The 72089-nt window shown below is 42.8% G+C and overlaps 2 protein-coding genes and 1 pseudogene across 2 annotated transcripts; all 3 read right to left on the reverse strand.

Annotated features, from left to right (window-relative positions):
* Positions 1 to 14292: 14292 nt before the first annotated feature.
* On the reverse strand, positions 14293 to 15635 carry LOC125540564 (annotated as a pseudogene).
* Positions 15636 to 24144: 8509 nt separating this feature from the next.
* On the reverse strand, positions 24145 to 26184 carry LOC125540565 (desmethyl-deoxy-podophyllotoxin synthase-like). Its single transcript, XM_048704177.1, has 2 exons — positions 25279 to 26184; positions 24145 to 24780 (listed from the first exon to the last, which is right to left on the reverse strand). The coding sequence occupies exons 1-2, from the start codon at positions 26182 to 26184 to the stop codon at positions 24145 to 24147; spliced, it is 1542 nt and encodes a 513-aa protein (XP_048560134.1).
* A 15572-nt stretch (positions 26185 to 41756) lies between these two features.
* LOC125534681 (bisdemethoxycurcumin synthase-like) lies at positions 41757 to 43046 on the reverse strand. The gene is made up of 2 exons (XM_048697839.1): positions 42851 to 43046; positions 41757 to 42745 (listed from the first exon to the last, which is right to left on the reverse strand). The coding sequence occupies exons 1-2, from the start codon at positions 43044 to 43046 to the stop codon at positions 41757 to 41759; spliced, it is 1185 nt and encodes a 394-aa protein (XP_048553796.1).
* Positions 43047 to 72089: the final 29043 nt, after the last annotated feature.

Consider the following 72089-nt stretch of genomic DNA (forward strand, 5'->3'; position numbering starts at 1 on the left):
ATGATGCCGCGTGGACCGGGCATCTTGAGTGTGAGGGAGGCGTAGTGTGGTATTGCATTAAAGCGAGTGAAAGCTTCGCGCCCGAGCAGTGCTTGATAGCCACTTTGAAACAAAGCGATGTGGAAGGTTAAATGCTCGCTGCGGAAGTTATCGGGGGAGCCGAATATAACTTGTAGTAGGAGGGAGCCCGTATAACGAGCCCCTGGGCCTGGCGTTACTCCTTTAAAGGTAGTATTGCTATGGCGAATTTGTGTTGGGTCTAACCCCATCCCGCGGATTGTATCATGGTATATTAGGTTTAGGCTGCTGCCGCCGTCCATCAAGACTCTTGTGAAGTGATATTCGCCAATTACTGGGTCTAATACCAAGGCAGCCCATCCTGCATGTTGGATACTTGCTGAGTAATCACGATAGTCGAAAGTGATCGGTTGAGACGACCATTGGCAGGACTTCGAGGTGACAGGCACTTGGGTATATTTTCCTGGGGGTGCCGCATTGTTTTTTCCCTTGATCATGTGTAGTACGTTTACTGTTTTGACTTCTGGTGGGAATTTCTTTTGTTCCCCCGTGTCTTGCTTGGGGGGGCTCGTCCTCGTCTTCACTTGGTGTGTCCTCCCCCTTGTGTATGGCGTTGAGCTTGCCAGACTGTTCGAAGACCCAACATTCTCTATGGGTATGATTAGCAGGTTTACCCGGGGTACTGTGGATCTGACATACTTGGTCCAGAATTTAGTTGAGGCTGGACAGTTCATCCCTGGTGCCTTTAGTGGGCGGGTTTTGACCTGGCTGAGAGCTTTTTAATCCGGCATTTACTGCCGTGCCCTTCGTGTTGTCTTCTTTATTCCGGCGTTTGTTATTGCTGTTGCGCCGTGATTTCCCGTTTCCATCTCTAACTTCCGATGTAGTGGGGTCGCTGGTGCAGCATCTGGCTAGCCAGCTGTCCTCACCCGCGCAAAAGCGGGTCATGAGGTTTGTTAATGCGGCCATCGTTCTCGGCTTATTTTGGCCGAGGTGTCTGGCGAGCCATTCGTCACGGACGCTATGCTTGAAAGCCGCTAAGGCTTCGGCGTCCGGACTGTCGACAATCTGGTTCTTTTTAGTAAGAAACCTATTCCAAAGCTTTCGGGCTGACTCTCCGGGCTGCTGAGTTATATGACTCAGATCGTCCGCATCTAGAGGTCGGACATAAGTCCCTTGAAAATTTGCCCTAAAGGCATCTTCGAGCTCTTCCCAACTTCCAATGGAGCTTTCGGGGAGGCCTTTGAGCCAGTGACGAGCTGGCCCTTTGAGCTTGAGGGGTAAGTATTTGATGGCGTGGAGATCATCTCCTCGAGCCATATGGATATGAAGGATATAGTCCTCAATACAAACCCCGGGGTCTGTTGTTCCATCGTATGCCTCTATGTTTACGGGTTTGAATCCCTCTGGAAATTCATGGTCCAGCACCTCGTCGGTGAAACATAGAGGGTGTGCGGCACCCCTGTAGCTGGGTGTACCGTGTTGTTCGGATATTTGTTGTGTTGCATTGTATGTTGGGGGGCGCTTGTGTGGTCCATAGATGGATCTTGTTGCGCCGTCCTTTGGGTGCGAACCCTCGCCTGGGTCGCGTGTTGTATTGTGAGCGGCGTTGTATGCCTCTCTGTGTTGGTAGAGGGGTCGTCTATCCGACCAAGTGGCAGCTTTGATATTTGGTTGTGGGGGGTCTGCGGCCTCCTCTTCGAATTCGGGTAGCAGCTTCCGCTTTGGGTAGCTCTTGGAGGGGCGATTGTCATCGTACCTTGCTGCAGTGTTGAGTATTTTGCTCCATCTGAATTGGAGTGTGTCTTGCGCGGCCTTGACCCTTCGCTTCTGCTTTTTAAGGCTCCTCGCGGTGGCAACAAGCCTTTTACGGGTGTTCTGCTGCTCCGGGTGCCTGTCCGGTGTTATGTCGTCCGGACCATTATCCTTGATAGGGTTTGTTTGTTCGGTTTGATTATCCGGATTGCCGTTGTCCGGCAGCGGTTCGCCCTGCTCCAGCGCTGGGTTTGTGTGATCGCTATTAAGGAAGGGGAGCTTGGCAAGATCCGATTCGCCGACCATCCGCTCAAACCCCACAATGTTTACGAGCTCCCGATGCAGCTGCACAAGGATGTTAGGGCAATGAATCATCTCTGCCATTGCCCATTCAATGGTGAAGCCGACATTATCCGGCCCTCCAAACAGCATGTCCTACGTTCAACGTCCACATATTTTGTAATCAAGTGCAACTTCATTGACTTAAAATTAGTAAATCCAAAAGAGAGAAGTTTTACAACTACTAGAGAGAAATATATATAGGACAGAGCTATTTTGTTACTAGTAACAGAATATTATTCTGTTACTACTCGGACCTATATAGGCCCGATCAGGACAAACCTTCCACAACCTAACCCGATCTACCTACCGACGCGCACCCACTCCTTGGTCGCACAACGCCGACTACCCCCACGCACTGCCGCCGTCGGCCGCCTGCCCCTCCCTACCTACGCACTGTCGCCGCCAGCCGCCTGCCCCACCCTACCCACGCGCTGCCGCCGCCGGCAGCCTGCCTCTCCCTACCATGCGCTGCCCCCGCCGAGCCGGCCTCCTCTTTCCGCTCCGCCGCCCCCGTCGCGGCACCAGCCACCTCCCCCCACCCACCGTCACGCGCCTCCTGGCCGGTGCTCCTCACGGCACCGCGCGTCGCCATGCCCTGCCCATCTCCCGCACGCCGCCTCACCGGAGGACCTGCGCACCACCATCCTCCCCCGCCATGGTCGGCCGTTGAGATCCAAGGCAGAGGAGGACCAAGAAGTTTTGGGCTCACCAGCCACCTCCCCCCCTCCGCCCCCGGCGCTCCGTCCACCTTCCTCCCTACGCTCCGGCCGACCACATCCCTCCCTCCAGCACGGGTTCGGTTCTGCTCTGGCTGGGTCTGCGCCAACCACCTCTTCCCGAGGTTCCGGTGCTCCATGGCCAGACTACACCTTGCACCAAAAGCCCCTGAAGAACCTCATCTCTCTGATTTGCTCCCTCTTTTTTGTAGGATGGGCAAGAACCAGATGAGGAAGATGCAGCAAGGCAGAGGTAGTATTCTCAAAAAAAATTGAAATGCATTAGCGTGGACAGGTAGTAGTTCATCTTCCAAAATTGATTTATATTATGTTAAACACCGGTGTGCTCTTCTTGTCAGTTCATGTGTGCTCCTGTTGTCAGGTCGTGTGCAAATTCTTATCAGTTTTGTGTGTGCGAGTTGGTAAACCAAGTGCGGCTGCTGCCCACTGATTCCTTCATACTCCCCCAATTTTTTCTTGCAAAATGCATTTTGTGGTATGGTCTACTACTAAAGATAAAACATTTAAGGATCTAAATATTTGAGCAGAGACCTATTACATGTTGCAGCTAGCTCGAACTACATTTATAATGCGCAACTCGAAGGTCAAATGCTATTGGTAAGATAAGGTCACATGAATCCCAATTAAATGGGAAGCAAAGGGTGAAAAATGGGACCCTAGAAATCACTATTTGTTTCCTATATAAAAAATCAATACAATATCATTGTTACTTATTATTGTCTTGGACATAAAATTCAAACATGAGGACTTGGTTTCTTTCTTTTCTACAGTATCCTGATGCATGCTTTCGTCGTTGCAATTTAGTTAAATGTTATTTTGTTCAGACTATTGTCATCACTCAAGTGGTTGAACTGTAAGTTCATAATTGGCAGTAAACCGTGCAGTATCTTGATGCATGCTTTTTCTACACAGGCTTCACACTAAATCGTGCATTTTCCCCTACACACATGGTGCTCAGCTTCTAATTAGTCTTGGCATTGATCTTTTCAGAATTGATCGAGTAAAAGAAACAACTTCAGCACCCCAATGTGACATTTTTAGTAAGTGCTTTGACTTTGTCCATGTGTGGAATAATTGACAATGGTGTCAAAATTAAGCTCATTCTGCGAACGAACAAGCAAATGTTCCCATTCAACTATAGATATATTTGTTTCTATCTCTTGATGAAAATGTTCCAGTATCATGTACTGTCAGCGTTCACTTACCTAGTAGAATAAAAACAGATGCAAGGCGTTCACTTTCATCAATGCCATTTATAAATGCTTCATTATCAGTTTGATTGACCTCTATTTCTCGTAAAGTGCTTGTGGCAGGAATAAGGGAATGATTTATGTGGATACTACGTGTGCGAGTTCATCTACAACGTGACTTGCAAAGATAAGCAGGGCTACTCTAAAAGACAATTTGATGTGCGTAAGCAATAATATTCACAATTTCATTTTATTACACCATAATTTCTGTTGAGTTTCATTCATATATATGTATTAACCCCCTTCTTCAAATTAGACGTGGGAGATGCGGAATGAACTCCTACCAGAAGATCGCATGAAAGCAATCCAAGAGGAATTAGCGGGATTCTTTCTTGACCACGTCATCTATAAAGCCGGAGAATACCATGTGGACCCTGAGTTCATATTTAATTAGGGCATTATATTGTAAGATATCTTATATTGTATATATGTAGCCAGTAGCGTCGGATAGATAAACAAAAACTTGTTGTTCAACCAATCTTTCGGAGAAGGAGAGGTCGATCACTTCTCTCAATATGCATGACGAACTTCTGTACTTAATGGTTTCCTTCATTTTCTTACTAGCTAGCGTGTCGAGGGCCTCTCTATACGTATAGTACGTAGCATCGACCAAGCACGGAGATAAGAGAGGACACTTTTCTCTATTAATTAATTAGCTACCTAACACAATATATGAAACACCTTAATTAACCATACAAAACCCTCAAATCCAATCCCCTTTCAGAAAAAAAAACAAAAACCCTAGCCCCTGAACAGCTGACGTGTGGATGCCTATTGGTCCAGGTTGGTGCCACCAACCGGGATTAAAGGCCCTCCTGCCTGGGCTCGCCACATGCAGCGGCCACGTGGAGGCCCATCTGTCCCGGTTCGTATAAGAACCGGGACTAAAGGCCAAGGGCATTAGTAACGATCCTTTAGTCCCGGTTCCACAACCGGGACAGATGGGCCTTATGAAGCAGGACAAATGGCCCTTTTTCTACTTGTGGAAGTGCAACTGTTTGCATGGAAACTTGACCCGTTATGTAACGAAACGGTAGTTTATTCCTTGCAAATGGTCTAGTTTGTTAAATGTATACGAGAAAACTTTTGCCAAGCATTCTTGTTTTTTCCCACAGCCGGATCTAGAGGCCAAATCATTCCACCATGTCAAGTTTGTTGATTTACAGGCTTCGTTCGAATTTTTGAGAATTAAACGACCACCAAGGTCTATGTTGGTTGCCAAATCTCATCCCCTTGATGATTGACACTCCTTTTCTTTCTTTACATAAAGCCTAAACATAGGCTAACTACAAACAATAGGAATTTTCAACACATTTATAAGTGTAGAAAGGACAACGGATAAAGCAGCAGTCACTCTGCCTCCGAACCTAACAAAATAACAAAGAAAAAAAAGAAGGAAATAAAGAAAGAAAAGAAAAGAAAACTAAAAGAAAAGGAAGAAAGGAATAAAAAATAGAGAATAAACAAAGATAAGATAAGATAAGAATAGAAAGAAAAAAAAAGAGAAGAAAGCAATGAAGGGAAAGAAAAGAAAAGAAAATGCTTTGCCGAGTGCTATTTGTCAGGCAGTCGCAAAGGGACGAGACTTGCCTGCTCCCCGCGCATCTGCCCACCCGTGCTCCCGCGTACGTGGCTTGATTTGATTGGAACAAAATAAGGCCCGGCCCCACCCTCTTAAAATCAGGGGGGATGATTAGATTAGAAAGGAAAAAAAGAAAAAAGACAGCCGTCGGATGAAGTGGGAGCACGAATGGGAGCATCTAGAGGGAGCAGGCAAGCCGGATCCGTCGCAAAGGTGACCGCCCCGTGATCCTATCGACAACCGCAAGGACACGTGTCACTCCTTGTCTTTGCATAGTGTGTTTTTTTTCTACACTCAGTTCAGAATGGTGGATGTTTTTATTAGCATTCTGCTCAGGTGGTTGTTTGCCGCCGAATACTCGGAGATGAAACTCGCCTTACAAGGAGATTGGGTTTGTACAATTGTGGCATGCTAGGCTTTTTGTGCATGTTAAATGGGCAAACACCCGGTCTTACAAGAAGATGGAAATCACCTTACAAGGAGATTGGGTTTGGAGTGGTCCAATAAAACTTAATTGCGCCAGCTAGATCTTGAACTCAAAAGCTCTTGGCTCCGATATCATGTAGAACTGCATCCTCTAGTCAGTGCAATCAAAAGACCGATCTGATGAAAAAGACTAGACAATACATCTATATGTCAGCACTACGTGTGATAACTTACTACTCAAGATCATACAATACAGAGCATAAGATCATCTCTAATAGGTGGCCTAAACTATAAATAACTGATTTTGACATCACCATGGACCCAAAAAATGCATGCAGCACGCAAATGTAACCGCCAACTTCCAGGTACTTCACGTTGCCGCGGCACCCTTCCCGCCGCCACTGCACCTTCCTTCCCGCCGCCGCCGCACCCTTCCCGCCACCGCCGCCACACCCTTCCTACTGCCACCGCACCTACCTTCTTGTCACTGGCACACCCTTCCAACCGTCGCCGCTGCTTCCTTCCCGTCGCTGCCGCACCTTTCCCGTCGCCGTCCGCGGAAGAGGAGCCGTTGATGCGGAGATCAACCAAGAAGAAGACGTTCGAGTGACTAATACATCATCTAAAATACATCACGTGTTGGAGTTGGACACTTAAAAATCACGTTTTTTGTGATGTATAATTTACATCAAACAATTTTTGAGCTGCTATTTTACATCACCTATTGGAGAAGCTCTAACACACGCACTGCACAAGCACGCACACATGGAGCGCCAGTAAGGAGTATCTCTACTATTAAAGTGGATCTACCATTGTTGTGATGGTTCAACCTCCCTGGCTTGTACGTGATTCCCCCGAGCGATCCCACCACCTTTTCTCGCTTGTTTTCTAGATCGTAAAAAAAACAGCCGACATCCACGCACACAAGTCTCCTCCTGCGGCACCCAACCGTCTCTCGACCGAAAGCATAGGTAGGTATAGTGGTGGATCCAGGAATTCATGTTACCAGGGGAGAAAATTTAACTTCTACAATACGAAGGCACATGCACTCCGGAAATCAACATAACTTGAGAAATGTGAACCTACCTGCACTTTAAAAGTCAGCTAATGATCCAAAGTAGTTCCAGATTGTAATCAACCAGATTATGTAAGCACCAAGAAACATAAACTACAACATGTGGAAAAAGACTACTAACACGGACTGTAGCTGCTTGAATCATTTGTTCTCTGGCCCAAAAATATCCAAGTGTAATTGGCAGCTATAACTAGTGCATAAACTGCAAATCAGTATATTTATCTTCCATAAGTATGCCAATAGTTTGAAACATCACCTTGCCGTGTTGTGATTACCAATCGGCTACCCTTACCATTACAAACAAGTGTCCTAGACAAGTCAGCAAATGCATCTGGAGTCCAAACATCATCTAATATGATCAAATACTTCATTTGCTCTAGATATATCTTTAATGTCTCTTCAAGGCTTGTGATGTATCCATCGCTGCAATGTTTGATGGACCACTGACTTTATCTTTGAATAGTTCCTTCATTATATTCCTCAAGACATCTTCTCTAGAATAAGTTTGAGAGATGGAGACCCATGCATGGCACTGAAATTTCTCTCTCTCTTTCCTATAGATATTTGAAGCTAAAGCTGTTTTGCCCGGCCCACTCATTCCTACCAGTGAACATTCCCCATCATCACTTCCCAACCATTGCTCAAGTTTACTTCTATTTTCATCCACCCCAACTAGATCTTGGTCATCAAGGGAACGTGAAATGTTTGCTAGATCTTGAGACTTCTTGATCATGTAATTCAAGTTGCTAGTATCTTCTTGGTCTATCACGGGAACCCATCGGTTTTTCATCTCTGGTAGGTGTGCAAGGTCTTTCTCAATTTTCTTCACTTTGGAAGATATATGATTCAAGGAAAATAGAGATCTTGGTTTTCTAAGCCCTGTCTTCAGGTAAAAACAACACCCAGTATCATGTTCCCGACCAACTTGATATATGTACTCATCCACCATATCCTCCATCGCATGTGCTACCTTCCGCACCTCATCCAACCAGCCCTTATACACTTGATTGTGGTGGTTTCGAATGTCCATTTGTCATAGAACATCATGAATTATGCAAAGCTCCCTAATAACGCGACCCATGCTGCCCTATAGCACTATTAGTTGGGTCGCGTACCTGAAAAACTGTGCACTGGCTTGATGTACTGCTCCATTTGCCAAGGCGACTCCGATCTTCTCAATTACTAGAAGAAGCACAATCTCAGCCATTACTTTCTCGAGAGTTGCTAATGCCCCACTGTTGGTTTGTGGTCAGGTTGGATATTTTCCTGATTATCTCCAGGATGACCATCTGTAGAAATGAATCAAGTGATGTGTTAATTGAACTATTCATACATTTTGCTTTTAGCAAGCACCTGCCATAGACGTACCTACTACCACAACAACTGAAAGGTGAAATAAGCATGTTTTCTACTTTACCGTTAATTGTAATCTACAAATCAAGCATGCTACAGGGCAATATAAATCCTTTACCGTTGTTCTTTTGGTGCACTAATTTGGACTAAAACCCCGACAAGAATTATGGAACGGATGGAGTAGTTCGCAGTACATCACTCATGGATCGAGCATACAGCTTCTGCGGTGACCGAAATAGTACGAACGCAAGCTATGTAACATAGAAAATAAATTAGGGAATAAATTCAATCCGATCAACACGCCTGCCCTGCAATGGCTTCAATTGGATCTTGAGATTGGTCTAAACTGGCTCTAAGTGGCATGGGTGGTTCCCGGGAGAAACAGGTCACGCAATTAAGATTCCTATTCGGATGCACCATGAAAATGAACTGGACTGTGATTAAGCCGACGGGTGTGGTAGTTGGAGGCTCACCTGAGATGGAGACTAATAACCGCGGCCGGAGACCAATGGGGCCGACAACGCAGGCGGGCTGGAGATCCACCGGAGAAGATGCAACGATCTCCTTTCAGAATTTACACTCGCAACCATACACACGGGCCCATGGTGGCTAAGTTGTGAGCTGCTAGAGATTAGCTAGCTGGTCACTTAAACGTGTGTAGCTAGACGAGTCTAGTTTGGCATCTTCGGAGAACACGGCGTACCACCTATCGGCAAGTTGTGTGGTGTCAGAGACAAGGAAGACTTGGTTGTTTCACAAAAAAGGTGTCATTTTTTACATTCAATAAGTTAGAGCATCTTCAACCGGACCCCCACTCCACCCTCCCTGCCCATAGTCGCCTGAGCGGACAGCTAGACATGGCCCGGACAAAAAATGTCGTTCAACACAAATAGAGGCAGAGCACATCGCGGCGGAGGAGCATCTTGACACCTAGCACACAGACGCTACCGTCCTCGCCAAGCTCTATGCCGATCCCGCCTTGGCGTGATAAAGAAAATTCCCTAAGGAAGATTGATGATAGTGGGATGTGTTGAAAAACCAAGGGCAAATTCCTTTTCTCTTTTCAGTTCGTGTATAATTTGAATTTGCTTGTTTCCCGTTCAACTGGCTATTCATCAGAGGTTATACATGCATGTCTACCAAACTCATGATAGAGTTTAACTTAATTTATGCTAATTTCTTTGATAAGGGTAGAAATTTTTTACAACAATGTTGTATGGTGGGAAATATGTATTGAGCCAAAATCTCACGAAATCTTATGCTTGTAGCCTCATAAAGCAAATCCTCTAATGTACATTGACCAATATTTGAATGTGTTTACTAACTGGGGATACATGATGTTCTTTGTCTCTTTTTAGTTTGGACATAATTTCATACATTCCTATGCAGCTCATGTTAGAGTTTATATTCGATCTATACCAATTTTATTTTGATGAGGCTAAACTTTTTATTACACTTTTGTTGTGTTGTACAAAGCAGCCAAGCAGGGCAGAACTAGATGATTATCGAACAACAATAACATAACTATAGCTTAGTATTCCTCTGTTGATTTTGTCTCCCATGTTCCCTGGACTGAAGACACACCATTACATTACAACACTCGGGTTTTCTTGCCATCAGTGGTAGTCCAAGAGGCTGGAGTTTGAACCTCCTTTTTGAAAAGAAACAAGAAAGGACTAACTAGGTAAACCGCATCTATATATTTATGCATAGTACAAATCTTTGTGAGTTGGTAGGTACCCCACCTATTCATTCAGGAATGATCTACATATCAATTTAATCTACATTCAGGAACACTATGCTCTCTCTTCTATTTGGCATATATCCTCTTTTGTTATATATTTTATTGACATGTATGCTAGCTTTTTGTAAAGAAAAGTATCTATTTATTCCTAGAAATCCAAGTTTTCCTTTCCTTTCGTACCACTTCACATGTATTTGCTTGGACATTTATAATAGATCAAGATTACAGGTGGTTATAACCCTGTTCAAATAGTAGGTTAACATATAAGCATCATAGTAATTATCATTGTATGTTGATGTTACCTTCAGTTTTGCAACATATGTGAAATTCCAATACCATTGAGTTGTCAATATTCCTACAATATTTCGCCGCTATAGTATATTTGATTTAGAAATCTATATAATTCAATTTATAATCTTTCACCAGTTACCATGGTTGATTTAAATCAATCTTTACTATGGAAGTTACTAATTGACCTTATCATGGAATTTGACTATTGATCAAAGTCTACCAAAATTGTTGCAAAACCTCTGTATCCTATTGAATTATTCCTATTGATTACAGATGATAGGGCTGGTCATTTCTTAGTGAACTTTGGAACACGGCCATTACATTTGTATTTCACAAATCAAAATAAATCAGTAGTTTGTTAAAAAGTGATAGCTTCATATGTGTGCCTTCTTTTCTTTGCAGTGTCCCTTTTGTAAATTGCATAATACTTCATGTGTCATCCTACCCAACCATGGATTCTAAAGGGTTAATACACCCTTTTTATATTTTGAGGCAAAGGTCAAAAGAGCAAGCTACATTGTAGGATAAACTAATACAAATGCAAATAAGGCCAACCCTCACTCGTATAACGAATGTCTTACATAACCTTTTGTTACACTCACATCTATAATACCTAAATAGTTCATCCCCACTAACCTATTTCTATTAACATGCAGGCTATCCACATCAGCGATACTGCCCCGTCAGCGTATTGGTAGAGACTTACAAGCGGGACCAACCACTATACAAAACAAACACGTCGGCTTTAGTTACTACTTGTAGGACCAACCAGAGAAGTTGCGGACGGACGTAATCCAGCCCAGCCCATCGCCCCAGCTTTCCTCCCTCCCAATGTAATCGCAGCCAAGCCCATCCTCCCGCTTTGCTTTGTTTTTTTGTCGACGAATACGCCACCGCTTTCCTCCCTCCCAGCTTTCCCCTCTGTCCACTCCGGCTTTCCTCCCTCCCAATGAAAAAGGCCGTAGCAAGCTTGCACAGCCTACTGTTGCATCCTCTCTGCAGCCCATTGCTTCCACCGGCCCACCCGGTGTATCTTCGCCTGTCATGATGTATAGCAAACAACCATAGACTAACTGATGTTTACTCAAAAAAAGTAGACTAACTGATGTCTGACGCTCCCTCTCCTAATAATGTTCCAGACGGCGCTCCACTTCCTCTCCCCGCCATCTACAGAAGAAACGAATCGATTGCCCTTTGAAGTCTGCTCGGCTCACCTCATTTCATTCCCATTGATCTTCCTTGCATTCCAAGATTCACCTCATTATTTTGGTTACTTTTTCCATTTGCCATCTTACGCATCCTGCTTTTCATCGTCTTTAATTTTGCATCAACAGGTCATTATGTGGCTACAGTCTACGGGCAAGAGATTCAAATCGGTACGCATGAAGCTCAACATTTGGGGCATAATATGTGTAACCCTGTTGTATTTTTCGCCTCTCCTATTTTATTTGACTACTTGCTTGCAAAGGTCAGGATATATTTTTTATCATCATTCTCATTCCCGAGCCTTTTCTTTCAGAGAGAGCAGAAACCCAACAGTTCAAAATCTGGAACCCTTGGTTATAACAAACACCAGCTCCAGACATTACAAAAAACTTGAGAAATACATACCAGTGTCCGAAGCCAAACAATGAACAACGCCCCCTTGAGTAACATACAGGAGGATGAGCGGCAGGTGGACAAAATAGGCTCTGATGAAACAGCATGTCACATCATCTGTTAGAAAATAATTCGGGTGTCCCAAAATTCTTTCGCAAAACTCACAGTATTTCTACATTGTAAAACTATATGTGCAGCAGCTGCATATGATAACATCTTGCGCTACAATAGCTTGACAATTTATATTCCCAATCATTCTTATATTTGTCTGTGCAATTGTTTTAATCCAATGCCTTTGATGAATTGGAAGCTGATTTCAGTCAAAAATAAAACTGCGTAATCTTTATGATCCATAATCTACTCAGTATGTCTCCTAATCTTTGCTGCAATCAGTGATAGTAACAAGTTCATTCGTTCATGTAGAAGTCTCATGTTTTGCAATTTTGGAACAAAAGGAGTTCAATAAGCATTTCTTATGGATATTAGTTATCTACCTAGCACCATATGAATAATTTCCAGTGTCTCTTCTTGATAGGTATGATATGTGCTATATTCATACTCTTCTTTTCCGTTGTAAAGGCTTAAAATATGGCATATATATTGTACTGCAGTCCTATATCCTTTACCTTGATGTTCCTGTGAGGGAGATAAATACAGATCCCAAATTCATGGTTTCTCTTAATTCCCAATTTCTTGATCCATTTTATTTACTGAGTCTGCAAATCATTTTGATTGTTTATTTTGAACCAATATCCATCCTAGATTAGGATCAAACCCCCGGGAATACGCTGCGCGGCACAGATCCGCATGGTCGTCTGACGGGAGAAATTTCAGGAGCATCTGAGCCCGTGCTCAGAAAAGAATATTTGTGATCTATACTTCAGTTATTGCTACATGTGACATGTCCTCTCTGCAGATTCTTTTTTAATTTCTATCAATAAGTTTTTGTTTTTTTTTTGCGAGGGATCAATAAGTTTTTGTTGAAAAATTGAAACTGGTGAGTGTTCTTGCTGAAGTAATAAGTGTATATAATTTTGTCATCTGGCATTATTATTTACGAACACTATATTTATTGGCACACTACCAACTATCTTATACCTACAGTCTTATTCCTGTTAATATATGCTTATTCTTCTTACATTCATGTACCATGGCTATCTCTATTTTGTTCTAGCTACCCTATAACCTATATCTCCTTCACAGTAGCATGTACATGTGATGCTCAAACTGCCGGAAAAAAGATTGAAGCATGCATACAGAGTTGCCAACCATGGCGTATTTTTTGCTATGTACAAGCTGTCTTTCAGGAAAGTATTTTTTTAATGGTTCTGATCATCTATTGTAGATATACCGATATGCAAAGATCTGGAGCTATATCTATCTCTGCAACAAATTATGCATAGTAAATTGATTTGTAAATAAGGAATCTGGTTATCCGTTCATTTTACTTAAATTTCGCCATCCTGTTTTTTTGCAGGTATTTGTAGTAGATTCAACATCGCATCACTAGAAGAGAAGCTAATTTGCTTCTGGGCATGCTTCTATCTTCTTACAATATATCAAGTTTACATGAATTGTTTCTGTTATTTATATAAATGTATATTCAATGTATGCCAGAATATCCTCATTACCTCATGTCGTGTTATAAGTGTGTTTGTGTGCCAACGAAGTTGGGTCCTCAAAGTTAATTATTGTCCATAACCATACATCTAATTACTGTTGGAATACTGTACTTAAAATTTGCAGATCGAATATCTTATTATAGTTGTTTCATTGGTTTGTAAGCTTCCTGTAATTTCATTAAGTATGACAGGAACTTCTTATATATTTTACAACGTTGGTTTACATGAGCTCAAAAACATCCCACCCCAGTGATAAAACTAATTTCCTTTCTATCCACTGATGTAGGCAACCCAAGATGAATGCAAACCAAGACCAACATGATCCATACGGCAACAGTAAATGAGATAAGAAACATATTATTAACCGCAAGATGCATAAGAAGCACGTAGTTAGGAACGTTGAGAGCCGACTATATCTGCATGCATTTATTCTGAAGTACTCCACATCGACCGACGTCATAACCACCCAAAAGGTCATCATGGCCTTCACCGAAAGATCTAACTGTCATGTGATATAAGTGCCTGCAGGTCAGAGCTACTAGCGTAAGTGTCTTGCTGTGTTGAGGGTGCCGAAGTGTTCAACAAGCAGTTAAGGTCAGGCAACTGCTCGTCACGTTGAAGGACCTCCATTGCCTTTTGAATGGTAGGCCTTTTGGCACCATCAAGAAGAGAACACCAAAGTCACAGGACAACCACACGCTGCATCTGCATCTGCATCCGCCTCTTGTCCAAGTCGTCCTCGCCATGCAACCTTTCATATGCAGCCTCCATGACATTGCCTCCTTTATATAGCTCCCAGACTTGCTCCCTAGACTTCCCTGTGCATACAATGTCTAGTAGGACGATTCCAAAGCTGTATACATCAGAACTACGGTGGAACTTGACTTTCCCATCTTTCCTGCATTCTGGATCTATGTACCCTTCCGTCCCTAAAGCAGTTTTCATGGGCGTCGTGTTGTCCTGGTTGCCGATCCTCGACAGCCCGAAGTCAGCAAGCTTGGGGTTGAAGTTGTTGTCCAGGAGTATGTTGCTCGGTTTGATATCTCTATGCAGAATGTAAGGGTCGGACTCATCGTGGAGGTAAACAAGAGCAGAGCCAATACCTTTCACGATTTGGTACCTAACAGGCAGACACACAAATTAATGAATCTCTGCAACGTTTATAACAATATATAAGACTTTTAATCCTTGCAAATTGAAATAATGTAAGGAAAAAATAATCCTTGGTGTACAATACCTTGTTGGCCATGATATTACTTGCTTACCCTCGCGTAAGTGGTAGTGCAGATTGCCATTAGACACTAGCTCATAAACAAGGAAGAGCTCATCATCCTCCTTCTTGCTGCAACACCAACACATGAAATCGAGCAGGTTCCGGCTATTTTCTCTATAACACCAACCTTTCAGCTTGACAAGATTCTTGTGCTTAGCTTCGCTAATGGTGTTCATCTCGGTGAAGAAGTTCATATTTCCTCCCCTTGTCTCTTTCAAGATCTTCTTTACAGCCACCTCGATGTCGTCTGCAGATTCCTTCGATCTCGGGTTCATCGACACACCCCGATTCTTTGGAGGATGGACTATCTGATTCTCTCGAGGGTGTACCTAATGATGATTCCTTGGATAATCTATCCCTGTAGACCACTCCAAAGGCACCTCGCCAAATAACCCTATCCACGGAGAAGTCATCTGTTGCAGCAGCTAGAACATGGTACTCAAACCGTCTGGCTCCTCCAGATCGTGCCACAAAGTCATGGCTTGTGGTCCTTGTCCACTTGAACAACTCCCTTTTATTGCGGGTGAACAACTCCTCCAATCGACCCTTCAACAACCATTGCCTTCATGTCACGATCTGCATGCATGCACCAAAACAGCATTAGTATATAATAAACTAAAAGTAATTGATGGGCTAGTAAGAAAGAAATAGGCTAAAAGTCCCACAAAAAATCAGAAACATATATGCGCCCTTCATTAATAAACCAAAATTAATGGATGAGATCTAATATAATGTTCTACGAGGCCAAGCCATCCTGCCTTGAAGAAACTCACATCCCTTCTCCCATGATTTCCCACCTGTCACCTCATCGTCCCAAGCCACACATATTTTTTTTTTGGTTTCTCTTCTCCATGTCGCTAGTGTTTCCTTGGACCCATTCTGATCTTACCCCATGATCTCTTACCCTCTTCTTCTTTGCCCTCAGATGGAGGCGTCAATGGCACACGCTCGTCTAGCTGGTGTTCAAGTTGTCGGGTTCTTTTGAACTAATGGTTTGTTAGCATATTTCATAGTGTATTTTTTTTCTTTTGAGAGTTTGTTAATCATTTTTAAGCAATTGACATTATATGCAAAATACACTCAATCATACTAGGGCTGCTAGGTCTCTCCTCTTTTTCTCTCTCTCTTGGTTCATGTTTAAGATATAAATATGTCTAGCTTCTTGGGACTACTAGATTTAGCGATCAAGAAACTTATAAAGAATATACTTCTAGCTTTTCTTGGTCAATATTATAGTTATTATATATTTAACCCAATACACAGTCCTGATTACCAATAATGATGCTTTTGCATGCATATATTACATTTGTGTATGTAACTATTTACAAGTGATAACTTATCATAGGTCAACATAAGGAAGTTGTATCCCACTTTTCCTTTATGAAAAAATTAGCGTTCAATGTTTAATTTTCACCATGGTTCAAAGCATTTATTGATTCTCTCACCAATACAGAGAGACAGGGAGGGCCCCAAATAGCCTTATGGAAATTGAAACTTGATATTTAGTTCACCATAGTGCTCAGTATTGAATACCGGGCTCCGATTTTATATCTCCGTTCCAAATACCAAGTCTTAATCGAGCCCATTTATCGTTGGTTCCATTTACAACTATAATATAATATTTTGATTCATTTTCTAATATTTTATCAACCATATAGTTTGGATACTCCCTCCATCATAGTTTACACGGCGCGTTTCAATTCTCATGCATTTCCACAAACGGAGTGATTTTAGACGCGTTTGGTTTAATGCCCAATTAATTACGGTGTCGTAACCACAATCAAGCCCACAATTTTCTTTCCATGTAGGTGTGTACGAGAAGTGGGATAACTGCATGCATGTGTGTACGCGGGGTGAAAGCACTTTATGCATGTGTGCACGCATCAATTTTTCTAGTAATAGTACGCGGGGGTGAAGGGCACCGGGTGCGCGTACGACACCCGTCCCACGCAACTCGTAGGGTGCTTTCCCCATGAATTCTGGTTGCAGGTCACGTCGACCAGGCCGGGACCCACAGTGGCGTGACCATGGAGTTTGAGGTCATCTAGGCGGTAGCTGGATGCGTTGGTGAAGTCGAAGCTGAAGGAGAAGGGTAAGGCGACTGCGGCCGGAGCGGCAGCGAGAGAACGGTGTAAGCAAGCGAAGAGGAGGAGGAGGAGCTGCGCGGTTCCTAGTGACTAGCAACGGTTCGATCGACGCCGTATTTATCGGCCGATCAAGTGGGCTGCATCGCTTCTTCGTAGGTCAAGGTCGTCGTCTCACTCTCTGCAAAAAGAAAAGGCCGTGGACAGTAAGGGCGGCATATGGACGAAAGTCAATCGTCAGCGCAAGTTCATGCACTGGAAAATCCAGTTTTTCAACTATATAACTACGCTGAACCTGCCATGCAAGTTGGTTACTTGAGCGTACGTACGTAGCATTGCTTTGGCTTTTCTTCAAAGTTCTAACAACTACGCCAATAATTGAGTTTAAATTGTTAGTACTACCTCGGTCTTGGTGAATAAATCATTCACGTAGTTCTAGATCAACGATTTGAGCAATTAAATATGTGTTATATGTCATGAAAAATATATCACTAAATTCCTACGCAGATGTAGTTTCTAAATATATATATTTTGTCTCATATAATACATATTTAGATAGTTAAATCGTCGATCTAGAACTACGCGAATGACTTTTTCACCGAGGCGGAGGTAGTACATGGGGTAGTTAGTTCCAACAAACATGCACTAGTACAAAAAGGGCCATTTGTCCCGGTTCTAGAGGGCCTTTAGTCCCGGTTCTTATTAAAGCCTCCCGCTTTAGTCCCGGTTCTGACACGAACCGGGACTAAAGGCCGTCCACATGGCCGCTGTCTGGAGCTCCATCTTTAGTCCCGGTTGGTAACACCAACCAGGGCTAACACCAATCGGGACTAAAGGTATTTTACCGTAATTTTTTTATTTTTTAAGTTTTTTTAATTTTTTTTATTTTCAAATTTCTGAATTATTTCCCAATTTAATCTCTAATCACCCCTTAGCACTGCTCTATTTAACCTCTAATCTCTAATCACCCCTCATCATTCCAAATCATCTAACTTTCCCGGCCGGTCACCCATCCTCTCACTACTCCAGCCTGAGCATGCTTAACTTCCGGGTTCTATTGCCCCTTGTTTCCAAGTCTGCACTTGTTGTTTTCCTGACAATAGTAAGATGTCAATCCTATTAACCCTCAGGAGTTTAGCTTGACAATAGTAAGATGTCAATCATATTAATCCTATTAATCCTATTCACTGTTTGAGTTTGAAACTATTATTCTAAAAAACAATAATTATTTAGTAACACTAATATTTATTAAATAAGTAGTTTGACCATAGTTTGACCACAGTTTGACCAGATTTGACATATATTCAAAAAATTGAAATAATTATTTAGTAACACTAATATTCTGGAATAATTATGTACTAACACTAATATTCTTGAATAAGTAGTTTGACCATAGTTTGACCACAGTTTGACCAGATTTGACCAAAATTCAAAAAAAACCGTCATAATTATTTAGTAACACTAATAGTCTTGAATAATTATTTAGTAACACTTATACTTCTTGAATAAGTAGTTTGGCCAAAGTTTGACCTGATTTAACCAAAATTTAAAAAAACTGAAATTTGAGCATAACTTTTTTCCTTTTAGAATTTCATAATTCTAAAAATTTGCAAACCGGCCGTAGGCCGTCAAAATCGGATGCGGATTTTTGTGCTGAACATTTTGATATATTATACATTTTTTCCGACATCGTATGCAAAAGTTATAACCGTTTTACTTTTTTATGACGCTTTTTTGCAAAACATGTCCAGATTTAAGTTTTTTAATTTTCCTAACTAGTAGATGTAGTAATATAACTACATCTCAAAGATTTTTTTTTCTGAAGTTTTTATCATTTTCTTTTGCTTTTTACGAAACTGAAAAGGCGATCCACCGGGGGTGGGGGTAGAGTTTGAAAATGGGACCTTTAGTCCCGGTTTGAGGTACGAACCGGGACAAAAGGGCATTGCACCCTATAGTCCCAGTTCGTGTCTCAAACCGGGACTAAAGGTCTAGTCTTTAGTCCCGGTTTGAGACACGAACCGGGAGTAAAGGGATAGCACCCTTTAGTCTTGGTTCGTGTCTCAAACCGGGACTAAAGGGCTCATTTGAACCGGGACTAATGCCTTTAGTCGCACGAACCGGGACCAATGCTCACATTAGTCCCGGTTCGTGACTGAACCGGGACTAATGGGCTTATCAGGCCTGAACGAAAGCCCTGTTTTCTACTAGTGATGGCGTACCACCGGCAAGTTGGTGCTACAGAAAAAGACGACTTGAAGAGTATATTTGGGTAGGTCAACTAAAAATGATATCCCTCCCCCCTCGTGTGGTCCTCGTGAGAGGCAGCTCTCGTCGTAGGTGCAGGCACTAGGCCTCCTCTTTTTCCTCGGCGAAAACTTTCAATCAATTCATCAAGTGTTAAGGTCGTACAAAGAAAACTTTCAATCAATTCATCGCCTAAAAGCAATGTAGCGAGCTGTAGACGTGCCCCCATCATCACCCCTCCCTCATTGGATCCGGGCAAACCGTATTGTAATAGCTAGTCCAAAATTTATCGTGCTAAGGCCCCATAGGACCAGCACACCAGAATAGGAACCGCAACCGATGAAGAGAAGCATAGATCGGAGGGATCCAACCTGTACACAGACAAAAATAGACGAACGAAGACCGGATCCATGCGGGTCTACACAAGACAAACGCCGAACGAATCATGCAAGATCCGTCAAAGACAAACCTCCATACGCCCACCGATGACTCTAGATGCATTACCGGAAAAGGGCTAGGGAGGGAGAACCTTATTCCATCTTGAGAGCTGCCGCCGTCTTGCCTCTCTTAGCAGGGCACAAACCCTAACAACTCAAAAAGAAACATTTTAAAACGAAGCCATCCCGGCGGCAAGGGCCAGGATCCACTAGTCCTCCTTTCTCCACCTCTTCCCTTACAGCAGCCGATTGAAACCAACACATCACTTCAAGCCCTTAGCACTCTACTCCACCAAAATTCATGAAAGTAAACTGCATTTACAAAAGTGTAGATACTGTGTTTTTTAATATATTTTTACTTTTCAAATACAAGCCGACTTTTAACTACATGTTGGCCATTTTTTGTATATAGGTTGAATATAGTTTCTAGATAGACGTTATATAGTTTTCAAATGCAGGTTGAGCAGTTTCCCATATGCATGTTGAGCATTTTCCAAGTGCACATTGAACATTTTTAGAACACACATTGAACATTTTTCCATATCGAACTTATTAAAATACATGGAGATATTTTTTAAACACACATTGAACATTTTCCATAAATGCCATGAACAATTTTAAAAGTGCAATTTTTTGAAGTGGAATAAAAAACTTCTTGAAAGGTATGATACATTTTTTAAAATTATGCCAATACACTGTTACATTGTACGATATTTTTTAACTACCAAAAACTTAGGTTTAAACACAAGTATTCCTTTGAATATAATGAGTTTCTTGAATGATATGCCATTTTTTGAATATATTAGATGAACACTTACATAATGCACGATCAAATTTTGAAAAATTAAAGTAAAGTAATTTATCAAATATAGATAATATATATATATATAAATTAATAGGCAAACATAACAAAACAATCTACTCTTATATTTATTTTTGAAATACACGTGGACCTTATTTTAATACATCTTTAATTTTTTTCAAATGTGGGTTGAATATTATGACCAGATAAGTATTAAGCATTTTCCAAATACATGTTGAATATTTTCTGAAATACATGTTGAGGGCTTCCCCAGTGCACACTGAGCATTTTCACCAACCATCATTGAACTTTTCATAAATGCCATGATTTGTTTTGTTTTTCATTTTACTTTTTAATTATTTTTCCAATACATATCGTATTTATATCAATATATGTCTAGTATCTTTTCTATACATATCGAACATTGTTTCGGATACACGTTAAAAAATTGAACACTTTTATAAATGCACATTAAATTTTTTATAAAATTACAAGTTGAACATTTTATACATAAATACACGTTAAAAAATTGAACACTTTTATACATAAATACACGTTAAAAAATTGAACACTTTTATAAAAGTACAAGTTGAACATTTTATAAATGCACATTAATTTTTTTAAATACATGGTGACATTTTTAAACACATATTGAACACTTTTCCGTAAATGCCATGATACGTTTTTTTGTCAAATATATATTAACTTTATTTAAATACAAGTTAAATATCTTTCTTATGTAGATTGTACATTTTTCACATACACGTTAAATATTTTCCAAGTACAAGTTGGACATCTAATAAATGCACATTAATTATTTTTAAATAAATGGTGACTTTTTGAAAACACGCACTGAATATTTTTGAATGGTACGAAGCTTTTTTTTCAAATATTATGCTAACACAATCTTAGATCGTTTGATATTTTGAATCTCACAATCATATTTTTCTAAAATACATGATTATTTTAATAAAATGAATTTTCTGAATGATATGAACATTTTTTGATCAAACTACACTTGCAAAATTTTACGTTACATGAATACTTTTCAATGCACTATAAAGTTTAAAAAAATTGAGGAAACATTAATTTTTAAATAAATATATTTCAAAATTTAAATAAAAATAGGAAACAAAAAGTAAGCAAGAAAGAGTGAACAACCAAAGGAAACAAAGCAATTGGCTCCTTCTACATCGGCCCACTATTGGGTCCCTCAAGGCGAGGTGAGCTACCATCTCGCAGCGAGCGCAACCTGAGAGCAACTAATCAAGGGGTACCCCTTTGTGGGAGTCCCGCAATGGTCAATTGGCTGGGCTGCGAGGGCATCAAGTGATGCATCCAACCGCCGGCATGTGTCGTGTGCTGGTCCTCCATTTGAGTTTTTTGTGGGAATTATTTTTGTGCTTGCACGAGAAGCACATGTGTGTTTATCGTGGATGCACATATTTGGTTGAGCGAGAAGTACAGCTGTAAATAATGTTTTTTTGCTTCCATGAGAAACACAACTGTGTTTCACCGAAAGCAAAAAAGAAAACACATTTTCTTTCGATTTGATTCTCGTGGAGGCACTGATTTTCTTCCGCGAGAAGCACACCTATGCCTCTTGGAAAGGAAAAAATATAATATTTTTCTTTCACAAGAAGCACATATTTGATTCTAGTGGAGGCGCAGATCTGCTTCCGCGAGAAGCACAACTGTGTCTCTCGACAAAGGAACAATATGAGTTTATTTGTTTCCATAAGAAGCACAAATTTGCATTCACCAGAAGAACACCTGTGCCTCCCAAAAAGGGGAAAATGCTTTTTTTTTTTGCTTGCATGAGAAGAATATATTTCTTTCCACGATAAGTTGTGCCTCTCAGAAAGGAAAAATAACACATTTTTTCTTCCTTGAGAAGCCTATATTTTCTTCTCATGGAGGTACAGATTTGTTTCTGCGATGTGCTTCTCGAAAAAGGGGGAACAGTATTAAAAAATTCTCCCGACTCCTTTTTTTTGGTTTATTTTGTGAAAAAATGTTCATCGAAATCTATTAACATTGGATCTAGTTTCGAAGACCTCGTGCGAGAAATCTGACAATGAAATTGGTTCAAGATTTGGACGGATGGTTAAAGCGATAAAACATTTTAAATGTACAAATCTAAGAAAATAGGAAAAACTGCCAGGTTGTGAAAAGTGACGCATATGCAGTGCAACAATTGTCAACGCCTGAGAAGGTGAGAGTAACCTTTGCAAGGGATACCCCTTAGTTAGTGATCTCGGCGAGACATAGATGCGCCCCAACGTGTCGCATGCTGCCAGTCCGTAGGATCTGTCGCATCAAGGGCAGCATGTAGTGGGCCGACCCTATAGTTTGTTTCTTCTTTTTTCAGTGTGAGGATTGTGTGTTTTTTTCCTTTTATTTTTTTTCTCATACCTATATTTATATTTAGAAAATGTTCTGCAATATACAGATCTATGGAAAAGTTATTTTGTTTAGATTTTAAGAAATCTGCACCGTGTATTATAAAAATGATTAGGGCATGTAAACATTTTGTTCTCGTGGGTTTAGAAAACATTCATGGCATTAAAAAAAATTCCGCGCATTTTAAAATATGTTCATGCTATTTTTTTAAATGTTCATACAGCGATAAAAACAAATTCATGATAGCAAAAATGTTCATAACAATAAAGTTTTCGCGCATTCACAAAAAATTTCATAGTTTGTTCAATTGAGAAACGATCATCATGTATTTAAAAAATGATTGACGTTCAATTGAAAAATGTTCAACATTTATTTAGTAAATGTTCGATGTGTAGCCATTTCGCGAACATTGTTCAATGTGTAGTCAGAAAAAAGTCAAAATATAAATGACAATAGAAAAGGGATAAAAGGAAGCAAAAATATCTATACCTACTAATAAAGTACGGAGCGTTTCTACTCGTCCTTCATCATAGGTTTTACAAAAAAGTCCCTGATTTTTTTCTTCAAGTAACCCATGGACCAACATAATAGCCAGTTCGGTTGAGATTCGACCCAACTGCGGCAGCCACTATCTAGTGCTCCTGGGCACTTGTTAGTATTCCGTGTTCGATGTAGGCCCAGTTCAATTTGTTTTCAGCCCATTAAGTCCTTGGCTTTAATTATTTACACATAATATGTTAAACATGATTATGTGATAACTTTGCAACTATAACTCGGATAAGATATGTTAAGAAATGTTAACACTGGATAATGTATACACTCATACGAGTAATAGATAATAGATAAATGTGTGGGTACATGGCCATGAAATTCAACCGAACATGCATACCAATTATTGTAGACCCATCTCTATTGTTGGATGGACCCTAGACCCAGGTCCGCCTAAAATTCACTGACTTAAATCACCTGACTTTGTGGAGAACAACAAGCTAGCTCACTTGTCAACCAGCCAAGGGTAATAGTACGATGAATTAAGACAGAGAATCTTGGTCCACCAATAAACTTGTTCGATGAGCTTGCTTCTTGGATGCCATTTGTAGGACACTAGTGGAGCTGCGGATGGCAAGTTGCTGCCTGCACACACAAGTTGGACCTGCAATGCACAATAAGGCCAAACACCTCGTTCATGTCCAGAGCCTCCGGGCTTGCCCCACCCGGAATCGACCAGTCAAAGCGGTACAAGAGATTTGCTAGCACCATCTCAATCGTCGTTGTGGCCAACAGGGCTCCGGGGCACTGCCTACGACCAAATCCGAATGGGACGAACTCCATCTGTGTCCCCGAGCTGTAGTCCACATGCATAGCGTCGTTCCTCTCGAACCTCTCGGGCCTGAACTCCGCCGCGTCCTCCCCCCAGTGGCTCGGGTCCCTTCCCACTGCAAACACGTTTATCATGACATGGATGCCTTTGGGAATGTGGTAACCCATGACCTGGCACTTATCTTGGGTTGCCCTGCGTATCAGCGGCACAGGTGGGTGTAGCCTTAGTGTTTCCTTGATCACCATTCGTAGGTATTGAAGATTGCCAAGGTCCGTGCTCGTTATTGTGGATTGTCCCTGTGCGAGACTCTGTCTGACTTCGAGTTTCGCCCTTGCCATCACCTTTGGGTTGCGGATGAGTTCCGCCATGGCCCATTCTAGCGTGGCAGCAGTAGTATCGGTTGCAGCTGCAAATATGTCCTGGAACAATGGATGTGACAAATGGACAAGTACATTATATATTGTGTGTGTTAGCAAGGACATGCACGTTTGGTCAACGGGTGTATATACACTCTATATGGAAGAAAAAACAATAATTAATGAAAAGTCAATAAATTCTAAATATATTTTTGAAATTAACTTGATCTTCCATTGTACTTGTAAAAAAGTCCTCACAAAAAGAAAAAAACCCATTTACTTTATTAACAATAAACAAAAATACTTGGCCAAAATAGTGTGAATAGTGACTTGTAATAGCAATAAATTTGTTTTCTTGACCTGAAGTCAACGGTGGTTTTTTATTCATGAAAATTTATATACTAGTGCAAAAGAAAGTAAAGTTTATTCTAAAAAACATATAATTTTTTGACCTTTTTAAATTATTACTTATACCAGGGGTATAATGTATATACACGCAGAAACCAAAGGGCAGTTCCCGTCTGAGCTACAGCAAGGGAGCTAGAAAGAAGAATCACTTACAAAGATGACCGTGCCTATGATCTCAGACGTCAGAGGGAAACTGAGGGTGTCTTCCTTCTGCAGCCTCAGGAGCACGTCTAGCAGGTCCTCGTTGTCTTTAGTGCCGGCGCTGGCGGAGGCATTCTCTTTCATATTCTTGCGCTCAACGATGATGTCCCCCAGGATTTTCTGTACCCGGCCGTGGCTCCTCCTCAGGTCGCGCATTGCGCCGCTGAACCACCGTACCAACCGCGATGATGGGAAAAGGTCCACTAGGCAGAACCCTCCCACAAGCACCAACATCTTGTCGAGCTCATCGAGGTACGTTCCTTGCTGCTGGCACTTGCCACCGAACACCGCCTTGGCGATGATATTGTTGGCAAGCTTGGCCATACCCTGGCCGAGGTTGACGACGGCGGCCGGCGAGGCAGCCACAATGGAATTGACGAGGTCAGCGATCTCGTCTTGCTTGATGGAGTCCATTCGCCGAACCTGCCTCGCGCTGAGCACCTCGACCATGCAGACCTTGCGCATCTGCCGCCAGTGCTCGCCATAGGGTGTAAGGACGAGTCCTTTGCCGCCGCAGCTTACGAGCTCACGTGTGGGGCCGCTCGGACGGCTGGCAAAGACGAGGTCCTTCGTCTTCAGCACCTCCATGGCCGCCTCGGGCGTGGAGACGATGACGGTGGGCACCTCTCCGAGCCTGAGCAGCATCAGCTGGCCGTACCGGCGCGATAGGCGGAGCAGCGCGTGGTGCGGCAGCGTGCCGACGAGGTGATGGAGGCTCCCAACGACGGGAAGGTTCCATGGACCTGGAGGAAGCTTGGCTCTAGTGTCCTTAGCGCCAACAGCATGGGAGAGAACCAAGTAGGATAGAATCGCTCCCACTGCGATCAAGCCAAGTCCGTAGGAGAGTTGATGATCCATGCATGTGCGAGTTAGTGTGGTATCGTGAAGTCTTTAGTTTGTTTATATACACCTACTGGAACTAAATTGCTAGTATTAGGTTTAAGAAATATTGTCCTGAATTCATAGTCGAGTATGGTCCTATGTATATATAGTGATACACACACACACACGTAAGGGTGGACGCTGTTCAGTCTGGTTTAGTCTTGACTGAGGCGTCCATCGACCGGCCCACCGGACGGGACCTGTCGCTGAGTCGTTAGAGCATCTTTGGATCATGTAGCTCCCCGCAAATTTCATTTACACGCTGTGTGTAAATTTTCTTTACGGTATCCCGAGGTCTGCAGTGGAATAGGTAAACTAGTGCTTCACAATTGCTTGTCTGCATCTTAAATCATTCTGGTTCGGGTCCCCTCCCTCCCTCCCCCGCCGCCACCGCAAGGCGTCTGGGAGGGCTCCAGATCTTCGCCGCCGCACCCCCCTCCTCCTCCCTCCTCCACCCTCGCTGCCGCCAAGGGGCGTGACCACGCAAAGCCCGGTCGTCGCCGGCAACGGCACGGCCCCTTCGTCCCCCGTGCGTGTGGTATGTCGTAGGTCAGATCTCGCGCGCGGGGCGCGGCACTCGATGCCGGGCGTGGCGGCACTCCAGAGCAGGCCGATGATGGTGGCGTGGCGATGGGCGGCATGGTGGTGGTGCGGGCCGGTGGCAGCGGCGGCGGCGGCGGTGCTTCCGACTACGCTGCGGGTCGCGGGCGGCCCTCTCGTCGTGGTTCTCTGGTGCGGGGGGGGGGGGGGGGGGGGGCAGCGTTGGTGGTGGGCTGCTCCTACCCAGTCGGGCCCTCGCAGCTGGGTGGCGGTGCTCGGCTTGGGAGGATCCCCTTGGTGGCATCTCTTGGCGGCGGCGGCGACAGCTGGGCCACCCTCCCTCTCCGTCATCAAACAGCCGCCGGTGCCTCCTGGTTCTCTGGGCCTTCAACGCGGGGGCGGAACACGGTTGGGGGGGGGAGGGGGGAGGGGGGAGCTGCAGCCGGCACGGGCGTCGGGCGTGGCCATGGGCCACTTCTCCACCTTCCCCTTCCCCCGGTCGATTATGGTCGTGGCCCTTCTCAAGGCAGGTTGGTTGCAGGTGGTTGGGGTCATGAATCTGGGAAAAGTCGTGGTCTTTGGTGGCTTCAGGGTGGTCTCATGGCAGGGCTGCGGCCCTGGCGGTGGGAGTCGGGTTGTTCATGGGTTGATTACGCGGCTCAGATGCGGGCAGGCAACCATGGCCGCTCGGGCGGCATGGCTGCGGATGTTGGCGGACCGGTGTGGTGGCGGAGGAGTTGAAGCACGGGGGGTACATCACCTACCCAGTCTGTGCACTGGTCGACGGTGACGGCGTCTGTGGACGTCGCGTCCCTCCTTGAGGCACCGTCTTACTCCAGCTGAAAACTTGATCTTCGGATCAGACGGTAGCGACGTTCGTGGTCGTGCCCTTCCTGGAGGCACCGTCTTGGAGTCCTCAGTACAACGTGTTCGTCGCACATCCTCCCTGACGATCGCTCCTTGTGGTGGTGCTCTCTGTCGGCTCTAAGTGAATCCGTTTTGCTCATGTTTTAGGTGCTTTGTAGTCGTTGAGGTTGTGTGTCGATGCCCGACATTCGTGTATTTTGCCTTGGGTGTGTGTGGCGTGCGTTTGTATCGGATGCTTTGATGTTGTGTTGGTGATTTATAATATAACGCGGGGGAAACCCTTTTTCATCAATAGGTAAACTTGTCCCGCAAAACATTTGCAGGATGAGTATACGGGATCTATTCTGCGCCGGAGACGTCGCGACACCGCAAATTTTCCAGAGCTTTGTAAATTCTTGTTTTTCGACAATATAAACCGAATAAAACCATAATATAAATTAAGCATACAAATATAAATGGTCCCAAAGGCAATTCACAATACAACAACTATCTTTATTACAACACATGTTCAAATCGAAACAAAAAATTGTTCGAATCACACACAAGTACATATGAAATGTATTAAATTAAAATGGGATTATATCTTCCATAGAGTTGCCAATGATGCTCAACAAGATCATCACGGAGCTGGTAATGTGAAGCATTGTTCTTAATCTTTCGGTAGGTGTCAAGAAATGCAGTGATCTCACATATGTCCCTAGAAGGCTTCACATAGCTACCAACATTATAATGATAAAATCCCTCTCACTATCGATGATCATATTGTGTAAAATTACACATGCGATCATGATTTTTCCGAGGGATTTCTTATCCCAGAAGCGAGCGGGACGTCAAGCACTAGCAAACCGAGCTTGCAACACACCAAGTGCCCTCTCAATATCCTTTCGACATGTTTCTTGTGCTTAGGAATTTTTTGTTCTTCTTGGTTTTGGGTTCACTAATGTTCTTCACAAATATTGACGATGGAGGATAAATACCGTTGGCAAGATAGTACCCCATGATACAATCATTGCTATTGACGGTATACTTGCAAGCTGGAGCTTGTCACCTAGCTAGTTGATAAAAAAGATGAGATTGCTACAAGACATTGATATCATTTAGAGACTTTGGCAAACCAAACAAGCAATGACAGATCCATAAAGCACGTGAAGCTACGGCTTGAAGGATAATGGTGGGTTTACATTAGTGTCCTGTGTATTGCCCTGCCCAAGCTACGGGTAGTTCTTCAACCACCAATGTATGCAATCAATACTCCCAATCATGCCTGGCCATCCCCTTTCTTCGTTCATTGCCATCAACTTCTTTGTGTCCTCCTCATCTCTAGCTCGAAGATAGTCCATGGAAAAAACCCGGACCATCACCTTCGCAAACACCCGCAATCATTAGATGGTGGTTTCTTCTGCAATTTGAAGATATCCGTCAGTATAGTCGATAGGAATCACTCTTATTGCCGCCGATATTTTTTTCATATGCAGTAATCCCAAGCAAACCGGGGGCATTCCTCATAGCGGAGGCGGCGGAGACTACATGGGCAGGGTGCAACACGAGACGGCGGGGAGATGTGGCGGCAGCTGCAGGGAAGGGCGCACAAGCTGAAACTTCCTTGGCGCGCACAAAGATGTTGGAGAGATAGGGGAACTGGCAAAAAGAGGCAGGGAACTTGTAGATATTGCGGAACGGGCCTGGACTTTGCAGGATCCTGCAAAAAAATTAGCGGACGGTCGATTCTACAGGATCTGTTCGGAGCGGAAAAAACGACCTCGTCCTCTAAATCGGCTGTTATTTTAGCAGATGCCATGTTTTGTGGGATCTGATAGAGATGCTCGTATGCATTCCTGGCCGGACTGGGCTGAGATCTGGCTCACGACCGGACTGGTGCCTGAATGGTCTGACTCACCTGGCCTTTGTAAAGTTTGAATGCACACAGTGAACATCAACGCACGACTATATAAAACATGCTAGCAAATAGCAAAGTCATATACAAACAAAGTTATCGCATAAAAAAATTATGCATAGGTGAGAAAAATAAAAACTCCAAAACGACCAGATCCAAAGATAGTGATATCTAGTAGTACTTCAGTACAAGCAACGGATATGACTTGTAACTGTAAGTTCTTCCCATTATAAGATAGTGATATCTAGTTCAATACAAGCAGCGGATATGACCTAGCAACTGTATGTTCGTCCCACTACAAGATAGTGATATAAACATCTCGATCCCCAAAAGGATGATGATAATACTGCACAGCATAACTAATCGCCATGATATCTGTACGATGCTTGCTAATGCACAAACCGGCGGCAGTGGCAGAGACTCGGAAATACTTGATGCTGATTCACAACTAAATCAGCGTCAAGTATTTTTGAACGGCCCTGAAAAAAAAAGTATTTTCGAATGGAGGAAGTATATTTTTTGTTGAATAAAGTATGGTTGAAGTTTTTTCTTAAAATGAACCCAAACGAATGGTGTAATCACCGAGACGGTGCTCTGTATTTTTCTAGTTGATTAATTCAATGTTACAGTAAACACATTCTAGTCTTAGGAGTACATAGCGTATGTCATCTGTTGGAATGTGGATTAACAGATTGTGCTAGTAAGATATCATGTAAGCCGGATCTTAGTTCCTTAGCCTTGTAAATATATTTCGGTTGTTTTTCTTTTGAGTGAATTCCTGTAGATATATCTTTGACACTAATTACTTCGTTTAACATTTTTCATTTAAAGTACCCCATTCCAAGAAAGTTTTGCTTTGAAGCCCAGACAATATACACCTTCGTTAGCGACTTAACCGCACGGGTGATAGGGCTCCCCTATCTCCTGTCGGTGCCACCGCCGGTCTTCCTGGTCTCCTGAAGCCATAGGGCCATATAGGTACGGTGTATCTCGGGTTTCATTTCAGGTGTTTCCTGAGGTTGGTTAGGGTTTGTGTCCAGCTGAATAAGATGAGGTGGTGGCGGCTTCCTGAAGATGGTACATCATTTTCCATTCCTAACCGCCATCCAAGTTATGCGTCTAGTGTCGTCGGAGGGAATGTGGAGGTGTGTCTCAAACGGATCTCACGGGATTCGTTTGGTCTTTTGTATTTGTTGCATCCTCTAATATACGGTCTTCATCCATCTCTGTTCGTGTGTCTACATAGGCCGTCCGTCAAAGATCTTTATATTGTTGGGAAGCCATATATTGCGCTCGGCTTATGATTTTTCGAGTACCGATAGAACATATTTAGCTCGCACCCAATTTCCTACATGGTGTAAGCCGAATCCTCGATGCCAAGTCGGACACTCGGCTTAGAGCTTGCCGAGTAAATTTGGGTGTTAGCCAAGTATATTGGGTACTTGGGCTTTTAATGTATTTCCTCTAGTGCTTACTAACCCCTCTTGTGTAACAAACCATTTTCATGTCGTGGTGTAGTGTAGTCAAGGATGATCGATAAGTTATTCTCTCTCGCAGATTCATGACAAAGCCTGTTTTATAGTGTAACAATTACAAATAACATTCGAAGAGGATGCATTTGATGTCACATATAAAAGAGGTAGTTTTAAATAGCGGGCTATGGCATTCTATGTTTGACGCTAACTATAGTGCGCTAACTAGATCTAAATTGTACATGATGTATTTAGCGTGACGCCCCTCCAATCGCTATAACAACATTATATCGCCAAGATAGACAAAAGTGTTACTCTAATCCCGAGCGCAGATATACCCACATGAACAATAAATTCTGAAAGAAATGTAAGAAATAAGGAATATATCTGATTTTTTTATATGAACATCAACAGCTTATATAACATCTTGTAAAAGTTTACCGCCAAAAGACATCCATAGTTGCTGTGCCCAAAAGAAGAAAAACGAGTGCTCCAAATGCATATTTTTGAGTCCTGAGTTTTTTTTGTACATGCCTCCACGGATGACCTTTCTAGGTGATTTTTTACTGGGTGTTAGAACATATGTTGATGTTCATCCACAAAAATTATGTTTTTTAATTTTTTGTACACTATTTTAGGGATTTTCCATAGGTAGTTGAGTTCGGGGGCAGATAATGCATGTCCGCGCACAATTTAACACTACGATAAAAAAGTGTAGAAGATTTTTTAAATGAGAAAGAAAGAGGGAGATGTGCTGCAAAGAAACAAAAGGTTCTGGGTCACATAAAAAAAATTCCGGCCATTGATTGTACTACGTAACTGAATAGTCTTTTTTAAGGTGAAATAGCTGCTTTACTACATAACTAAAACAAGTTTGGTAGGTCTCTGGCCAGTGCCGAAGTTATACAATCAGATGGATTACACATCCAAGTTTTACACAATTTATTCATACAGCCTTCCTGTGCTAGATTATGAGCAGCAACGTTCGCTAACCGACGAACCGATCTCACTGAACAATGCTGAAAATGTCTCATCAAACTCTTCAGCTTCTCCACCAATGGGACATGAACAGATAAATTATTTCTAGTATCTATTAGCTTTCTTGCAGCAACCAGACAATCCGTTTCCACAATTACATTTGTAGCTTCCATCTCCAAGGCAAGTTCCAGGGATCGGATATTAATGCCACAGGGCCACAGGTTGGAGGTACCTAGCTGGTGGCCCCTAATTACTACACTAACCTACCTTCATTAGTTGTAGGTAATTAATAGCGAAAAAGCAGAAACAAACGCGTGTTACATGTTATCACAGGCTCACAGCTCGCTGTCGTAATCTGAACCAATTTCCTGGAGCTCGATGGGGACAGCTGCTGTAACTTCCAGTTGTTGGACACCGGCAGCAGCAACGGTGGTACTGTACCTAGTCTTGCTCAGCATAATGCTCACAATAAGTATGAAGCAGTTAGGGTCGTACAGCTCATCAACATCAGTTCAGAATTTGGACAATGCGCTAGCTACATGCCAATCGCCCTGGCCATCTATCCAACTGAAACCAGCGGATATGATTTAGCAACTGCATGTTTGTGCCTTTATGAAACTGTACTATGGAATCGCCAAAAAGACAGCAGATGATACTTACACATCATAATCAATCGTCATCATTTCGGCTCCATGCCTGGTAACACTGAGACGAGTGGTGATTGTGATCTCCTGACTTCTCTCTTGGAGGACTCTAGTCTTTAATTGTTGGGATGACCAAGATGGCGATATATTTTTCTCACGAGACCAGCACAACCACATGGTGGGCCCCAGATCTGTAGCCTCACTATTTTTCCTATGTGTTTGGAGAATTTGTAATCTCAGATTCAATACTACAACAAACATGGCAACCGAATATTCATTTATGAGTCCAGGCTCATCTATTTCCGGTGAACAGTAAATTCAAAAGATATAATCTTTTTTTCAAAAATTCTTGTTTTCTAAACGAAGATGTTTGACGATGCGATGTCCGTGTCATATTTCAGGTTGTTTGGAAATTTGAGGAAGCTCGTAGAGAAAAAGACAAAATCGGTCCAAACAGCGCGCGAACATTGAACTTTCACAGTACCTCAAATTAGTCTTTTTTTCCTATGAGCTACTGAAATGTCCAAACTCCACAAAATTTGGTACGAACTTGATGCTCATGAGCACCCCGCATCACGAAAAAAAAAATCATTTTTTTAACTTTGTTACTATTTTAAATGATTTTACAGTTTACCTGCGGGTGTGGATGCACCGAGAGCCAAAACGCCGCTCCCGTGCTACTTTACACATTCTATTGTCCCCTGTACTTTTATGTTAATATTTGATCTGTGTTGTCGGGCATAGGATCACTGTCTCCCTACACGTGCATCATGCCGACTTTATGGTTTCTAGGAAAACTGTTGAGTATTGTGATTATTTATGATACATATGATAGCGTAGAATTTTATTCTACCTTGTCTTGTGCTCAAAGTTGATCATGTACTCCTATATATATGCTCATGAGGCTCAAGCAATAGAATCATCAGCTCGACCACTACCCCCCTCTGCCCGTCTACATCTTACCTTCGAATTCTTCTGCAGTATCAGCATCTGCCTCGCTACCGTTTTGACTACAGACGGATGTTGAGTATCGTGATTAGATAGAAAAGATAGGATAGCATACAATTTATCTGTACCTTGTCCTCCACTCCAAGTTTATTATGTATTTCTATATATATGCCCACGAGGTTCAAGCAATACAATCATCAATTCCACCAATCTCCGCTCTATTCTTCTATAAAAATATCAAAATAATGTTATTAGTTAGCTCAGATGGCTAGTGTCCTTGTGGTAAAGCCAACCAATCAGGGTTCAAGTTTTAGACTTGAGATTCATGGCCATATTTTCCTGGATTTATTTCGGGCCTTCCTGAGATATTCGTTTAGTAGGAAGAGACATTCCCATCGACTATGAAGGCGTCAGTGGCGTCTTCGTCAATCTCAAGATGATGTGTCGGCTCACTCTCTCGGAGCAGCCCATAGGCGTGAGTTGTGCGTGTGTGTGCATTCATAGGGGTGAGTGCGTATGTATGAGCATTTGCATGTGTATTATGATATAGAAAAGTTTGTCTACAAGAACAATATTGTAGATTTGTTTTTGCATCCCCTTTTTATACATTGAGTTGTAATTTTCTAACCAATTACCTAGAAAGATATAAGGCCACACATGTTCCGTTGTCCTTGTAAATAAATACTATATCATATAAACTTGTATTTTTTTAATTCACTAGCACAGTGGCACATCCACGTACACGTGCAACCTTTCATTTTGTTACTTATTTGATAAACAAGTATTATTAACGTAAGAGCTTGTAGTTGATAAGGATACTTCAAATTTATTTCATTGTGACAACATTATGATTAATATTATTGTTATGAATATAGTTTCCTCTCGAAGAAAATATGACCAATCCAAAAGAATCTCTGAAAAAATTAATTAAGGTATTTGCTTTTATGTTAGAAACGCAGTAAGAGCACCTAATTTTCAACATATTTGGCATGTGTATTTTTTAACAATTATTAGTGTTATTAATACAATTAACTGGTTTCCTCTACTAAAAAGAAAAACCAATCCAGAAGACGCACTACGACAACAGAACAAAAGCGGAAACTCACTGGAAACAAAAACGACATGCCAGTTGATGATGAACAAGGGAGAGCCAGCGACGCGCTAGAGCGTCAACAACGGGAACAGGTGAAGAACCCTACCAAATAAGGACTACAAAGTAAAATGATTGGAAAGTGAGTGTGCGCGGCACCCGATGTGCGGGTCAAGACAATGAATTTACATGAGAAATCAACCGCCATAGGAAAAAAAAACTATGACACCGACTCGGCAATCCAACCCCCCTCCCCCTTTCTGTGCGCGGCACCCGACGTGCGCCGGAAAAATTATGTGCTCCATCTTTCACCTTGGTTTGTGCGATGAGAGAAAGAGAGCGGCAACAACATTGGCATCCCCATGGTAGCCAGCTGTGTGGTGATCCTGGCGGCGACGCCGGCGAGGCGGTTGATCCAGAGGTTCTCGCCCTTCACAAAATCCTCGTGGTTGGCGGCTTCATTCCTCCGCAACTGCCTCTCCTTATCCAGATTCTTGGTCAGGGTCTCCTCCCGGGCCCTGACCTCCAACAGCGTCCCCTCAAGACCCTCCAGCTTCAGCTTCAGGTCTTGGATGGAGTCGTCGGCCTTGGAGAGTAGCTCGGTCTTGCCGAGGACGGTGGCCTGCGCGTCAGCCAAAGTGCCTTTGGCCGCGTCCCTCTCCTCCGTCAGCTCTAGGATCTGCTTCTTTAGCCCATCCCGCTCCACCTCCAACTCGTTCACCTTGCCGGCATGGACCTGGGCCTGAGCATTGAGTGCCTCCTCGTGCCTCTACTCTAGTTTCTGGGTCTGCTGCGCGACAAGCTTCTTGACCTCCTCGTCCTAGCCGCGGAGTGTCGCGACGAGTTTCTCCTCACGAGCGGCAAGGTCCTCCTTCTAGGAGTTCAGCGTGGCCTGGTGCTGGCGCCGAGCGGCCTCGTCCTTGGCGGCCTATTGTCTGGCCGCCTCCTGGGCCTTCACGATATCGGCCTGCTTCATGAAAAGCTCCAGCTTGCGCTCGGCCAGCAGATCCTGGGCGGTCTTCAGTTCCTCACAGGCCTGGCGAAACCAAGCCTGCGTCTCGGTGACGCGCCCCTCGAGGTCCGTCTCCGCCTTGTCCACCGTCGCCATCCTTGACTTGGCCTTGTCCAGGCGGGCACGGTGAAGTGCCTGGAGCTTAGGGAAGTTGGCGCTCATGCCTTGAAGGAGCCGCTCTTCCTGAGAACCGCTGCCACCGGCGCTCGGTTCGTCAACGATCTCAAGCCCGGCGGTGGGAAGCACCTCGTCGTTGAACACCTCCCTCTCGGCGGACGCTCTAGTGCCCGCCGCCCATGGGAGGTGGACAAACATGTTGTCTCTCACCTTTAGGTAATTGCCCGAGCTGGAGGCGGTAGAGGAGGAAGGGTGGTCGTCAACCACCTCCTCCTCGGCAGCGGCCTTGCTGGCCTCCTCGACAGCAGCCTTGCCGGTCTCCCCGGTAGGCCCTTTGGCGGCGTCCTCAGCGGCACCCTTGGCGGCCTCCTCCGTGGCGATCTTGTAGGCCTCGGTTGTGGCATGCCTGGCGACCTCCTCGACAACAGTGTCCACGTCCTCCCGGTCCGCCGAGGAAGGATCTGGATACCGAGAAAGGGAATGAGGCGAAGTCAAGACCAAAATTCAAAAGAAGAAAAACGAGCGGGGACAGAAGGCAAACAACTCACCCGTGCCAAGCTGGGAAGAAGTGGCCCCCTCCCCACCAACATTCGGTGCCGGGACGGAGCCGCCGGCGCCCGGGTTCTCCTCCTCCATGCGCACGGGCTCGACGCTTGGCGCCCTTGCCGGGGACGCCCTCGGGGTGGCGTGGTTGATGGGGGCGGCGTGTTGGGGGTGGCCCTCAGTGGCTCCTCCTGCTGCCGTCCTCCTCATGCAACCATGGCAAGGTCAGCACCAAGATATCGTGTCCCATCACACGTTGATGGGGAGCGAGTGATGAACGCACACTGGGGGCTGTGCGGGGGGCCGCTATCCGGGCTGCTCTCCACCACCAGCAGCGCACTCGAGGTGCCTGCCGGGGGCTGGCCGCCCGTTGAAGCCCTGGCCCTCTTCGCCACTCTCTGGGCCAGCGTCTCCGTATCCCTGCAAAGATGAAGACAAGTCAAGAAAAGCGGCACGGTCTGAGGGGACAGAGATGACAAAAGACAATATACTTACTCATCCTCCGCCTCCTCTTCCGCTGCCTTCCTCTTCCTCCTCGGGCTAAGTGACCCGAAGTCGAAGATGACCTTCTTGTCATCGTCTGCGGGAGGAGGGGAAGCGGGTGGAGTCCGATGACGCTTGGACGAAGAAGAGGCAGTCGCTTTCTTATTCGCCACCGCAGCCTTCACCGCCTTCCTCACCGCAGCGGCCCTCGTCTGGCGCATGGACGCCTCTTGGGTTTGTTGCGGCTGTGCGGCCCTGCCAGGCCAGACCGGCTCACCAAAGCTAGCCCGCCACTGGATACGCCTTCTCCCCGTGGCCGGGGGGTCGACAGCCTCGACCTCCTCACTGGACGAGTCATCGACCACATCTTCAATGAGAGGGGCCTCGGTGCCGGCACTACTGGCCTCACCAGTGGATTCCGCCCACTGGGCGAGCTCCCTCTCCTCCGCGGCCACCGCGGCCTCGTCCTCCATGGCGCCAGCGCTGCAGGCCTCCTTGGCGAGCTCCGCCTCCGCCGCCTTGGCGGCAATATAGTCCAGCTCCGCTTGGGTGGTGTCCTGGATGAGCAGCGGCTCGTCGCGAATGTACTTCTCCAACAAGGTGTCGAAGAACTTCTACACCTGATCAACCTCCGGCTCGGCCCAATTCGGGTCAAGGACGTGCGCTTTAAAGTCCGGCATCATGGCGATGATGTCGGTTTGGCGGGAGTTGTTTCTTAGCAGGACCACCCCCGCCGGCAACCCAAACAGGGGCCCCTTGGCGACCTTGCCGGCCTTCGCGGCCTTGTCGGTCCTCTCGGCCCTGCCGTTGCGGTCCACATCGAGCTAAAAAAGCCGCTGGCAGAAGTGGGCGTGCCCCATCACCGTGAAGTTGTGGTTCAAACCGGGGTGAAGCCGCATGATTTCAGCCGCATTCCTGAAAAGCCAGGCCGGCCTCCCTTTGTTGTGCAGTGGAGCGATTCGGCGGCAGATGAAATCCGCCCCAATCATCTCAAGGGTGATCCCAACAACGGTGAGGCGATGGATCCTGGTGGTGGCGACCATGAGCTTCTCATCTTGGGCGTCGACATCGCCCCAGTCGTCTCTGCGAACCAGCGGCGCCTGGCGAATCTGGCAAAATTCCTGTGTGTCCTCCTCCTCAATCCAGCACCACCAGCTCCGCCACTCCTCCCACCTCTCCTTCTGAGCGCCCTCCGGATATGTCCCCTTCTCCTGAGTCATTGGGATCCCGGCGACGCAACCGGAGATGGCGCCTCCCTTCTGGATCCGAGGATAGAAGTAGTGGCGGAAAAGTGCCATGCTGGGATGCACTCCGGCGAAGCCCTCGCAGAGATGGGCGAAAAGGGCCATGCACGCCACGACATTTGGAGTGAAATCCAGAAGGTGGAAGCCATAGGTGTGCATGACATCATTGAAGAAATCGGAGAATAGGGGGCAGAGGCCGCATGAAAAGTAATTGACAAAGAATGGGTACCGATTCGGGCCGGCCTTGGCGAAATCAGCAGGGATGATGCGCGTGGCCGGATGCCCCATTGTCTCCCCTCCATCTTGCACCCCCACAGGGGCTTGAAGTTGTCCCAGAGATGGACCGCGTCGACCGTTGAGGGAAAGTAGGCGAGTTGCGTCCGCCGCGCCGCCAACTCACTCTCTGGCGGCTCCTTCCCCCCAGCATCCTTGGCCACTCCCTTGCCTTTACTGGTTTTGGGTACCATGGCGGCCGCGAGAGGTGAAGGATAAAGGACGGCGAAGACGCGGCGGCAGCGAGCGAAAGCAAGAGTTTAAGAAGGAAGAAGGAGGGGACAGCGGTTTCGAGATTGGAGAAGGCACAGAGGGTAAATGAGCAGCACACCCACGGTTATTCCTTTTTACGGGGAAGGCGTGGGCCGCGTCTTTACCATTTACTGCGACATGACGCATGCGTGCGGGAACCGCCCCACGCATGACCCCCATGTCACGCATGACCCTCCACGTCGCGCGTTCAACACGGGACGTGGGGAAGCACAGCGGACGGAAAAGTTACTACAGTAAAAATCCGCCCGCCTGCCCGCGCACCGTTCTGGGCCTAGCCCAACAACGCGTCGCGCTTACATGTGGCCCAGGCCCGGGGGCTCCTGTCGGTGTACAAAAGTAGGGGCTCTCCTTTGTACCCCTTTACTTGTGCACGGGCAGTCAGAGCCGCGCCCGCGGCCGCACTGAGCAGGACAGAGGAGGGAAGCCGGTGCACAAGACAACTGAAGCAACACCAAGACCATAGACACAAAGAGCAAGAGGGCGAGGTGGACTCCCCCGGTTAAACCCTTGCCGGGGCAGCCTCCGCAGCCCCGGCAAGAGCCTTGCCGGGGCAACTTGCCCAATGCCAGCAGAGCGTGCCGCCCTTGAGCCAAGGGGTTCCAACACCATCAACCACATCGGAACCAAGGTTCGGGAGGCACATCCATGGTGGCATGCAGATCTTTGTGGAGATCATAAATACACAAGATCAGATGAGAATCAGAAGACGACGATCCTTGCCAAGGAAATCCACGAGACCCCCGACAAGATCCTTGCCGAGGACGACTGCAGTGCCACGGCAAGACCCTTGCCGGGCCCCCGGCAAGACCCTTGCCGAGGACATCTGTGGGGCCGCAGCCAGGCCCACGTCTGCCAAGGCTCCACCCATGCTCCCATGCATCTGCTAGATCAACCAGCTGGGTAGGCATCTGCGTGGCAGTGTGCGGCCTCCACACCGACTCAGCAAGCACCTGCGTGGTGGCATGCAGATGTTCGTGAAGACTCCGCCACCACGCCACCCCAGCAGCCAACCAACGTGGCGCTACAACGCCTCGTCAGCTCGGATGCGCGTCGGAGCCTGGCGAGGCGGCGACAGCTGGGATGAGTTTCCTTGCCGTCCCCAATAAAGCAAGAGGGGCATATCGACAACGCATTAAATGCGTTTGTCGGACGGTGCCAGAGGATAGACTCAGCCACTATACACCTTTCCACCTCCTGTGTGCCACTGTAGCGACCCCTTTTTGGCTATAAAAGAAGGCCCGAGGCGTACTGGAGGGGGATTCGGATCTTTGGAACTAGACACACACCGTAGCTAGTTCAAGAACTCAAGAACACTCAAATATACATCAAAGCATGACTAGGGTATTACGCGTCTCCGCGGCCCGAACTTGGGTAGACGATCCCTGTGCTGACCGCCAGACCCGCTCTTTGCAAAACCCCGCGCCCGCCAACCGTAGAAGGGATCCTAGTGATTCCATAGGTGTCGTTTCCACCGACAGCAACGTGCAAGGTGTTAGCTGCTACTTCCTTCGTCCCAAAGTAAGTGTCGCTGATTTAGTACAATGGTAATACAATTTTGTACTAAATCAACGATACTTATTTTGGTATGGTGGGAGTTTATACTAAGTAGGTGATGCCATTTTCAAACACACGCAGTCCACACAATCAAGTACATGCAATACCTTTTCTATTTCCTAGCACATGCAATCCACATCATCAAGAACGCTACAAGCTCTCTACAACATACTTTTTCTATTTCTTTTCTCAACAATAAATAATTTGATTGAAGCACAAGGTCATGAGATACCATAACGTTCTGGAATCCTCCATATACTAATAGGTATGCCACTGTTAATATAGCGAGAATGTGCAGTGATATTATTCTCATATAGTCCAATTTTATCTTAATAAGTTCATTGTTGTAAATTCTTTAATACAAAATATTGTTGTTGATGGGCACACAATACCTTGAAAAATTAACAGCAGAAAGACCGGAATAAATCAAGAATATGTGGACACCCGTGCCCTATCTAGGACTTGAATCCAGATGGGTAGGTTTCCCCATAAGAAATCTAATTGTGTGAGCTATGTCAGTTCACAAATTCTACAACATGTGTGGTGTCATCTCGTACTTAGGGCATCTCAAACGAAGACCCTCAAAGCTCTAGTATATGTTCGGGTTGTAGTGTTCGGGCCGTTTGTGTCAACTGTTGTCAACCAATGGGTACCTCATCGGCTGGCGAAGTGGTCCGGATTCATTTCTGGAAAACTGGAGACAAACATGGAGGAGCTGTACCAGTGCCAGTCATCCACTGGACCAACAAAAAGCCACCACGTGGTCCTCCTCTCTTTTCTCTCTCTGCAAATGAATGGTCCCCTCTCCTCTCTCTCCTCCAAACCGTACAAGGGCATGAACTATGGTGCCATATGGTTACATATGTCCATGACAAAAAGTAGTTTGGGGCACCTACATTGATGTTTTTCTCTCCAATGCAAGCTATCACTAGTGGGTTTCACTAAGGAATGGAAAATAAAGATTCTAGTACACATGCTTCTCTACTCTTCACTCCAACTTTTTTAGCTTTTTACACTGGGCAGAGGATCCCGCTTCCCCATCCGAACCTATTTTTTCTGACATCCGATCCTACATGGAATGTGAGGCATTACCCCGGGGCTATGCATTCGCCATTGCCCTAAATAAGGATTAATTTGTGAAAAGGATTGGATGACTCTCTCCCGCATCATGTCCGCAGACCGCGTCTGGACATAAAAACGGACATATACGGGAGCCATGTGGGGGCCAGCTTTGGAGATGCCCATACAATGCATAGTGAAAATAGTAACCGTGCACATAGGGACCCGCTAGGGAACGAAATGAATAGATATGTATAATTAATAATACTATAAGAAAGATAACACATTGCATATCAATGACATAATTGCTTTGTAGCAGGATGCATTAAATATAATATGGTAGTACAACTAGAACAAGAAGTATTTTCGTTAAAATAATAGAACAAGAAGTACGTCAGAACTATAGGAAATTTATGCCCTCTAAATGTGTACGGTGACGTAACCACTTATTGTTATGAGTCACTTAGAGTGTGCACACATAATAGTAGAGTATCGAAGTTATTTCAGTTGAGAGCATGGACTTTGTTCTTGTTCTCCCGTTTGTGCTTAATGAAGTTCTAACTTTTCTTTAAAAAGCCAGTTGCGCGCAGCACCACCGTCTCCATGGTGAAACCTGGTCCAAATCCCACCATGGCCCCCCAGTCTGCTGGTTCTCCTTCCTCCATTCGGCGCCGGAGCTCATCAAGGACGAAGATCACGGTGGCACTGAACATGTTCCCGTAGTTTTGTAGAATTGTTCGGCTTGCTGCTAGCTTTGTGGGCGCCAACTTGAGGGTCTCATCAATTTGGTCCAACATCAAACGGCTGCCGGGGTGCACTGCCCAGAAGAGGTCATTCCAGTCGACGATCAAGCCAGTTGGACCAAATGCTTCCATCAGACATTGTTCGATGTTTTGTGCCACCACTTGGGTCAGTTTGGTGAAAACTTTGCCATGATTGCCGTAGCTCCCCATCCTCAGGGTGAGCATATGCTCGGTTCTGGGAACGACGGTCTGGGAAACTGACACCAACTCAAACAACGCCTGCTCGACCGGGTGAACGGGATCCGCGCCGATGATAACCACACCGGCCCCATCACCGAACAGTGCATGAGTAATGAGGGCGTCTAAGCTCTCGCCTTCGCCGGGGCTACAGAGCCCAGCAATGGAGAGCTCCACACATGCAACGAGGACGCGTGCGCCATGGTTGTTCTCAGCGAGGTCCTTGGCCAGGCGCAATGTTGCACACCCGGCAGAGCAGCCGGTAAGCTGGAGCATCGTACGGCGGACGTTGGTGCGAAGGCCAAGGAGTGAAACCAAGAATACGTCGACGCTTGGGGCGCCGACATCGTTGGTGCTGACTACGACGTGGGTGATGTCAGTGGCCGGACGGCCCCACTTTGCGATGGCCTTCCTTGCGGCTGATGCCGCCAGCTGTGGAGCAGCCTTGGCCACGATATCCTGCCGAGCCTCGAGGGAAGGCGACGTGCGGTCCAGCAACTCTGGGTGGGAGTTGAGTAGTTCCTCCGAGTGGTAAAAGAAACGATTCTCCAGGCCCGTTAGACCACCTGAATAATTTTAGGCAGCAAAATGATGAGTTATGCCTGATCATATGTACGTATATCCTTACATATTAAAGTACAGTGGTTATTACAATATGTATGCGTGCTTACATATTATCTTGAATGTGTCTTTGCGGTCAGTAAGGTGCTCGCTCTTGGTAACACGGAAATAGTAGTCAGGGTACTCTTCCTGGGACACTTGGTTGGCTGGGTTTGCGGTTCCAATAGCCAGCACGGCGGCGGAGCCTTCCTTACGCTGCGCACACCGGATCTCGCTGACCTTCGGTGACCAGCTTTCTGAGGTCATGGTCTCCGAGTAGTGACCTGCTACAAATATCAGGAGGTGAGGATATTAGGGAGGTACTGCATATTTTCTGCATCAATATGATTTCGCCTAGTTCTATTCATCGGGAGCTCGGCAAAGTAATGTGTCTGTTGAGTTTTCCGATAATTGTACTCGGCAGTGACACGAAACTTGGGAACTCAACCGTTTGCATAGTGCGAGCAAAAATGTACTCGACAGTATTACATTATCATTGAGTTCCAGTAGGAATAAACTTGGCAATATCTTACAAGTGGGCCCCACGAATGTCTAGGCAACGGTGAGCTAACAGCCGTCCATGTTTGGCGGATTTCTACTAATGAAAACTTGGCCATCTTTTTGTGTTTTTCTTCGTTTTAATTAAGAAATTCAAGGGGTCACATATATGCCGAGCAGCTGTGCCAAAAAACATGGCAAACAACTGACAAACGGGCCCAGGGTATACACATCAACAGCTATTCGACGGTTGGGCTTACTATGGCAAGTTCCAAAACATGGCACAGGGCAAACTCTTTGTCTCCTTCGGAAATATTAAACGTGGGATGTAACTATCATCTCAAAGGATTATACAAAATCATGAAAAACTACATGAAAGCAAGAATACAATTCATCTTTCCCTTTTCTCAACACGGGGTCCAATTACAATATTTTTATTTAATTTCAAGATAGATAAAATGTTGTGTCGATGAAATCTAGCAATCTCTATCACATTTCCAGTGCACCATGAAACTTAATTTGTCTAGTGCGCACTATAGAGGCAGGGCTAAGACACTACTAGAATCGTGTACTTTGTTGTGTGCACTTCTCTATGAGTCAAATGCACTCCCAAATAATTCTTTTTTGTATTCCCTTTTTCTATTCCTTTCTTATCTTATATTTTTCCTTTTCTTTATTTCACAATTCCCTTTTTTCCTTTTTATTTATTTTTCCCTTCCTTTCATAATTATTTTATTTTGTCTCCTTTCGCTATTTAAGGCATAACAAAGGCTAAAGAAAACAAAGATAATTTTTGCATCAATATCTGGACAATATTTAAAGTACTTGCAAATTCAAATTTGAATTTTAGGCATCAGAAGCATTGAAATGCACTTCAAATTTGCAAACCAAGTCTAAAACATGGCAAATTTTGACATGAAAGATGTTACGGTATATGTTCAGTGCATGAAAAGTTTCAAGGCTAACTGACTGAGTAACCATCAGACTGCCTTCAAACCTGACTCGTTCCATTGCGAAACCACGATTCTTCCTCAAAGTAGTTTGATTTTCCAGACTTCAAAATTTTACCACAAAAACCTAGTGCGACATCATGACACGATGCTAATTTCTTATTTTCCAGACTTCGTGTGCATTAATTTAAATTGAAAACCCAATAAGATCAATATTGGCACCCTAATGTTTGAATTTCTTTTGCTTTTGTTGGATAGCACCTGAGGAGAAGCAAGAACACAAATATGATTTTTCAAATCATTTTTGTCAAGTCACAGTCAAATATGAATTATATATATTAAACGCATAAAAGAGAGAGGAAAAGAAAAGAAAAGAAAATAAGATATCCTTTGGCTAGTATATAAAATAATCGGCAAATAAGGGTTATCGTTCAGTGTTTCTTATTTCCCGATTGTAAAACTAGCCAAACAGCTTGTATAATGACTCGCTTAGTTGTAGGGTATACTTTCCTGAACACCCTACAAGGTTATTTTTTTGAGTGCCCAAGAAAAAAAAACTCAGCAAAAATGGCAACACTAGGTAAAGAGTGCGATTCTAGTATTGATCACCTAAAATTGCACACTGCAAAGTACTCCCTCTGTCCCAAAAACTTGTGCCGCTGATTTAGTATAAAGTTAGTACAAGTTTGTACTAAATCAGCGGAACTTATTTTATGACGGAGGGAGGATAAGGCTGGTTACAATGAAAAGTATTATATATTAGTATCATGCATATGATATTTCCGTATGAAGTAGATCCACAATGCATAGTATTATATTTTGGTATCTTAGTGACCTCATTTATTTTCATGCATGACACATACTTGTACAACATTTAATATGATATGGTATCATTCCTCATTTAATTACAATGGCACCTAAGCAAAAAAGCCTAGTTGGCATGCATGATACTACTTATGACTCCCATTGTGACCAGCCTAAGACTCCACCTTTGATGGTGCGTATAACCAACAAACTATTACTTTAGTTTTTAAGTGTGTAGATGGGTTATTATTTAAATGGACTAAACAAGATATTAAGATGGATTGACGGTAGCTAATGGAAAATCTTAAAACTGTGGCTTGGATATATGGAAACTTCAGGTGATGAATAGACATAGGCATCCCTATAAAGTTTAGGGGAAGTAAAAGTGGTCTGAAAGATGAATCTAAGTCAACTACTAACTTTATGCCAAGATGCTCCTTCGCACATGAAATTTACGTAAAACAAAGTTCAATACGAGTAATACCAGACTCACCACGGAAGTTGTATTGCAGCTACTTCTAGCAGGATTAATGGTACACTTTCTCAGGAGGTAATAACTAATTATACGAATTTTATAAATGTATTCCGACACAACTGTTAATCAACGGTTCTGGCACTTACCTTCAGGTAGCCGGCCTGTCAAGGCTATGCACGCAAGTAGACAACAGCTTCTTCCTGCCTGTGTACCGAGTATTCAATACACAACGAGGAGAGGAGAAACAGTTATTGACTGTGTTTTGGGATGGGAGGAATGGAAGGTGTTGCCGAGTATTTATAGGCAGCAGTAGAGCAGGTGGGTGCCGGAGATATAAATTTGCCTAATGCTTTGTCCATCTTAATTAAGTCACAATTTCTGGCCTTTAAACAATCACGTTTTTGAGGTATCTGATCCTCACAAAAAATAAAAACTGCACTCAACCTCTCGTTTATCTGCATTGCAAATGTTTTCCCTCATGACCGTACAAAATAAACCATTATAATATGTTGCAATAATTCAGTATGGTCATGCTAACTCAAAAATCCTAGACACGAAACAAATCGCCTGTTGGTACCACCAAGAGGATTAAAGTGAGTGGAAATATACACACGACATGAAGTTACACATGGAAAATTCACTACTACAGAAAGGGGCACTACTGACAAAGTAGAATATCACACGGAAACCAACATTTAAAGAAAGCTTGGTGGAAACCACGTTCGAATGTTAAAATATGAAAAAATACAAGATGTTAAGATGGTGATGTTCTATTGTCCTGCAAAATTCCAAGTTGAAACACATTACGGGATGCGAGCATGAAAAAAAAATCAACAAAGAATATCGATCTACTGTTTGGCACTATTATTGCTGATTTTTGTTTTCCATAGGTCACATACCGTAATATATTTGAACTTAGAGTTTTACATGAAAATAGAACATCACCCTCTTAACATACCTTATTGTTTTCCTATTTTTCTAAAACTTCAAAATTATTTCCACGTGGTGGTCATCGATCTCCATCGAATGTTGGTTTCCATGTGATATTCTCTTCTCCCTTAGCGACAAGCCATTAGCTCCTCCAGTGATACGCTCATCGATCAAACTAGTGATTTCTTCCATTGATGATCGCATAGACTCAGTCCGTCAATGGTAATCCCATCCATTTTTAGGCATCTATTAGGGTTCAATTACTCGTATGTACAGTGTTTTGATAGGGCTGCAACTTGTAGTCTTGGCTATAAAACACTCTACTAGTAGTGCTAGCCCAACTATAAAAAAATCACTGTCTCATACACATACACATTCCCATTCATCTTACAAGTGAATCACATTTTATATAGTACATCTATTGTATGCAAAAATAGTATATTACATAGGTGGCAACTCTGCCGCAATGGATTGCATCCCCTCGACGTACCACCCCCATCCCTCTAATTTACATCGTCGGTGGCCTCCTCTAGGAAAATCTCATGTAAGGCTACTCAAGGGAGGGACTATTTACCCTGGTGGAGCGTGGTTGCTCCTGAGAAGGATAGTCACCGTGGTGGGCGGCACCAGGGTCGGCAATCATTCCTTGGCTCCAGCGAGGGGTAGAGGCTCTGCTCCTGGTTGCTTTGCGGTATCCTAGAAGTGGGCTAGCACGGTAGCTTGGGTGGTAAGCCTATTTTGGGCTTGAGTGGCCACAACATTGCATCTAGACATGAAGGCGGCTAGTCGGTGGTGGTGGCGTCAAGGGAGGTAGCAACTTTGTGGCACTTGACCATTGTGAGAATGGTGCACCAATCGAGTCTGGTATCATTGTGGCTAGCCTGTTGTTTTCCCTCGTCATCCCGTGTGAGCTTCTTAGGAAGCTTCAACGGCGCTTGTTCTCACGATAAAAGTTTTGGTCCTGAGTGGCCACAACTTCGTGTGTAGCCATGCTACAACCTCATGATAATTGAAGAGGTATAGGTGTTGGTGATAGCCGAAGAGACTGCATACAACTAGTTGTGACGGCCCTAGCGCCGATGGTGCGGTTCTTGATGGTGGGATGTATACCTGAAGTCCAGTGGCTTAGTGCTAGAGTGGTGCTACTACAGGTGTAGCGCTTGGAGGACTTATCGATGCCACTTTGGAGGTGTTTATGTGTGGTGTAGTGGTTCATGTCCAAGGTCGGGTCGATGGGGCTACACCTGGTATAATGCTAGAAGGCTTGGCGGTGGTAACAATGGACTGGTCGATGGTTCCTTTTATAGTGGGTAACTGGGGAAGGCATGATGTACTGCCCCTATGAAAGTTTGTCTTTGATGAATGTCTTGCTGAGTGTCGTCGATAGTGCCGCTCTTTGTAGATCCCCCTCCTTGGTGGCATCACGATGAAGCATTGAAACACCTACAACCACTCGTGTCCCTTATTCCAGGTGTAAAACCCTAACTCAGCTAGCCAACTTGGACTATAATGGCTTTTTGATGATGTTTCGTTCTTGGAAGCATGCAATTTGTTGTAGTGAACTTGTGGTTTGACATGGGTCCAGTGTTGGAATTTCAGAAGGCGCTAGTTGGTTTATCGTGTGGCCAAGTTGGTTGCAGCGTTATTGCGGAGTAAGGTGGCCTGCCATCCTCAGAGGTTTGTAGTGGCCCAGGACCGCCACCTTCGGTGTTGCCTTATATATTTGGAGGCTGGAGTGCTCTTATGTAGGGTTTGTTTTGTTCTTGCGGCTATTTTTTTGCCCTGTTTGGCGTGGTTTTGTGGCCGTAGGTACCGGTAGCCTTGCTTGGTTTCCTTCTTATTAACCAGGATATCTTAGGTTTTTGGGCCCAGTTTCTTTATTAATTGGATAGAGTCTCTAAGTTTTGCAATTGAGTTTTCTACAAATAAGACCAAATCTATATTGTTCTTATGGAAATGGCAGGAATCCTCTACAATATCGGGTTCCTAAAAAATTGTCATTGAAACAAAAACAAGCAAGTCATATAGGTTAGAAAATTCCACATTAATAAAACATTACTGACCACACGATCTAGTGAAACCCGTAAAGCCATATTTCTATGATATTTTTGATATACATGACATAACACAATGGGCCTCATATGACTTGAATACATGATGAGTTACCAAATATACAATCACTGTAAAATAGATCTTAGGGCCACTACAAGAGATCGGGCCTACTATGACGAGACACAAAATGTCATCGAATAGCTAATAACGTCACAAATTACCCCTAAGTGACGTTTTATGGGCGTCATAAGGATCGTCACGGAATCCCCGTCACAGATTACTCCTAGTGACGGTGCGCGCAAAATAACGTCACTGGATATAGGACCTCCAGTGACGTTCTCTAGAACATCATCAAGTTGTTACTTTTGTGACAGTCGATTAATATCACACGCTACGAGAAAAAATTCCATATTGCACCATATTCAGTGATGTAGGAACGTCACAAATTCATGCCACGTCAACACCCAAGCAGACTATCCCACAGCTAGCATCATTAGTTTCATTATTGGTGAAGATGACACCACATATATTTGATTTATTTTGAATTTAAATTATGACAAATGATTAAATCCACCATAATCCAAATGCATATGACAACAATTATTTAATTCATATGAGATTATATAAATATTAGTTAAGATCCAAATCACATCATAAATTTATGATATTATATATTTAATCGTCTCAGCCAATTCGTCCTCTTGTGTTTCATAGTAAAAATTAACACTGACTCACGAGTTTGACAGAAGAATATACAAGTTGAAAAGCAATATTTAGATAAGTAAAGACCACATGTGTTATCCTGATGATTGCAATGTATGATTCAACAACTATCTTTCCATCGCAAAAGGATGGCCTTCATGCACCATTAAGTTTGGATTAGGACTGCTAAGTTGCTTGAGCCCTTAAGAGAAAACCAATCAGGATATCCGTCTCTTGTTGCTTCTTTTGCCAGGCTTCATTCTTCTCTTGCTCGATCTTCTTCATATCTTCCAATTATTCGTGTTGCTTCCTCTACACCTCTTCAAATGCTCTCGCTTGTGCTTCAAGTCTCACCACTAACTCCTCTCAGTGCCTATAAATTGACAAAACATAACAACGTTGCATCTTGATGAGATGAAAACAGACAAGATAAAAAGGTGAGAGTACCACTAAGAAGCTTACAATCTATCAAAATGTGAATGTAAAATAGAGAGGTGCATTATTAAATGTGAAGGCAAACATATGGATGGGCAAATGAAACAGTAAACTGAAGAATAACTTATAATGGTAAAAACATGCATAACTAAGAGATAAATTTCATTTATCATTCTGAAAAGGAGCAAGCATCATCGATAAGATATCAAGTTAGTAACCTAGGCAAGAAGCAACTATGCTTGGACAACAACTTTTAGATCAAACTCAACCAACCTATATCATTCTACTAAAAAGCAAGCATATAAACCAATCAACAAATCATACTAGATTTCAGGATTAGAAACCATGCATTACAATCTTATTCTCATGCCTTTGTTTTGTAGCAGCAAAAACCATATATTTCTCATTACAATAATTATTATTTTTATGTTACTTTGGATTATTGGATTTGGATCAAACCATATATAAACAGCGAAGCACTCCTCAATTTGTTACAAGAACTGAAGACAAATGTCTTATTCACAAGTATTTGTGTATGCATTTTCTTACTATCATGAGGGCACTATGCATAGGCAGAAAAGCATGAAAAAATAAACAACAAGAACACAACAAGAAACAAGACAAGTACCTGTCATTTGCATGTCTCGCCTCTCTATCCTTTTGCTCAATTCTTTCTTCTAGAACTCAGATCCTTGCTGATGAATTAGAGTTCCCAAATCTCCCGGATCTTGATGCATAACTCATGCTGGAAAGGAAGGTGCTATGGGAGTTTTCTTCCTTTAGAACTTCAGCCACAATCATTGAATCAAACACTGGTTGTCACTTCTGATTGTGTTTCCCTTTTCTTTTCCATTGCATTCTATTGTATAAAGGAAAACATTGATGCTCAAGTAAGGCAAAGTTCATATGATGGATACACTCGATCAATATGAGAATCATTTCAAGTCAAAAACAATAAAGGAAGAAATCTTACGTAAGCTAGATGTGTCGGCTCGCTCATGCTGTTAGTATGGGTCTCTTTGAAAAACTCAATGGGACTTGGCTCTTGATTATTGTACTTGCCGTTTTCCTATATATGAAAATCTAACATTACCACTCCATATATAATGACAAGATCCGATAGACATAGGACTAGAAGTAAGGTATTTGGAATGCTTACAATTTTGCTGAAAGTGTAAACATAAGACCTAATTAAAGCTAGTGAATGCACACTGATGTACACATTATTCAAGATGTAAGTCCACACGATATATTACCATTGCTTTGGACATAGCAAGAGTGGCTTCCTCTTCATCTCTCAAAGCCCCTTCCTAGAGCTTACATGAATATAATAAAGTAGATAAGTTAGGATGCAAGCACGGGATGCACTAATATCGTGTATAACTAATTGTTAAAGTGAAACTAATGGAAAACATTTACTCTTGCTTGCACTATGAGTAAGCATATGGATGGAGGAGTACTTGTAACGTAACTGACTGATTTAGCTATTACAAGTTGGCTTCGCATTGGTGGTAGACAAAAAGAAACTAGATTGTGTAAAACAGTCATAACTCGTAAGCAAGCAGCAGTGCCAACAAGAAGTTCATGTCAGAATGTATAAATACAAAATGAAGATCTCACGCATTGGGATCTAACAAGTAAAGAAACCAACATGCATGGTGCAGCTGGGTCACAGTCAGGGAGAAGCAGCCAGCAAGCCAATAAAAACAAGACTAGAATGTTCAGAATAAAAAACAGAAAAAATATATGATTACCGGAGCTACTGGCATGGTTCAGAAACCAGAAAGTTTACTACTATTTCAGAATTAAGGCTCGATGGATGGTGTTGTATGTTTGCAAAGTAGGAGCAGGTTGATTTTACCCAGCTTAGTATGTCAGCTTAGTACGGCATAGTTTAGAAACCAGAAAGTTTTACTACTATTTCAGAATTAAGGCTCGATGGATGGTGTTGTATGTTTGCAAAGTAGGAGCAGGTTGATTTTACCCAGCTTAGTATGTCAGAATATAGTAAAAAAAACTAAAGTTTACCATGTATCTGCTTTTATCAAGTTCTGGGCGTACTGAAAATGCTTGTGGGCTTCAGACACTTAACATCATGGGTAGCTAAATTAGGAGAGGCATGTCAAAGATTAAGTTTAGTTCTCTTTTGACTAGTACTGTAGACAAAAGTACACTGATACAGAGCTATACATCTCCTTAAGGAGTCAAAATCAAGTGCAATCTCAGTCTTTATTCAGTTTTGACAGCACTAGTTAAGGACTATTTATGGGACAACAGAACCACAAACATAGAATTCAGTTTCACGTTTTAACATAGATAAAGTGGTTGCATCAAGAAGCTAGTTTATCCTGACATATAGATACAGGGATACAAGGATGCACTGCTTCCTGCTTGTAATTAGTTCTCCTTTTATATGCTGCATACTTTAGTTCATGTGTTTATGTTCATCTGATTATGACACCATACAGCGATGAAGAGCATCTAGTTTTATTCATTACAGCATGGTACAACCATCAGATGGTTAACATATAATTTTCTTCTGAATGCAAGAGTAGCCATACAAGCACATGGAGGCAAAAGAAATCTCCCAGCTAAGGCCACACATCTCATACCTAACTGAACTTTTCCATAACGGCTAACAATGCTACAGTAGCATATATTCAGGTTCATCCCTTTTGATAATAGCAGGCTATAACAAATGCAAAACCATGGTCACTATTGCGGTTTTGCACACAGACCTATTAATAGGATATCAAGTAAAGTTATCTAGTAGGAGGTTCAGGCTTTTTAACATCGCAGGCTGTAGCAAATCCTAATTGCAGAGAAGGGCGAGGTGATTAGTACTAGTATGCATGAACCCTAATCATTGAATGCCAAGGGGTGGCTGGATGAGGAGGGCGGCATGAGGAAATCACCGAAAAGTCGTCGGTCGCTGGGGAAAAGAGAGCCGGGTGCTCACTGGGCGGGTTGATGAGGTGGGTCCAACCTCGGCGGCGGGGCAGCCTCCTTCAATCTGGCGTCACGGGTCGCTGCAGTTGGGGGAGAAGAGGGCCGGGTGCTCGCGGGGCTGGATGTTTGGGTGGATCCGAGCTCGGCCTGTAGGGCGACCACCCCCGATCTGCCGCCGCTAGTCGTTCCAATCGGGGCTGTAATCTTGGGGATGTTTGAATCGGGGCAGAAGAAAGATGCGGGGTAGGCAGTGGCTCTTCCCGGGTGAAAAAGGAGGAATTTGGCTGGGTCCTTGACGAGTGGGGACACAGTGTACACGAGGAATGATTTATTTTCAGGATTTATCTTCCACTCTAATACCATGTAATTCATTTACTTTGAAATAAATATCAAATGATTATTAGAAAAAAGGAAATCTTATATAAACATTATGATTCAGTATTTTCCATGTAGTTTTTTTAGGTAATTGTAAATAAATATGCCAAAACTTGTACACAATGGTCTTAAATATGTTTTTCTCGCCCACAAGGATTCCTGCGGCATCGATCCCGACCACAACGGAACTGGTGGTTTGATTTTGATCGGAATCCAACGACAAAGAAATCATTTGTATCTGTTGTAGAACTGGTTGGTTCGTCATATAGATAAATCATTTAAAAAATTAGATAGAACGAAACAACGTCACCTCACGCGTGCCCCATTCAAGTTGTTTGCCCAACAACTATCTATTTACATATAAGAATAAAAATAAGATTTTCCATCTACTCTCATCTTTCCATTTTAATTTTTTACATAGAGCGAAACAACATTACCTTATGAGCGCCCAATTGAAGTTTTCAACACACCCACTACCTATTTATTCCAGATATAAGAACAAAATAGCTATGTTAAAAATATATGTTTTTTCCATTGCCCGTTCACTCTCTTATTTCCATTTCTATTTTGAGATAAACAACATCAGATCACAAATGCCCGATTAAAGTTTCTTGCCGAGTCACTACCTCTTTATATTAGAAAGAACAAAATAACCATCTCAGAAAAAAGAGAAAACAGACCAAGGTTTTCAATTTATAAAAAATAATAAAATATATGTCTTGCATGGCTACTACCTACTTATATTTTATTTGCGGGATACTAACTATTTATATTAGATAGAACAAAATAATTACAACGCTCAATAGCCTTTGTAAAACTGTGGAGAGTACCACTACCAAAACTAATGCATGGGTCCTACCTCTCAATAACACTTGGACTAGCTATGGCGGGTCCCACTGCTAGACATTACATGACAAAAAAATGATCACCACACATTCGTAGTATTCGGTGACACTGGCAAATCCGTCATGAAAATACCATACTGTCACAGAAATTGGCAGCCAGGTGTGCTCAGAGACCGAGGCAATTAGGTGACGTTTATCGTCACCGATTTGCGGTAATCGGTGACATTGTCCACCATCGTCATGAGGCTTTTCGTCACGGTATGTCAATTTTGTTGTAGTGTGCAGATGTGATCAAGAGCTAAATGGATAGTTAGTTCAAGTGAATCTATCTATGTGTTAGATTATGTTTTGACCGAAAATAGTTGGAAATATCCCCGAACCCTTCTATACGTAAAAAAGAGTGAATTCCAATTTTTGTATCTCCGACTTTCGATATTTGACGATAATTACCATTTAATAAATTGTCTTTTGAATTACACCATTTAGCAAAGTTTTCCCATTTTCAACATACCCTTGCTTTCAAAGTAAGAGTGGGTGCTACATACAAATCTGAACTCGATGAAGGCTAGATATAAACCTAATAAGTTTGTGTTTAATTCTTTAGAAAAAATACGGCATGTCTTATGCTTGGTGAAGTACTCTCCGATGCATTGATCTCCTTAAGCACTGGGTTCTCCAATGAGTTGGCAATGGGAAGGATACTCAACTCGCCCAATTACTCTGATATGGTCCAAACCTTAATAAAGACGAATGACAAGCTGCTTAACTCAGCCGTTGGCTGCTAGACATAAACTTAATTCTGTCGCTTCTGATTTTTTAGATTTTTTATGATCAGGAAGAATGGCCATCTTATTTCGTGGACAAAGGACATTTTCCAGTAAAATATTTGTGCCATTCATAGAGGTAATTAAATGAAATTGAGAATCCTGCTCAATATGATAACATGATTGGAAGAAACAAGTTCAATTGAAAGGATATCCAGGGAGCTCAGTGCCCACATAAGTGTCATCAATTCATCTTTGGCGTACTTCTCATAACGGTTTCCCTCATAGACAATACTTGTCATCGCTAGAATAAGGTTGTTTGCCTAGTGCTAGGTACACTCGATGAATGACCAAAAACACTCGCAGATGGCTTCGCCGAGTGTTTCATTCGGCAAACATCGGTCCAGTAAAGGTCTCTTTGTCGAGAGTAAAATTTTGGCACTCGACAAAGAAAACTGAATAGATGTAATGGAACGGGTGGCATCGGTTCCACATGGCGCATATCATTTACTAAGTACAGGTACTCAACAAAAGAGAAGGCTTTGCCGAGTGTTGGTGAATAGGTACCAAAAAATGAAGCTATGTTGCCACATCGCCACCATGCTACCTTGCCTCGCCACCTTCTGCATGCCCGCCACATCATGCCACCGCACCATGGTTCCAAAAAGGGGCCTCGCCACCATGTGCAAGCCACCGCACTGCGCCACCAAGCCTCACAATCATGTCCTGGCAAAAGCTCACATCAGCGGCCCACCCACGAGCCATGCTCATGCTCATCTGACAAGAAGACAACAGTAGTCCGCAAGAAGTGGAGTATCAATGGTGGTCGGTGAAGAGAAGCAACAACAGAAGTCGGAGGAGTGGCGATGTAACTCTGCAGACACGTGTGCTGCCACTGCTTCAGCTGCATATGCTCTTGCTGCTTTCTACTGTGCGTGCATGCTACCGCTACTGCATCATGACGCCATTGCATGCCACTGGAGATGATGACGGAAGGAGATGGATAGGAGATGAAGGAGAAGGAGAAAAGGGTTGGAAGAGGAGTCAAGGGAGAGTAGGAGAGGAAATATTTTTTTGTGCGCCACAACATCGATCCACTGTCCTTCCTCCCAACCAATCAGGATGAATCACGCGGATCGCGTGTTTCTTGGTTTGATGAGTGTTATTGATAAAACACTCGATGGATATTTATTTTCGTTAATTTTTATTCCCTTTATTTTAATTTTAATTTTATTATCTTCTCTTTTACTTTCTAGGATAACTCTTAAACATAGAGTAAAGAACACACATAATATCTTTCAGTCCATTTGGTTCCATTAGTTCAGGCATTTTTTGAACTAAGAAACCAATAAGCTCCATGTTTGGGGTTGACTCTTGTCACCCTGATATTTAGAATTTCTCTTATTTCCATGGACAAGGTCTAAATATAGACTCCTTAACAAAAATAAATAAATTATTAAACCTTTTATTACCAATGTTTTCATGCATTTATGATTCAAATTTGAATTAAATTTGTTAAATGTGCTTAAAAGTGTACTTGACGGCTTAAATATAGCGAACAAACCAAGAAAAGTGTACAAGAAAAGTCAAGTTCAAACGGTTTCCCGCAAAAATGTACCTTAAAGTCAAGTTCAACCGGCTTAAATTTTAACATGAAATGTCTGATGGTGTATGTTCAGTGTACAAGCAAAAATGCCCCACAAAAAAAGTGTACAAGAAAAGTCAAGTTCAAACGGTTAAGAAACCTTCCCTTGACCTGCAAACTTGACGATTTTCCTCTCGAAACAACGATTATTCATAAGAGATTGTTTGGTTTCTAAGTAGCATGGTTGTTATCATACTTGTTGGTCATAGCGGATGCCTTCAACGATGGAGCTCGTTGCACATGTAATTTCTATGTGCATGTTGCTCGTATGGACATGTTGCATATATGAACTTGTGCTTTTGAACTTGTATGGACGTGTTATTGTTATCTAGCTTGTTGCTTGTATGCACCATGAGATTGTTATATGCTTATATACATATGTGATTGTTTGCTAATTCCCATATGTGGTATATATGTAGTGCTTCCTGGAGTATGTTGCCTATCTATATATGTGATGTGCAAATATATTTGCTGAATTGCAGGCTGCTTCAATAAGAAAAAAAAAGAGACTACTGGGAGTAAACCAAGTGTTATAATCGGCTTATAGGTGAATGGTTAGTATTACACTCGGCTTACGTGCCATGTGGCATGGTCTGGGAGAACCTGACCAAACGACATTGCTCGGTGCCGGAGTAAACCGAGTATCCCGGATGTGTACTAGGCTTATTTGGAATATAAGCCAAGAGGACGGCTCTCCACATATATAGAAGCCGAGTATGACCTGGAGACACTCATCTTATTTCGTTGATATGTTGGAGTCTCAGAGAGGTTCTTCCAGAAATATAAGCCAAGATAACGACAGTCGGTTTATCTATAAGAAGAGTATACCCAGAAGACTCCGGGCTTAACCTATTGAAATGTGGCAGTCCGCAAGAAGCTTTGCTAGAAATGTAAGCTCAGAGCATGGCACTCAGCTTAAATATACGCCAAGAAGCCTACCAAGGCACGTCACTTTTGCCCAGCCGTCAAAGATCTTTATTTTGCCGACCATCCATATATTGTGCTCGTCTTACTCTTTGTCGACTGCATGATAGAAAATACTTGTCTTATACCCAATTGCTGTGAAATGGTGTAAGCCGAATCCTAAATGCTGAGTTGTACACCCGGCTTAGAATTTGCCAAGTACATTTGGGTGTTAGCCGATTATATAAGATACTTGTGCTTTCAATGTATTTCCTCTAGTGTGTACTACACCCTCTTATGTAACCAACCATGTCCACGCTGTGGTGTAGTATACTCAATGAGAATCAATACAATATTCTCTCTCACTGACTCATGATAAAGCCTGTTTTTAGTGTATCTATTAAAAATAACATTGGATGAGGATGAATTCGATGTCACATATAAAAAGCATAGTTTTAAATAGCGGGCAAGGGCATACTACATTTGACGCTATTAGTGAGATAAATAGATCTAAATTGTACATGTTGTACATAGCGTGACACAACTATTATTGCTAAAACAACGTTACACCGCCGAGATAGCCAAAAATTTTACTCTAATCCCGAGCACAATTGCACCTGCATAAACAGTAAACTGAAAGAAATGTAATCAATAATGAATATATCTGATTTTTCTATGTATGAACATCAACAAGTGTCCTATCATCTTGTAAAATTTCACCACCAAAAGACGCCCATAGTTGCCGTGCCAAAAAAATAAAAATACAAAAATGCATGGTCCAAACGCATGTTTCTGAGTCCTAAATTTTGCATTTTTTTCTACGGACCTCCACGGATGACTTCTCTAGGTAAACTTTTATTGGGTGTTAGAACATATGTTGATGTTCATCCACAAAAACTTCTGATTTTTTAAATTTTCTACACTAGGGATTTTTGGAGGGCGATTTGATAATTTGCCACCCCTTACTTCCCCCTTTCACAATTTGCCACCCATTGTCTCAATGACGGGTGGGCCCGGGCCCCACCTGTCATTCTCAGGGGGGGGGGGGGAATTATGAAAGGGGGAGGTAAGGGGTGGCAAATTATCAAATTTGCCATTTTTGGAAGGTAGTTGAGCTCAGGAGCAGATAATCCATGTAAGAGCACTATTCAAAACTATATATGATAAAATAAAGTGAGAATCTTTTATTTAAACGAGAAAGGCAGAGGGAGATGTGGTGCAAACAAACAAAATGTTCAGGTTGTTGATTCTAATTCGTAACTAAATAGTCGAATATTAATGAGATATGTATAGATGGGGCCGGAACTAGGGGCATAGGTTGGAGGTACCTAGCTGGTAGCCCCTAATTACTACACTAACTAAGCTTCATTTTTTTTGAATAACTAAGCTTCATTTTATTGCGAATAACTAAGCTTCATTATTTGTAGTCAATTAATAGTGAACAAAAGCGGTGGTGTACACAAGCAGCAACAAAATCATGTTAAATGTTGTACAGTCTCAGGCTCACAACTCGCTGTCGTCATCTGAACCTTTTCCCTGGAGCTCGATGGGGACAACTGCTATAACTTCCAGTTGTTGGACATAGGACCTAGTCTTGCTCGTCATAATACTCACATCAGTTAAGAATTTCGACAATAATCTAGCTACATGTCAATCACCCTGCCATTTATGGAACTGAAAGCAATGGATATGATTTAGCAACTACGAAGTATACCTAGAAGACTCCATGCTTAACCCATTGACACGTGGTAGTCGGCAAGAAGCTCCGCCAGAAATGTATGCATGCACCATGGCACTTGGCTTACATATACGCCAAGAAGCCTTCCAGGACACGTAAATTGCCAAATGGCATATTTGACGGACCTTAATGTAGCTCGGTCGTCAAAGACCTTATGTTGCCGAGCAGCCATATACTGCAATCGGCTTACGCTTTGTCAAGTACATGATAGAAAATACTTGTCTTATACCAAATTGCTGACATGGTGCAAGGAGAATCCTAAATGCTGCGTCGGACACTCGGCTTAGAGTTTGCTGAGTAAATTTGGGTGTTCCAAGAATATTGGACGCGGACTTTAAATGTACTTCCTCTAGCTTGTACTACACCCTCCTATGTAACAAACCTTTTTCACGCCATGGTGCTGTGTACTCAATAATAATCCATAAAATATTCTCTCTCACTAACTCAAGACAAAGCCTGTTTTTAGTCTAACTACTACAAATAACATTGGAAGAGGATGTATTCAATGTCGCATATGAAAAGTATAGTTCTAACTAGATGGCTATGGCATTCTATGTTTTACGCTATCTATAGTGCGCTAAATAGATCTAAAGTATGCATGATGCATTTAGCGTGAGGCCCATTCAATTGCTACAACATCGTTATACCGCCGAGATAATCCCGAGCACAGTTGCACGCGTGTAAACAATAAACTAAAAGAAATGTAATAAATAAGGAATATTTCTGACATTTTTTATGTATAAACAACAACAAGTGATCTAACATCTTGCAAAATTACCTAACCAAAAGACACCGACAGTTGTTGTGCCAAAGAAAAAGAAAAATGCGTGCTCCAAATGCGTGTTTTGGGTCCCGAATTTTGTTTTTTTTCTACAGGTCTCCATGGATGACTTTTCTACGTGTATTTTTACTGGGTGTTAGAACATATGTTGATGTTCATCCACAAAAAATCGGATTTTTTTAAAAAAAATTCTACACTATTTTAGGGATTTTCCAAAGGTACCTGAGTTCAGGAGCAGATAATCCAGTGAGAAGTTTTTTTAAAGGAGAAAGACAGATGGAGATGTGGTGCAAACAAACAAAATATTATTGGTTGATTCTACTCCAGAACTGAATAGTCAAATATTAATGAAACGTGTATGGATGGAGCCGGAACTTGAGCCATAGGTTGGAGGTACCTATGTGGTAGCTCTTAATTACTACACTATCTAAGGTACAGTTTTTGTTGCGAATAACTAACCTTCATTAGTTATATGTAATTAATGGTGCAAAGAAGAGGTGGTGTACCGAAGCTGAAACAAACTCGTGTAATATGTTGTACAGTCATAGGCTTATAGCTCGCTGTCGTAGTCTGAACCGTTTCCCTTAAGCTCAATGGGAACAACTGCTATAACTTCCAGTTGGTGGACAACGAACATAGTCTTGCTCATCATAATACTCAAATCAATTCCGAATTTCATCAATAAGCTAGCTTCATGCCAATCCCCCAAGCCATCTATCCAACTGAAAGCAACATAGATGATTTAGCAACTCCCAAGTATTACCCAGAGGAATCTATGCTTAACCCGATGACACGTGGTACCACAAGTAGCTCTGCCAGAAATGTAGACCCAACGCATGGAGCTTGACTTACATATATGCCAAGAAGCCTTAAAGTTGCCTGGCCGTCAAATATGTTTTCTTGCCGAGCAGCCATATACCGCGCTCAGCTTACGCTTTGTCGAGTACATGATAGAAAATACTTGGCTTATACCCAATCGCCGACATGGTGTAAGCCGAATCCTAAATTCCGTATTGGACACTCAGCTTAGAGTTTGTCGATCAAATTTGGGTGTTAGCCGAGTATATTGGATACATGCTTTCAATATATTTCCTCTAGCATATACTACACCCTGTTATGTAACAACCCTTTCACACTGTGGCGCTGTCTACTCAATGATAATCGATAAAATATTTGATCTCACTAACTCTTGACAAAGCCTCTTTTTAGTCTAACTACCACGAATAATATTGGGAGAGGATGTATTCAATGCCGCATATGAAAAGCATAGTTGTAAGTAGATGGCTATGGCATTCAATATTTTTACGCTTACTATAGTGCGCTAATTAAATAGATCTAAATTGTGCATGATGCGTTTAGCATAAGGCCGATCCAATCACTAAAACAGTGTTATACCGCCGAGATAATCCCGAGCACAGTTGCACCCGTGTAAACAGTAAGCTGAAAGAAAAGTAATAAATAAGGAATGTATGTGACATATTTTATGTATAAACATCAACAAGTGATCTAACACCTTGCAAAATAACATGCGCAAAAGACGCCCATAGTTGTTGTGCCAAATTAAAGAAAAATGTTTTGGGTCCCATTTTTTTCTACAGCGCTCCACGAATGACTTCTCTCTAGGTGAATTTTTACTGGGTGTTAGAACATATATGTTGATGTTCATCCACACAAAATCTGATTTTTTTTAAATTTTCTACACTATTTTCGGGATTTTCCAAAGGTACTTGAGTTCGGGAGCAGATAATCAATGTAAGCGTTCTATTTAAAATTATATCAAAAAAGTGAGAGGGTTTTACTTAAAGGAGAAAGACAGAAGGAGATGTGGTGCAAACAAACAAAATGTTGTGGGTTGATTCTACTCCATAACTGAATAGTCAAATATTAATGAAATATATATGGATGGAGCCGAAACTTGGGCCATATGTTGGAGGTACCTAGGTGGTAGACCTTAATTACTACACTAACTAAGCTACATTTTTTGTTGCGAATAACTAGCCTTCATTAGTTATAGGTAATTAATAGTGAACAAAAGCGGTGGTGTACCGAAGCAGAAATAAACTCGTGTAATATGTTGTGCAGTCACAGGCTAACAACTCGTTGTCGTAATCTGAGCCTTTTCCCTTGAGCTCGATGGGGGCAGCTGCTATAACTTCTAGTTGTTGGACACCGAACCTAGTCTTGCTCATCATAAAACTCACATCAATTCAGATTTTCAACAGTAAGCTAGCTACATGCCAATCCCCAAGCCATCTATCCAACTGAAACCAACAGATATGATTTAGCAACTCCCAAGTATTACCCAGGGATTCTATGGTTAACCCGATGGCACGTGTTACCACAAGAAGCTCTACCATAAGTGTACGCCCAGAGCATGGAGCTTGGTTTACATATACGACAAGAAGCCTTAATGTATCCTGGTTGTCAAAGATGTTTTGTTGCCGAGCAGCCATATACCATGCTCGGCTTTCGCTTTGTCGAGTACATGATAGAAAATACTTGGCTTATACCCAATTGCAGACATGGTGTAAGCCGAATCCTAAATTTCGTATTGGACACTCAGCTTAGAGTTTGCCTATTAAATTTGTATATTGGATACGGGTTTTAAATGTATTTCCTCTAGAGCATACAACATCCTCTTATGTAACAACCCTTTCAAACTGAGGCGCTGTGTACTCAATGATAATCGATAAAATATTCTCTCTCACTAACTCTTGACAAAGCCTGGTTTTTAGTCGAACTACCACAAATAACATTGGGAGAGAATGTATTCAATGCCGCATATGAAGAGCATAGTTGTAAGTAGCTGGCTATGTCATTCTATATTTTTACGCTGAGTATAGTGCGCTAAATAGATCTAAATTGTGCATGATACATTTAGCGTATGGGTCATCCAACCGCTAAAACAGCGTTATACCGCCGAGATAATCTAGAGCACAGTTGCACCTATGTAAACAGTAAACTGAAAGAAAAGTAATAAATAAGGAATGTATGTTAGATTTTTTATGTATAAACATCAACAAATGATCTAACATCTTGCAAAATAACATGTCCAAAAGACACCCATGGTTGTTGTGCCAAAGTAAAAGAAAAATGCGTGCTCCAAATTCTAGTTTTGTGTCCCGAATTTTGTTATTTTTTCTACAGGTCTCCACGGATGGCTTCTCTCTAGGTGAATTTTTACTGGGTGTTAGAACATATGTTGATGTTCATCCACACAAAATCTGATTTTTTTTATTTTCTACACTATTTTAGGGGTTTTCCAAAGGTACATGAGTTCAGGAGCAGCTAATCCATGTTAGAGTGCTACTAAAATTATAACAAAAAAGTGAGAAGGTTTTATTTAAAGGAGAAAGACAGAGGGAGATGTGGTGCAAACAAATAAATGTTATGGGTTGATTCTACTCCATAACAAAGTAGTCAAATATTAATGAAATATGTGTGGATGGAGCCGGAACTTGGGCCATAGGTTGGAGGTACCTAGATGGTAGCCCTTAATTACTCAACTAACTAAGCTACGATTTTTGTTGCGAATAACTAACATTCATTAGTTATAGGTAATTAATAGTGAAAAAAACAGTGGTGTACCAAAGCAAAAAGAAACTCGTGTAATATGTTGTACAGTCACAGGCTCACATCTCGCTGTCTAATCTGAACCTTTTCCCTTGAGCTCAATGGGGACAGCTGCTATAACTTCCAATTGTTGGACACCGAACCTAGTCTCTTGCTCATCATAATACTCACATTAATTTAGAATTTCAACAATAAACTAGCTAAATGCCAATCCCCCAAGCCATCTATCCAACTGAAAGCAACAACTATGATTTAGCACCTCCCAAGTATGACCTAGAGGATTCTATGCTTAACCCGATAACACGTGGTACCGCAAGAAGCTCTGCAAGCAATGTACACCCAGAGCATGGTGCTTGGCTTACATATACACCAAGAAGCCTGAATGTAGCCTGGCCATCAAAGATCTTTTGTTGCCGAGCAGCCATATACCGCGCTCGGCTTATGCTTTGTCGAGTACATGATAGAAAATACTTGGCTTATACCCAATTGCCGACATGGTGTAAGCCGAATCCTAAATTCCGTGTTGGACACTCAGCTTAGAGTTTGCCGATTAAATTTGGGTGTTAGCCGAGTATATTGGATACGGGCTTTAAATGTACTACCAAAGTGGCCCGCTCGATGCACGGGCAAGAATTTTATAATGTTTAATAATGACAATATATTATTTATTTTGTTGAAAGGAAAAATGAAACCAAATGTAATGATAATAGATAATATAATACTTTTGTGAACATAGTTTTTTTCTTAGATATGTATGATATTTTATTAATATAGTTTATAAGAGAGCAATTGCACAAATTTTTTTTGTGATTTGATTTACTAGATGTGCATAAAAGAAATGAAAAGATTGCCAGTCTAATTAAACCTGCATGGTCCAACTTTTATGAGGATTCTACAAACTATATATTATCCTTGGCTTCCATCAATTCAAACGTCTTTGGGTGCATCTTGTCTACTGGTCGATTTTATTGTTTGTGGCCTTTCTTTCCTAGTGAGGAAAGACAATGAAGCACCACACACATGTACACAATAATCTTAGAACCCATTTTTCCTAGCTAGTTCGGAAAGTACAAGAGGAGGACCATGAGATTACACAGTCCCGGGGATGCAGTCACTGGATATGGCCAGTTTGTGTGTGTGTGTGTGGGGGGGGGGGGGGGGGGGGGGGGGGGGGGGGGGGTTGATGTAGATAATGTCTAGATTGTCGTTTCAGTGAGGAGACTGGTTCATCATCAAGGGTTTGTGCATGTTAAATGTGTTTTAGCCAAGGATATTGGATGGTTGAACTTGTTTTGAGGCATGCTTGATGGAAGTACGGAAAGAAAATAAGGAAATAGTAGACACATTTATGTTGTATCAAAAAATGTAGAAATATATAAACATTTATGACAAAGGTACGTTGAGTATTGAACGTATAATAACATTTGTCATTTAATAAATGTAGGAATTTGGAAATTAAGTAATACACTTGGTATCAAATTGAAAGTTTTATTTATCATATATGTGCTCTTGGCCATCTTGGCTTGTTCGATTAACATAAAGAAAGCAAACATGTGTGCATTTTGTTCACCTTATCAAACCCATGTTGGATGGCAATCACCATAATAACAAAAAAATGATGCATGTTATAAAGAGCCAATATATTATGCGGTTTTGATCCAGATCATTTATGTTCTTCTGTATGGATATTACCAAGAAAAAACTGTGAAATATGAAGTTGTATGGATTTGATTGTCCAACATTGAAGAAGCATCATTCACAAAGTCATCACTTATGTTTCTACCATATGAAAAATTCTTTATAGACTATTGGCTTGACAAAATCATCTTATTGGCTATCTTCATCATTTACGATTACATAGGGACTTTCCTTGTTTTGGGATTCATAATGGTGCTTTGGAAAGCTTTCCATGTGAGAAAAATGGTTTCGACTGACATAGCCCGACTATGTTTTGACAGTGTCCCGTGGTTACACTGAGATATGATATTGTTCCGCTTTGGAAGGAACGACCCCTCAAATTTTGTTGGTAAGATGATTATTCTTGGAATGATTAACTTTAGTTATCTTAATTTGAAGATGTTTATTTTGCACAAAACTAATATTTCAGGTATTTACACTTATCGAAATTGACAGAAGAAATTCTAACTTAAGAAGCATCATGCAAATAGTGTTCTTTTATCTCTCTACCCGAAAAAAAAATTTGTTTATATACTATTGTCTTGATCACATAATCTTCTTACTTATATTTTTCATTTACCATTACCCACTATCTGCCCCTTTTTATCACTATTGAGAGTTCTATTGAAAGCTCCCCATGTGAAATAAATGTTTTAGTGGACATAGTCCTACCTTGTATATAGATTCTCGCGAGCCTTACACTGGATATATAGGATATTGCCTCGATTATAGGATGAGGGTCTCATAGATTCAGTTGGTAACTTGATTACTCCCAGAATATAAACACCTTCCCTGCATGTTGTCCTTTCACTAATGCATCACACGACACTTTGGTTCATAATTATGTAGGAACGGCACTTGTAGGCCTCCTTTAGTTTAAGCTTTGGCTTTAAAGAATTAGAAGATAGCCTGGCTGCTGATTCCCTCACGACCGTACGACATGCAGCCTTATAGCGCAGGTGAAACTGCGAAAGAGCATATGGTGATCAACTCGTCAAGAGGTGCTAGTCTGGGTGTCGTGCTTTTATGCAATGCATCCTGGCGGCCAATAATGATTTTGGCGGCATGCGTTGACGAATGAGATCGCAAGCTTCCCTCAGCCTGCCTAAGTTTTGTGAGTAAGACGTGGTCGCAACGGACATCTGGATCTATTGCATGGAGAACTGATAATACATATGTGTGATGTCGGATATTTGTCTTCCATATGGACGTTTACAACACAAACTGTTTCAATGCAAATCTAGAAGGACGAACTAACATGAATTACATAGCCTCTTACCGGTCCGAACTCATCATCATTGAATCTGAAAAACCATAATTTTGTACCCGAGGAAATATTCGAATATTTTCCACGTAATTTGGAGGGTGTATATTTTACCAAGTGGCTGGCTATCTAATTGCTTTATGAAACTTTTTATTATTGAAAATTATTAGATTTTTTATTCATATGAACGTGTATAGCAGAGTTTTCTAAAATTTTTAATATATCAAATAAAATTCCATGAAATTTGGAGGGCTATCTAATTATTGTAAGAAATTTTTCTTTTCTATTTTCTATTTTCGATTATTAGAAATTGTTATATTTTTTATTCATATGAACGTGCATAGAAGAGATTTTCTGAATGTTATAATATATCAAATAAAAATCCGTGAAAGTAAGAGATTGATATTGTGCACGTGTTGGACAAAGTGACATATATGGAAGACCTCGATGTGTAGGACACCTAGTATTTTTTTTTTCTCAAACGTGGATGCCTAGTAGATTTTTATGCATGGACGCCTAGTTGCTAGTTTTTTTTGGGAAGCACCAAGTTGCTAGTTAGGCGTGCTTTATTAGGACTATAGCTATACGTGTTGGACAGCTTTGAAAAAAAGCTATACCTGTTGGACACATGACTTTATTTGGAGTTTTAGCCTGGGTCCACCAATTTATATTGTAACGAAGATTGAATGACTAAGAATATTTTATAATAAATATTTACGAGATCTAGGGCCGTTATTTTCTGATTAATGTGTGATTTTATTTACTATTTATCTTGCTCTTAGTTCACCGTATATTACTTTTAATATATAATAGAAGATTCCTTTAGCGCATACTACACCCTGTTATGTAACAACCCTTTCACACTGTGGCACTGTGTACTCAATGATAATCGATAAAATATTCTCTCTAACTAACTCTTGACAAAGCCTATTTTTAGTCTAACTACCACAAATAACATTGGCAGAGGATGTTTTCGATGCCGCATATGAAAAGCATAGTTGTAAGTAGCTAGCTATGGCATTCTATATTTTTACGCTTACTATAGTGCGCTAAATATATCTAAATTGTGCATGATGCATTTAGCGTAAGGCCTATCCAATCGCTACAGTTGCATTTAGCGTAAGGCCTATCCAACCGCCGAGATAATCCCGAGTACAGTTGCACCTGTGTAAACAGTAAATTGAAAGAAAAGTAATAAATAAGGAATGCAGGTGACATTTTTTCTGTATAAATATCAACAAGTGATCTAACATCTTGCAAAATAACATGCCCAAAAGACACCCATAGTTGTTGTGCCAAAGTAAAAGAAAAATGCGTGCTCCAAATGCTTGTTCTGGGTCCCAAATTTTGTTTTTTTTTTCTACAGGTCTCCACGGATGACTACTCTCTGGGTGAATTTTTACTGGCTATTAGAACATATGTTGATGTTCATCCACACAAAATCTGATTTTTTTTATTTTCTACACTATTTTGGGGATTTTCCAAAGGTACCTAAGTTCAGGAGCAGCTAATCCATGTAAGCGTGGTATTTAAAACTATAACAAAAAAGTGAGAAGGTTTTTTTAAAGGAGAAATAATAAGGGAGATGTGGTGCAAACTAAACAAATGTTATTGGTTGATTCTACTCCATAACGGGATATTCAAATATTAATGAAACATGTATGGATGGAGCCGGAACTTGGGCCATAGGTTGGAGGTCCCTAGGTGGTAGCCCTTATTTACTAGACAAGCTAAGCTACATTTTTTTGTGAATAACTAACCTTCATTAGTTATAGGTAATTAATAGTGAACAAAAGCGGTGGTGTACCGAAGGAGAAACAAACTCGTGTAATATGTTGTACAATCACAAGCTCATAGCTCGCTTTCGTAATCTGAACCGTTTCCCTTGAGCTAGATGGGGACAGCTGCTATAACTTCCTGTTGTTGGACACCGAACCTAGTCTTGCTCATCATAATACTCACATCAATTCCGAATTTCATCAATAAGCTAGCTACATACCAATCCCACAAGCCATCTATCCAACTGAAAGCAACATATATGATTTAGCAACTCCCAAGTATTACCTAGAGGATTCTATGCTTAACCCGATGACACGTGGTACAGCAAGAAGCTCTGCCAGAAATGTACGCCTAGAGCATGGAGCTTGGCTTACATATACGCCAAGAAGCCTTAAAGTAGCCTGGCCGTCAAAGATCTTTTGTTGCCGAGCAGCCATATACCGCGCTCGGCTTACGCTTTGTCGAGTACATGATAGAAAATACTTGTCTTATACCCAATTGCCGACATGGTGTAAGCCAAATCCTAAATTTCGTCTTGGACACCCATCTTAGAGTTTGTCGTTTAAATTTGGGTGTTAGCCGAGTATATTGGATACATGCTTTATATATGTTCTAAGTACCCTTTTCACACCGTGGCGCTGTGTACTCAATGATAATCGAGAAAACATTCTCTCTTAATAACTCATGACAAAGCCTGCTTTTAGTCTAACTACAACAAATAACATTGGGAGAGGATGTATTCAATCACTGGTAGAAAAAGGGCCTATAGTCCCGGTTCGTAAGGGCCTTTAGTCCCGGTTCCGGAACCGGGACTAAAGTGTCGGTACTAATACCTCCCCCCTTTAGTCCCGGTTCAATCCAGAACCGGGACTAAAGGCCCTCCACGTGGGCAGTGCGTAGAGCCCAGTCAGGAGACTCTTTGGTCCCGGTTGGTGGCACCAACCGGGACCAATAGGCATCCACGCGTCAGCACTTCTGTGGCTGGGGTTTTTGTTTTTTTTTTTGAAAGGGGTGGGGGGTTGGGTGTTTTGGGGGGTTAATTTAGGTGTTTCATATATTGTGTTAGCTAGTTATAATTAATAGAGAGAAGTGTCCTCTGTTATGTCCGTGCTTGGTCGACGCTACGTACTATACATACGTATAGAGAGGACTAGACACGCTAGCTAGCTAGTAAGCAAACGAAGGAAACAGAAAATCGTCATGAACATATATGCATATATACAGAGAGAAGTGATATCGACCACCTCTCCTTCTCCGAGAGATTGGTCGAACAACAAGTTCTCGTATATCTATCTGACACTACCGGCTACATATATACAATAATTATCTCTTACAAATATAATTATACGGACTCAGGGTCCACATAGAATTCTCCGTCTTCAGCGATCACGTGGTCAAGAAAGAATGCCGCCAATTCCTCTTGAATTGCTCGCATGCGAGCTGGTGCTAGGAGTTCATCCCGCTTCCGAAACATCTAATTTGAAGAAGGGGGGGTCAATACATATATATATATATATATATAAATGAATGAAACTCAACACAAATGATGGTAATAAAATAAAATTGTGAATGTTGTTATTTACGTACTTCATATTGTTCGTTAGAGTACCCGCCCCGCTCACAGGTCGTGTGGCGGATGGACTCGCAAATGTAGTATCCACAGAAATCATTCCCTTGTTCCTGCCACAACCACTTTACAAGAAATAGAGGTCAATCAAACTGATAAGCAAGAATGCTAAATGGTATTGATGAAACTAGCGCTTGAATCACTAGGAGATGCGCGGAACATGCTACTATAGTACTTAGTTTCGGGTGTCTAAATTCCAGCTCCTTCGGCAGTCCCGAAACTGTTTTGGTGAATTTTCTCCAAACCCTGCCGGACAAAGAAAACAATTACTTGATATCAGGAAATGAACAAAGTTGCTGATATGGTGGATAATGATCGATTTATCTTACTTCTTGAGGATTTCAGTCATGTCCGCATACTCCTTGGGATCTTTTTGTTTAGAGTCCAAGACGGTTACTACTCCCTGCTCAAGCTTAATCTCTAGGAGAATATAGTGGAAACTGCACACACATGCATAACTCATGAATTACATTACTATAACCTTGACTAATATATAAGGGAAACCGAATACGCACAAGACAGTAACACTCACCTGAAGTTGTAAGGAAAGAGTATTATATCTTTGTTTTGATTTATTACGAACGATCGTAGCAAGTTGGCCTCGGTAGCTGCGGCATGAAGTTTAACCTGAGTTGCATCTATGAGATATGTGTTAATGAACCCAATATCACCGACTTGTCTTTTCTTCAATTCGGCGATCTTCAATCTGCATAATATAGTGAGGATGATTATAAATACATGCAATGAAAGAGCTAAGCTATATAGAGAAACTTAATGACAGAAGTAGTACTACTTACAGACAGTAGCAGGCGACCGTTGTTTTATCGAGGGCCAATTGATTGAAAAACTGATAGAACTCCTCAAATGGAACAGGCAACAGATCAATTCCAATGAGGTCATGCTCCTTTTTAACTTTCACATACAAAGTACTCCTCCCCCCAGAGTCTCTGCAGATTTTCAAGTACCAATCATGCAATCTTCGCATCATCGTTGATAGAGATCTTTCATCTTTGACGAGAGGCTTCCCGTACTCGTATCTTTGTATCTGCACCTCCATGGGTTCATAATGTACTTCGTCGGGCAGGTAATCTGCAAGATTGCTATAACCGGGCACCATCCTCGGATCATTATCGACGTTGTGGCTAGGCACCTTGAGCGGGGGGCACGATTGCTTCGCTTGTTCGCCGAGCTGGGCAATTTGTTTCCCAGCTCGTCGTTCTTTCAGCCTTTGATCACTGACAGTACTTCCCGACCGCTCCGCTTCGGCAAATTCCTTTCCAATAATGCGGTTATAGTTTCCTTTCGGCGGATCAGACTTCGGTGGTTTTGTCAGGGCAGCCAGAGTGCGCATCATTTTCACCCGATCTACCTTCTCCTCCGGAGGTGGATGTTTCTTTGCTTTCACCCCTTCAAAGAAGTTCCTCACTTCTTCTCGCGCGATCTCGGCGTTCTCCTCCAGGGTCCTCTCATATGGTAACTTCTCTGGAGTCTTCAGAGAAGGACCGAATCTGTATGTCCTCCCGCCTCTGGTTGTACTGCTAGACGCCGACCGAGCAGACGGAGCGGTTGTCTTCTTTACTTGCTTAAGCGGCGGAGGAGAAGGACTACGACGCGCCGGAGCAGCTGGAGCGGCGGCAGGTCTCTTCCGCCCTTGCTTACGAGGCGGAGAAGGAGGAGGCTGGCTGCTCGGGCGCGTCGGCGCAGGCGGAGAAGGAGGCGGAGTGCCGCCACGCGCCGGAGAAGGAGCCGGCCGAGGGCCCTGATCGTCACTCGCCGAAGGAGGAGGCGGTGGAGGCGGAGTGCCCTGACTCGCCGGAGAAGGAGGAGGAGGCGGTGGCGTCCAGTTCGGAAGGTTGATGAGCTCCTTCCGCCATAGGCATGGAGTCTTCAGAGCAGACCCCAGCCGAGTCTCCCCTTCACCGGTAGGGTGGTCAAACTAGAGGTCCTCAAATCCCTCCGTTGTCTCATCCACCATCACCCTAGCATATCCTTCTGGAATCGGCCGGCAGTGAAAAGTTGCGTCGGGTTCAGTAGGATAAACAGAGCCAACAGCCGCCTTGACCTTCAAATTCATCCATTGCGTCATAAGGTGGCAATTTTGAGACTCCGTTATAGCATCCACGGGATAGCTGGCAGGAGCCGTCAAGGCATGCTCCAGCTGAAGCAGCTCGGTGGAAGCCACGCTGCTTCTGCGCTGAGATGGCGGGGTAGCTTCGGGGGAGGCTTCGGCAGTACGTTTGCTGCGATTTGCTTCTCGTTCCTCTATCGCGTCTACCCTTGCTTGCAGCGCCTGTATTTGGGTCTGCTGCACTTTTTTCCTCCTCTCATGGGATTTGTAACCGCCTGCGTCCGGAAACCCAACCTTCCACGGAATGGAGCCTGGCGTGCCTCGTGTCCGTCCAGGGTGCTCAGGATTCCCGAGGGCCATTGTGAGCTCGTCGTTCTCTCTGTCTGGAAAGAACGTCCCTTCCTGCACTGCTTCGATATACTGCTTAAGCTTACTGACTGGTATGTCCATTTGATCGTTCGTCCAAATGCACTTCC

Source organism: Triticum urartu, chromosome 2 (assembly GCF_003073215.2).
Source record: "Triticum urartu cultivar G1812 chromosome 2, Tu2.1, whole genome shotgun sequence".
NCBI classification, from domain to species: domain Eukaryota; kingdom Viridiplantae; phylum Streptophyta; class Magnoliopsida; order Poales; family Poaceae; genus Triticum; species Triticum urartu.

Excerpts from the sequence above, each read along its gene's own strand:
- LOC125534681 (XM_048697839.1), bottom strand. The coding sequence starts at position 43,046 with ATGACCTCAGAAAGCTGGTCACCGAAGGTCAGCGAGATCCGGTGTGCG. Across the intron at positions 42,746-42,850 it reads AGACACATTCAAGATAATAT|GTGGTCTAACGGGCCTGGAG; the intron begins GTAAGCACGCAT and ends AAAATTATTCAG.
- LOC125540565 (XM_048704177.1), bottom strand. The coding sequence starts at position 26,184 with ATGGATCATCAACTCTCCTACGGACTTGGCTTGATCGCAGTGGGAGCG. Across the intron at positions 24,781-25,278 it reads TCATAGGCACGGTCATCTTT|GACATATTTGCAGCTGCAAC; the intron begins GTAAGTGATTCT and ends CCATTGTTCCAG.